Source organism: Mustelus asterias, chromosome X (genome assembly GCF_964213995.1).
Source record: "Mustelus asterias chromosome X, sMusAst1.hap1.1, whole genome shotgun sequence".
NCBI lineage: Eukaryota > Metazoa > Chordata > Chondrichthyes > Carcharhiniformes > Triakidae > Mustelus > Mustelus asterias.
The window spans coordinates 709748-777986 of record NC_135834.1 but is presented as its reverse complement, the minus strand read 5'-3'; the positions used below and the strand labels follow the sequence as shown (position 1 = coordinate 777986).

At 44.4% G+C, this 68239-nt stretch overlaps 2 protein-coding genes across 4 annotated transcripts; one reads left to right on the top strand and one right to left on the bottom strand.

The window, feature by feature from the left end:
• The first annotated feature begins 14462 nt into the window (after positions 1-14462).
• On the top strand, positions 14463-22244 carry ormdl2 (ORMDL sphingolipid biosynthesis regulator 2). 3 transcript variants are annotated; one of them, XM_078201242.1, is made up of 4 exons: positions 14463-14506; positions 17537-17718; positions 19599-19750; positions 21817-22244. In XM_078201242.1, the coding sequence occupies exons 2-4, from the start codon at positions 17545-17547 to the stop codon at positions 21950-21952; spliced, it is 462 nt and encodes a 153-aa protein (XP_078057368.1). In that variant the 5' UTR covers positions 14463-14506; positions 17537-17544; the 3' UTR covers positions 21953-22244. The 3 variants fall into 3 exon arrangements, with proteins under 3 accessions (XP_078057368.1, XP_078057370.1, XP_078057369.1); XM_078201244.1 differs by having other exon boundaries at positions 14474-14510; positions 17534-17718; XM_078201243.1 differs by lacking the exon at positions 14463-14506 and adding an exon at positions 14984-15016.
• A 9161-nt stretch (positions 22245-31405) lies between these two features.
• dnajc14 (DnaJ (Hsp40) homolog, subfamily C, member 14) lies at positions 31406-66271 on the bottom strand. The gene is made up of 7 exons (XM_078201236.1): positions 66151-66271; positions 56014-57882; positions 49762-49868; positions 48138-48257; positions 42471-42631; positions 40708-40810; positions 31406-31762 (listed from the first exon to the last, which is right to left on the bottom strand). Exons 2-7 carry the CDS (start codon positions 57832-57834, stop codon positions 31552-31554), a joined length of 2523 nt encoding a protein of 840 aa, XP_078057362.1. The 5' UTR covers positions 57835-57882; positions 66151-66271; the 3' UTR covers positions 31406-31551.
• Positions 66272-68239: the final 1968 nt, after the last annotated feature.

The following is a 68239-nucleotide window of genomic DNA, read 5'->3' as shown; positions in this document are numbered from 1 at the left end:
TGGGGGAGCGCTGCACTGTTGGAGGGTCAGTACTGGGGGAGCGCTGCACTGTTGGAGGGTCAGTATTCAGGGAGCGCTGTACTGCTGGAGGGTGAGCGCTGAGGGAGCGTCGCCTTTTGTGGGAGGGTCAGTGCTGAGGGAGCGCTGCACTGTCGGAGGTGTGAACTGAAGGAAGTATGGTACTGAGAGAATGTCACGCTTTTGGAGGTGCCACCTTTCAGATCCAAGCTCTCTTTGTGGGATTTGAAATAGAAAACACTCTATGCTCGAATTTCTCTGTTTCCGTCAAATGATATTCAACATAAAGGAATCCTGATTCATTAGTTAAGGGGCAATAGATAGTGGTTAGCATTGATTTTAAAATTATCATCCTTGTTTTCAAACCCTTCCATGGCCTTATCCCTCCCTATCTTCATCATCTCCTCCAGCCCCTACAACCCACTGAGACCTCTATTCTCCCCTAATTTTGGCCTCTTGCGCAATTCCCCGATTCCCATTCTAACCTTTGGTGGCTGTGCCTTCAGCTGCCTGGTTCCCAAGCTCTGGAATTCTCCAACTAAACCTTTATGCCTTTCTCTCTACATTTCTTTCCTTCTTTAAGGTGTTCCTTAAAACCTGCCACTTTTACAAAGCTTTTATCTCCTCTGAGTCAGTGTCAAATTTGTTTGAAAACAGTTCTGTAAAATGCCTGAAGATCTTTTACTTGTTTTGCCTGAACCCATCAGACCTCATGACGATTCGCTCCTATTGACCAGACATCTACTTTTGGTGGATTTATCCTGCCACAGTGGGAGAGAAAATCCATTTGTCTCAACTGTCAAGCTGTTGCTTAACTAGAACAGTTCTCCCAGCTAATAAGTACCCCTATTGCTGAGGTCTTCCCTGGATTGACTGGGCTTGTTACAAATCTCTTTAATTCCCCTCCTTTTGAAGTCTGTAGCAATTGTTTACAACTGGAAAGCTTGCTAGATCACTTCAGAAGGCATTGAGAGTCAACGTGGTAGAATATTGCCCCATGGCAGCACAGTGCTCCCTCAGTATTGCCAATCCAACAGTGCAGCGCTCCCTCTGTACTAACGCTCCGACAGTGCAGCGCTCCCTCAGTATTGCCAATCCACCAGTGCAGCGCTCCCTCTGTACTAACGCTCCGACAGTGCAGCGCTCCCTCTGTACTAACGCTCCGACAGTGCAGTGCTCACTCTGTACTAACGCTCCGACAGTGCAGCGCTCCCTCTGTACTAACGCTCCGAAAGTGCAGTGCTCCCTCTGTACTAACCCTCCGACAGTGCAGTGCTCACTCTGTACTAACGCTCCGACAGTGCAGTGCTCACTCTGTACTAACGCTCCGACAGTGCAGTGCTCACTCTGTACTAACGCTCCGACAGTGCAGTGCTCACTCTGTACTAACGCTCCGACAGTGCAGTGCTCCCTCTGTACTAACCCTCCGACAGTGCAGTGCTCACTCTGTACTAACGCTCCGAAAGTGCAGTGCTCCCTCTGTACTAACCCTCCGACAGTGCAGTGCTCACTCTGTACTAACGCTCCGACAGTGCAGTGCTCACTCTGTACTAACGCTCCGACAGTGCAGTGCTCACTCTGTACTAACGCTCCGACAGTGCAGTGCTCCCTCTGTACTAACGCTCCGACAGTGCAGCGCTCACTCTGTACTAACGCTCCGACAGTGCAGTGCTCACTCTGTACTAACGCTCCGACAGTGCAGTGCTCCCTCTGTACTAACGCTCCGACAGTGCAGTGCTCACTCTGTACTAACGCTCCGACAGTGCAGTGCTCACTCTGTATTAACGCTCCGACAGTGCAGTGCTCACTCTGTACTAACCCTCCGACAGTGCAGCACTCCCTCTGTACTAACGCTCCGACAGTGCAGTGCTCACTCTGTACTAACCCTCCGACAGTGCAGCACTCCCTCTGTACTAACGCTCCGACAGTGCAGTGCTCACTCTGTACTAACGCTCCGACAGTGCAGTGCTCACTCTGTATTAACGCTCCGACAGTGCAGTGCTCACTCTGTACTAACCCTCCGACAGTGCAGCACTCCCTCTGTACTAACGCTCCGACAGTGCAGCACTCCCTCTGTACTAACCCTCCGACAGTGCAGTGCTCACTCTGTACTAACCCTCCGACAGTGCAGTGCTCCCTCTGTACTAACGCTCTAACAGTGCAGCGCTCCCTCTGTACTAACGCTCCGACAGTGCAGTGCTCACTCTGTACTAACGCTCCGACAGTGCAGTGCTCACTCTGTACTAACCCTCCGACAGTGCAGTGCTCCCTCTGTACTAACGCTCCGAAAGTGCAGTGCTCACTCTGTACTAACACTCCGACAGTGCAGTGCTCACTCTGTACTAACCCTCCGACAGTGCAGTGCTCCCTCTGTACTAACCCTCCGACAGTGCAGTGCTCCCTCTGTACTAACGCTCCGACAGTGCAGTGCTCACTCTGTACTAACGCTCCGACAGTGCAGTGCTCACTCTGTACTAACGCTCCGACAGTGCAGCGCTCCCTCTGTACTAACCCTCCGACAGTGCAGTGCTCCCTCTGTACTAACCCTCCGACAGTGCAGTGCTCCCTCTGTACTAACGCTCCGACAGTGCAGTGCTCACTCTGTACTAACCCTCCGACAGTGCAGTGCTCCCTCTGTACTAACGCTCCGACAGTGCAGCGCTCCCTCTATACTAACCCTCCGACAGTGCAGCGCTCCCTCTGTACTAACCCTCCGACAGTGCAGTGCTCCCTCTGTACTAACCATAGAACCATAGAAAATTACAGCTCAGAAACAGGCCTTTTGGCCCTTCTTGTCTGTGCTGAACCATTTTTTGCCTAGTCCCACTGACCTGCACTTGGACCATATCCCTCCACACCCCTCTCATCCATGAACCTGTCCAAGTTTTCTTAAATGTTAAAAGTGACCCCGCATTTACCACTTTATCCGGCAGCTCATTCCACACTCCCACCACTCTCTGCGTGAAGAAGCCCCCCCCTAATATTCCCTTTAAACTTTTCTCCTTTCACCCTTAACCCCTGCCCTCTGTTCTTTTTTCTCCCTGAGCCTCAGTGGAGAAAGCCTGCTTGCATTCACTCTATCTATACCCATCAAAATCTTACACACCTCTATCAAATCTCCCCTCAATCTTCTACGCTCCAGGGAATAAAGTCCCAACCTATTCAATCTCTCTCTGTAACTCAGCTTCTCAAGTCCCAGCAGCTGTGAACCTTCTCTGCACTCTTTCAACCTTATTTACATCCTTCCTGTAACTAGGTGACCAAAACTGTACACAATACTCTAAATTCAGCCTCACCAATGCCTTATATAACCTTACCATAACACTCCAACTTTTATACTCGATACTCCGATTTATAAAGGCCAATGTACCAGAGGCACTCTTTACGACCCTATCCACCGGTGACGTCACTTTTAGGGAATTCTGTACCTGTATTCCCAGATCCCTCTGTTCAACTGCACTCTTCAGAGTCCTACCATTTACCCTGTACGTTCTACTTTGGTTTGTCCTTCCAAAGTGCAATATCTCACACTTGTCTGCGTTAAATTCCATTTGCCATTTTTCAGCCCATTTTTCTAGTTGGTCCAAATCCCTCTGCAAGCTTTGAAAACCTTGCTCACTGTCCACTACACCTCCAATCTGTGTATCATCAGCAAATTTGCTGATCCAATTTACCACATTATCATCCAGATCATTGATATAGATGACAAACAACAATGGACCCAACACCGATCCCTGCGGCACACCACTAGTCACAGGCCTCCACTCAGAGAAGCAATCCTCCACAACCACTCTCTGGCTTCTTCCACTGAGCCAGTGTCTAATCCACCCTCCGACAGTGCAGCACTCCCTCTGTACTAACCCTCCGACAGTGCAGCGCTCCCTCTGTACTGACCCTCCGACAGTGCAGCGCTCCCTCTGTACTGACCCTCCGACAGTGCAGCGCTCCCTCTGTACTGACCCTCTGACAGTGCGGTGCTCCCTCAGCACTGACCCTGCGACAGTGCGGCACTCCCTCAGCACTGACCCTCCCACAGTGCGGCGCTCCCTCGGCACTGACCCTCCCACAGTGCGCGCCCCTCAGCACTGACCCTCTCAGAGTGCGGCGCTCGCTCAGCACTGACCCTCCCACAGTGCAGCGCTCCCTCAGCACTGACCCCCCCTCAGCGCTGACCCTCCCACAGTGCGGCGCTCCCTCAGCACTGGTACTAGTGTCAGCCTGGATTATGCACTTTGGAGTGTGGGCTTGAATCCATAAGCTTCTGTCTCAAAAGCAAGAAAAGTGAGCCACAAATAGGATGATAGTCCATTGTGTGGTATTAACATCTTTCAACTTGATGAGCAGAGAGAGAATGCATAATAAAATACTTATTTATGTATGAATTGGGCTGGAGTGAACGCTCCTGCATTCCTATCAGATGTAGCTAGTGGATTTGGCAACTTGTTGCCAATGCCTTGAATACCTGGCAAAAGGATGCAGTTTCCATTTAACAGCTGAATGCGTATCTTCTTCCGATCTTCACACCTGCAGCTGTTGAATTATTACATTATTTTCAATATAGTTTGCAATTTCAGACAGTGTTTTCCACCAACGGCAGAATGTCTGTCTGGAGTGGAGTATCCCTCACACCGTTACACAGGAAGAAGAGACCATTTGGCCCCACAAGCCTCTTCCAACATTTAGTTAGATCATGGCTGATCTGTATCTCCGCCTCATTTACCCATCATTGCTCCATATCTGTTGACACCCTTACCCAACAAAAACCTATTCGTGTCAGTTGTGACTCAGTCATGAGCACACCTGCCTCTGAGTCATAAAGTTCTGGGTTCAAGTCCTGCTTCAGGATTTGAGCAAATAAAAAAAAATCAAGGCTGACATTCCAGTGCAGTACTGAAGGAGTGCTGTACTGTTTGAGATGCTGCCTTCCAGATGAGTGTCTTTACGACAGAGATAGATAGGCTCTTGATTGAAAAGGGGATCAGGGGTTATGGGGAAAAGGCAGGAGAATGGGGATGAGAAAAATATCAGCCATGATTGAATGGCGGAGCAGACTCGATGGGCCGAGTGGCCTAATTCTGCTCCTATGTCTTATGGTCTTAAATTGTGACCCCCATCTGTCAGCTCCGGTGGATGTGAAAGATCCCATGGCACTATGTTTAAGAAGAGCCAGGGAGTTCTTCCTGGTGTCTTGGCCAATATTTATCCCACAAGCAATATCACTGAAACAGATAATCTGGTCATTATCACACTGCTGTTTGTGGGAGTGTGCTGTATGTATATTGCTGTTGTGTTTCCCACATTACAACAGGGACTACAGTTCAAAAATAAAACTTAATTGGTTGTAAAGCACTTTGAGATGTCTGGTGGTCATGAAAAACGCTATATAAATGCAATCTGTGCTAGGACCCCAACTGTTCACATTATATATTAATGATTCGGAAGAGGGAACTGAATGTATTATCTCCAAATTTGCAGATGATACAAAGTTGGGTGAGAAGGATGCAGCGGTGCTTCAGCGTGATTTGGACAGGCTGAGTGTGGGGGCATTTGCATGGCAGATGCAGTATAATCTGGATAAATGTGCAGTTATCCACTTTGGTAGCAATAATAGGAAGACAGATTATTACTTGAATGGATGTAAATTGAGGGAGGTGGATACTCAACGAGACCTTGGAGTCCTCGTGCATCAGTCGCTGAAAGTAAGCACGCAGGTACAGCAGGCAGTAAAATAGTAAATGGTATGTTGGCCTTCATAGTGAGAGAATTTGAGTATAGGGCGAGGGATGTTTTGCTGCAATTGTATAGGGCGTTGGTGAGGCCACACCTGGAGTATTGTGTGCAGTTTTGGTGTACTTATCTGAGGAAGGATGTCCATGCTATAGAGGGAGTACAGAGAAGGTTTACCAAGCTGATTCCTGGGATGGCAGGTCTGTCATATAAGGAGAGACTAAGTCGGTTAGGATTATATTCACTGGAGTTTAGAAGAGTGAGAGGGGATCTCATAGAAACTTATAAAATTCTAACAGGGTTAGACAGGGTAGATTCAGAAAGAATGTTCCCGATGGTGGGGGAGTCCAGAACTAGGGGTCATAGTTTGAGGATAAGGGGTAAACCTTTTAGGACTGAAGTGAAGAGAAATTTCTTCACCCAGAGAGTGGTGAATGTGTGGAATTCACTACCACCGAATGTAGTTGAGGCCAAAACGTTGTCTGATTTCAAGAAGAAATTAGATATAGCTCTTGGGGCTAAAGGGATCAAGGGATATGGGGGGGATCAGGATATTGAATTCGATGATCAGCCATGATCAAGATGAATGGCAGAGCAGGTTCAAAGGGCCGAATAGCCAACTCCTGCTTCTAGTTTCTATGTCAGTCTTTCTTTCTTGCGGTCCTCAAAGTTCCAATTGACCCTTAGATTACAGGAATCATAGAATCCCTGCAGAGCTGACGGAGGCCATTCAGCCATCGAATCTGTACTGGCTCTCTGACAGAGCATCCCACCCAGGCCCTCCACCCGCCCCATCCACGTAACCCCATGCATTTACCCCACTAATCCCCCGAACCTATAGATCTTGGGACACCATGGGGTAATTTCCCATGGCCAATCCTCTATGATTATGACTGTATGATCCCCAACATCCACAGTCTTTTAGGGGATAGAGTTCCATCTTTGGATCTTGGGAAGAAACTGGAGCATCCGGAGAAAACCCACGCAGACACGGAGAGAAAGTGCAAACTCCACACACACAGTGACCCGAGGCCGGAATTGAACCTGGGTCCCTGGCGCTGTGTGGCAGCAGCGCTAACCCACTGTGACACCCTGCCGGACGATATAGAAGGGCTGGTTAGATGGGCGAACAGAGGCAAATGGAATTTAACCCTGAAAAGTGTGAGGTAATGCATTTTGGGAGGACTAACAAGGCAAGGGGATAGACAATGAATGGTCGGACCCTAGGAAGTACAAAGGACCAGAGGAACCTTGAAGTGTATGTCTTCAGATCCCTGAAGGCAGCAGGACAGGTAGATAAGATGGTTAACAAGGCATAAGGGATACTTGCCTTTATTAAGTGAGACATTGAATATGAGAGCAGGGAGGTTATGACGGAATTGTATAAAACACTGGTTAGGCCACAGCTAGAGCACTGTGTGCTGTTCTGGTCACCACATTATAGGAAGGATGTGATTGCACTAAAGAAGGTGCAGAGGGGATTCACCAGGATGTTGCCTGGGCTGGAATATTTCAGCTATTAAGGGTGACTGGTTCAGCTGGGGTTGTTTTCCTTGGAGCAGAGAAGGCTGAGGGGGGACCTGATGGAGGGGTATAAAATTGAGGGACGTTGAGAGGGTGGATAGGAAGGAACTTTTCCCCTTTATCAGAGGGGTCAATAACCAGGGGGCATTGATTTAAGTTAAGGGCCAGGAGGTTTATAGACGATGTGAGGGAAAACTTTTTCACCCAGAGGGTGTGGGAATCTGGAACTTGCTGCCTGAAAGGGTGATAGAGGTGGGAACCATCACAACATTTAAGAAGCATTTAGATGAGCTCTTGAAATGCCATCACATGCAGGGCTACAGACCAAGCTACTGGCAAATGGGATTAGAATAGATAGGTGCTTGATGGCCAGTGCAGACACGGTGGGCTGAAGGACCTCTTTCTGTGCTGTAAAACTCTATGATTATGACTGTATGATCCCCAACATCCACAGTCTTTTAGGGGATAGAGTTCCAGATTTCCGTTTGTGTCTGAAAAAGTACTTCACTCCAAAATGGCCTAGCTCAAATTTAAAATTGATATCCCCTTTTTCTGGGTTCCCCCATCAATGGACATTGTTTCTCTAACCAATTCTCTCTTTGATCATTTTAAATGCCTCAATTAGATCATGCTTTAATCTTGCCATCTCAAGGCCAAGCTTATGCGACCGAAGAAGTCATATTGGACTTGAAACATTAACTCTGTTTCTCTCTCCACAGATGCTGCCAGACCTACAACCCTGTCTTAGAATCATAGAATCCCTACAGTGCAGAAGGAGGCCCATCAAGTCTGCACCAACCACAATCCCACCCAGGCTCTATCCTCATAACCTCACGTATTTATCCTGCTAGTCCCCCTGACACTATGGGCCAATTTACCTTGGGCAATTTACCATGGCCAATCAACCTGACCCACAAATCTTTGGACTTGCCTGTAGTGGAGGAGTCCTAATCTCCCCATACTGAAATATCCATTTCTGGAACTCTTTAAAAATGAAAACCAATGGTTTGAACCATCCAGAAATCTAGATGTTGGGCGTACCACTACTTTTTGTGAATTTTCCATAGGTTAGAACTATTTCAGTTTGGAATTCTGGGGCCAAAACTAGGCCAATGTTAGTGGGATAATCCCAGAATGACTTTGAGTGAAAGAACTCAATGGAGTTCCCAGTAGGTGTATGGAAACTACGCACAATGCGATTAGGGAGATCATTTGGATGGTTTGCATGGCCGCAGTGCAGCAGGGTTGCTTTTCTGAGACTAGGTACCTTCTCAGGCTAGGCTAAGCTTCATGATGCTGCCAACATCAGTGCACCATCGGAGCTGTTTAATCTTAGTTCCTACCAGAAATTTCCCACTTCCCCATCTCACTCATATCGTTAAGGAAAGCTTTGTTCGCATTTTGACTTGTGCACGATTTCTTCTCCATTTTTCCCTTACTCTCCATAGCTGATCTCACGCCCACGCTGGAAGCTAGCTTGAGAGCAGCATTGGTAGAGACCAGGGGGCAGGACACTTTCTGCCCATCTTGGTTGTGCAGTGATACATGTCATGAGGAGGAGAGGAGAAAAGACAAGTTAAGTCAGAGGGATATCAGGGTGCCAATGGCAGAGTGTGCATAAAGGATGCATGTTTTGAATTCTATAGAATAACTTTTAGTTGCTGAGAGTGAGTGGAGTTGGCAACCTGCTCCCAATGTCGCTTCAGAGCTGATTGCTAAAAGGTTGGAGGAGGAGCTGGATCTGTTTGCTCTCTGAATCTCCTGTGTGGGGGAAGAAGGAGCTCAGTATGTCCTCCTGAGATGGAATCGCAAAAAATAAACTGCCTCACACAGCCCATGAGGTTCATGAGCATTGGAACACTGTGATATCAGGGTGCCCATGTCTAGTAAGCCCATTACTTAATTCCAGTCCAGCATCTGATCAGCCGAGGAGATCCCCTATGCAGCCTGCTTCTGATGGAACTCCTGCAGGAAAAGACTTATGGAAGATCAAGTGGTGGTGACAGGTCTGAGAGGAGATATCCCTGTAAAATAAATAACTGCATTCTCTGAACGAGAAGCCAAGCATAACAGAACACCCAGAGAGTTGTCCAACTGTTGCGTCTGCACTGTCTGCAACGTGATTTAAGTACATTGGAAAAATGTAGACCATTCCATCAAAGCAGATGCTAAAATATTTTAGCCGTATTTCCTTAAACAGAGCCAAGAGGTGCGAATCTTTTGAGACACTTTGTGTGGAATCAACTCACATTCCGAGTATCTGAGGAATTGTTCACCATAAGTAATCCTCTGCTGCCCCAAATCCTGACTTACACCAAGGATGATACCAGAACTTGAGAGGGTTATAACTACCAGGAAAGATTGAATAGGCTGGGGCCTATTCCTCTCCAGGAATGAGAAGGCTGAGGGGTGACCTGATAGGGGTCTCTAAGGTAATAAAGGGTTTGCTAGGGTAAACGCGGAGATCTTTTCATATCTGGGAAAGACCAGAACTAGGGGGGCATCAATATCAGACAGTCACTAATAAATCCAATCAGGGAATTCAGGAGAAACTTCTTTACCCAGAGACTGGGGAAAATGTTGAAATGAATAGCATAGATGCATTTGAGAGGAAACTGGATTAACATGCGGGAAAAAAGAATGAATGGATATGGTGATAGGGGTGAGGTGAAAAGGGTACGAGGAAATTTGTGTGGAGCAAGAACCCTGGTATGGATCTAGTGGACTTAATAGCCTGTTTCAGTGCTCTTAATACTTTGTAAAAGTCCTGCTCACCCATCTGTTCTCTGGCCACTGACTCACATTGGCTCCCAGTCCACCAATGCCTTGAATTTAAAATTCTCATCTCTGGGTATAGATTCCTCCATGGCCTCCTTGCCTCCTCCTTATCTCCATAACTTCCTCCAGACTCTACAATCCTCCAAGATCCCAATGACTGCAGATGAATTGATTTCATTTTTGATTTGATTTATTATTGTCACATGTATTGGGATACAGTGAAAAGTATTGTTTCTTGCGCACTATACAGACAAAACATACCATTCATAGAGAAGGAAAGGAGAGGGTGCAGAATGGAGTAGAGTTTTAAAAGCATAAAACGAGAGTAAAAGATAGAATTAGAGAGTATGCTGGGCACAGCTCGCAAGAATTGCAAATGGGAGCTGATATTGAAAAAAACGGAAATACACAGGGATTGTGTATTTCGCTTAAACTTGATTTGCCCAATCAATATCTTGACATAAAACTTTCTTGACATAGGGGGGCGGCATGGTGGCACAATTGTTAGCACTGCTGCCTCACAGAACCAGGGACCTGGGTTCGATTTCTGGCTTGGATCAGTGTCAGTGTGGAGTTTGCACGTTCTCCCCGTGTCTGCATGGGTTTCCTCTGGGTGCTCCAGTTTACTTCCACAGAAAGACGTGCTGGTTAGGTGTATTGACCCGAACAGGCGCTGGAACGTGACGACTAGGGGAATTTCACAGTGACTTCATTGCAGTGTTAACGTAAGCCTTACTTGTGACTGATAAATAAAAACTTTAAATTTTAAAAGGTGTCTGTCAAAGGCCAGAGCACAATGAACTGAGCATTCCTGATATAAGTCTACAAGATTATGAGGGGCATGGACAGGGTGGATGGTCAGAAGCTTTTTCCCAGATGGAAGAATCAATTACTCGGGGGCGTAAATTTAAGGTGCGAGGGGTAAGGTTTAAAGGAGATGTACGAGGCAAGTTTTTTTACACAGAGGGTGGTGGGTGCCTGGAACTCGCTGCCAGGGGAGGTAGTGGAAGCAGATACGATAGTGAGTTTTAAGGGACGTCTTGACAAATACATGAATAGGATGGGAATAGAGGGATATGGTCTCCGGAAGGGGGTTTTAGTTCAGACGGGCAGCATGGTGGGTGCAGGCTTGGAGAGCCAAAGGGCCTGTTCCTGTGCTGTAATTTTCTTTGTTCTTTGTACTCTCACTGGCAGTGCCAGACTGCATGGTGGTCATGACTCTGCATCAGTTTTTTAATGACTTGGAGCCGATCAAGAAAGTTTCTCATCGTCATTGTCAGAGAATTGTACCAGGACCTGCAGATCTAGTTGTTGGCAGCCAATTAGCCGGTTGTTCCTTGCCTTGGCATGCCTCCCTTAATGCGTTGCCACTGAAATCATGATAAAATACAACTGGGAAGGAACATCAATATTGCACTTAGTCAAGTGTTTACATGCCATGGGTGCCATTGCTTTACTTGTTCCACTCTCCTTTGGAAATAGGAGCCTCCATATGCTCTAATTGACTTGATGGGCTGAAGGGTTCCTTCTATACTGTATGATTCTATGACTGTCAAAGCAAGGCACCTCTGTCTGCAGACCTTGATAAGTTGGTGCTGTGGGGATGCACATAGTCCCTCTTCTGGTCTGACATCCCTCGAATGTCTTCCTCTTTTTCCAAATGCCTCAAATCTGTGGATTCCCATTGGGAAATGGTGACAAGCATTTCTGTCTGATTTATTGAATTCTTTCTTGCTGCTTAAAGTGCACATAGAGTTAAAATTGGTTACACTAGCTGTTTCTGCCGACTGCAGAGAACACGTATCCCAGACTGGTTGATGTATTGGTTATAGCCATGGCCCTTGAATGAAGGCCCCTCCGAAAGATAAATTAAAATGATCGGAATGGAACAATGGGCTAGGTTATTCAATCCAGATACAAGCATCCTGTGGGGCTATTTTATAATGCATGTTTGTTCGACGACTATATTTGTGTGGGCAAACAACATTTTGACTCTTGCAAATGACTGGCCACCTAATCTAGAACAAGAATTTACATTTATCTAGCGCTTTTAATACAGAGGAGCATCCCAAGACATTTCACAGGGACATCAATAAAAATAACGGACGTCAGACCAAAGGAAGATATTGGGAGAGGGCAGTAAAAGATTGGATGGGTAGGTTTTAGGGAGCATCTTACAGTGAATGATACAGAGTCAGAAAGGTTTACAACATGGAAGCAGGTCCTTCGGCCCAACTTGTCCATGGCGCCCCTTTTTTTAACCACTAAGCTAGTCCCAATTGCCCATGTTTGGCCCATATCCCTCTATAACCATCTTACCCATGTAACTGTCTAAACGCTTTTTAAAAGACAAAATTGTACCCGCCTCTACTACTACCTCTGGCAGCTTGTTCCAGACACTCACCATCCTCTGTGTGAAACAAATTGCCCCTCTGGACCCTTTTGTATCTGCCCCCTCTCACCTTAAACATATGCCCTCTAGTTTTAGACTCCCCTACCTTTGAGAAAAGATATTGACTATCTCGCTGATCTGTGCCCCTCATTTTATAGACCTCTATAAGATCACCCCTCAGTCTCCTACGCTTCAGAGAAAAAAGTCCCAGTCCATCCAGCCTCTCCTTATAACTCAAACCATCAAGTCCTGGTAGCATCCTGGTAAATCTTTTCCTGCACTCTTTCTAGTTTAATAATATCCTTTCTATAATAGGGTGACCAGAACTGTACACAGTATTCCAAGTGTGGCCTTACCAATGTCTTGTACAACTTCAATAAGACGACCCAACTCCTGTATTCAATGTTCTGACCAATGAAACCAAGCATGCCGAAAGCCTTCTTCACCATTCTGTCCACCTGTGACTCCACTTTCAAGGAGCTATGAACCTGTACCCCAAATCTCTTTGTTCTGTAAGTCTCCCCAATGCCCTACCATTAACTGAGTAAGTCCTGCCCTGGTTCAATCTACCAAAATGCATCACCTCTCATTTATCTAAATTAAACTCCATCTGCCCACTGGCCCAATTGATCAAGATCCCGTTGCAATCCGAGATCACCTTCTTCGCTGTCCACTATGCCACCAATCTTGGTGTCATCTGCAAACTTACTAACCATGTCTCCTATATTCTCATCCAAATCATTAATATAAATGACAAATCAGGACTGATCCCTGAGGCACACCGCTGGTCACAGGCCTCCAGTTTGAAAAACAACCCTCTACAACCACCCTCTGGCTTCTGTCATCAAGATGTGGAGATGCCGGCGTTGGACTGGGGTAAACACAGTCAGAAGTTTAACACCAGGTTAAAGTCCAACAGGTTTATTTGGTAGCAAAAGCCACAAGCTTTCGGAGCCTGTATGTGTATTGAGACAATACACATCTCTTTAACCTGTCTTAATGCTCTCTCCACTCACATTGTTTGTACCTTAAAGACTTGATTAGCTGTAAGTATTCGCATTCCAACCATTATTCATGTAAATTGAGTTTGTGTCTTTATATGCCCTGTTTGTGAACAGAATCCCCACTCACCTGAAGAAAGAGCTTAAGGCTCCGAAAGCTTGTGGCTTTTGCTACCAAATAAACCTGTTGGACTTTAACTTGGTGTTGTTAAACTTCTTATTCTGTCATCAAGCCAATTTTGTATCCATTTAGTTACCTCACCCTGGATCCCGTGAGATTTAACCTCATGCAACAACCTACCATGTGGTACCTTGTCAAAGGCCTTGCTAAAGTGGACAACATCAATTGCACTGCTCTCATCTACCTTCTTGGTTACCCTTCAAAAAACTCAATCAAATTTGTGAGATGTGAGAGGTTTAAGGAGGGAATTTCCGTGCTTGGGCCTAGGCAACTGAAGGCACTGCCAATGGTGCAGTGATGGAAATTGGGGGGTGGAGGTGCTCATAAGGCCAGAATTACAGGAGTGCAGAGATTGGGTGTTGTAGGGGGCATCCGGTGGGTTAGAAATAGGGCAGCTGTAAAGGGACTGAAACATGGGGATGAGAATTAGAAATTTGAGGTGTGGGATTATAACAATCTGAATGTTGTGTGTGCGTTGTAGTTAAAATAATGTGTTTTAATGTCCCCTTTGTGGACTGGGGGAAAAGGTGCCAATTTTCGGGTGGCCCAATTAAGTGGGAACTGGGATTCTCACTCCCATAACTTAAAAAAAAAATCAAAACTTGATTTTCGCTTTAGTCACTTACATTGACAAATTGAAGCGACTGATCGCCGCCTTGAAGCGGATGTTGTGCATTTTCTGTCAGGCGACTTTGTCGATTTTCAGAGCCGCCGTGCAACCTAGACTGCTAGTGGGGCGGGGTCAGCAGCTGAGTGACGTTGAGATCGGCCAATCGCAGGGCGGAGCCAGCTCCATCAGCCAACCAGCAGCCGAGGTGGGCGGACCTGGCGGCGACAGATTAGGTTGAGCAGCGGCGGCCTTCTTGCTCGGAGTTGAAGGAGTTGGTGAGTGAGTGTCTATTGATTTCAGTATGGCTTTTAAATGCTTTTGAAGATATATTCCCTGTTTTCCTTTTACAAATAAGCAGATAAGTTAAATGTTAACAGGCCCCTTTTATCACCATTAATGGCCGTTGCTTTTAAAGGGACCTGTTTTCCGGCAAGTGCTGAGAAAACAAGCCAATTCCACCTCGTCCTTTTCTATTCACCTTTTCTTTAAAACCAAGTCCCCGAGCATTTTAGAAAGCATTTAATCCCCACTAGCAACTTATTTCAGTGGTGGTAGGGATTTTTCTGGCGGATGGTGTATCTTGCCTGTTGCTTTAAAGGGATTTTCTAACAAAATGCCAAACGCTTTTTACAAGATGCAGGAGAATATTTTTGTTGCTATTATAATGTCAAGCGGAAGTGACACTGTTGATAGTTGTAACACTGTTCACCTTTTGCTTTGGTTAGTTGACCAGGGTGTCTGATCCTCTCCCTGCAGGGACCAAGTCTGAAAAACTTGGGGTGAAGGTTGGTAAGTGTCAAGGGTTTGGAAATCCAACTGCACCTAGGGAGAGATTAAACAGATGAGCACTCCTGCTACTTGTTCAACTATAAATCCACCTCATGGAGCTGGGTGGATTTCTCCAAGCTGGTTCTTGAGTCTTTTAACAGTGCAGCTACTTGGCTCAGGTATCAGACCAGTCAGTCTGCCATGGAGGTCATGAATTCCATTGCTGATGGTGTTATCTTGATCCCAAAGAGATCCCACCTGTCCAAGAAGAATACAGTTACAAACAAATGGGAAGAACTTGTCAGCCACCTTTTCACCCCTTAAAGAATGTTTGATTGACCTTAGTTTGTGCATACCACAGAGTTTAACTGCGTCACTGTGCAGTTGGTTTTACTGCTTTTCCACATGCCAGTGGTCAGATGCTTGAATCCCACCCAAAGAACTTCCAAAACCAGCTAATTCGATGATCTTACCTTGACCTTTTTGTGGCGTCTGTGATGTGGTGGGTTGCCTTTTGATTTCTTTTTAGACAACTTATATCTATATAGCGCCTTTAACCCAGAAAACGTTCCAAGACACTTCACAGATGTCGTTATCAGAGACCAGTTTGACACCAGCAGTAGGGTAGATGACCAATAACTTGTTTAACGAGATAGGCCCCAGTTGGCTTACAGTTGGAGAGAGCGGTTCAGGGAGGGAATTCCACAGTTTAGGCCTAAGGCCATGGTCGGGGGGGGGGGGGGAGTTAGGATACAGGAAGCGGAGTTTTGGATCAACTCAAGTTTATAGAGACTTATCCTCCCCTGTCCCTTATCATTAACCATCCCCTGCATCGTAGCGGACCAGAACACAAGTTCTAGAAGGTTCAAACTTTATCACCAATGGGAAGGACAGTGTCACTGTAAAAAGTAAAGCTGCACCAACTAATTTCTGTTCTACTGCTTGACGTGAATTACAGCAGGAGTGCATAAGCTCTGATTTAAATGAGGGGATGGTGGAAAACCTGGACAGCTTTGCTCTGTGCGCCAATAGTGTAAATGGACCTGGCAAAATGCGCAAATGGCACAAATGCACCAGGCGATCAACTTCATCCTGAATGTGGCAGTTTTGTATTGTCTTGAATGAGGCTGCCAAACCCGTTTCACACCAGATGTACAATTGTTTTGACATCTCACCTCAGCTTTGCTGTGATCAGGCATTCACCATGCGGCGGTGTTCAGGAAGCTTGAGGGCCTCCAGAGACTTGGTTTCTCCCTCCCCATCTCACTGCGCCATGATGCGGGGTGGGGGATCGGTGCAGGGAGGGGAGCTAACTCTGCTTTCAAAATAGTAAGCTTTAATGTGAATGATGCCCTTCCCATTTCAGCCATGGCACAGTGGGTAGCACTCGCCTCTGAATCAAAAGTTGTGGCTTCAAAGGCCCACTCCAAAGACTTGAGCAGAAAAATAAGGCTGATACCCCCAGTGCAGTACAGAGGGAGTACTGCATTGTTTAAAGGTCAACACTGAGGGGGTGCTGCCTTTTGGATGAGGTGTTAAACAGAGGCCCCTGTCTGTCCTCTCGGGTGGATATAGAAGATCCTATGGCCACTGTTTCGAAGAAGACCATTGGGAAAAGATGTTGACTATCCAGCAACTTTTTCACACGGAGGGTGGCGCTTGTATGGAATGAGCTGCCAGAGGGAATGGTAGAGGCGGGTACAATTACAACATTTAAAGGACATTTGGACAGGGACATGGATGGGGAAAGGTTTAGAGGGATAAGGGCCAAATGCAGTGCAAATGGGACCAGTTCAGATTTGGATACCGGGTCGGCATGGGGGAGTTGGGCCGAAGGACCTGTTACGGTGCTGTATATCTCTGGCTCTATAAGAGCAGGGTGGGAGTTCTCCCTGGGGCCAACATTTGTCATTTAAAATAAACCTTCAATAGTTGTTTGTCTCATTGCTGTTGGTGGAATCACGGGCGGCGCGGTGGCACAGTGGTTAGCACTGCTGCCTCACAGCGCCAGGGACCCGGGTTCGATTCCCAGCTTGGGTCACTGTCTGTGTGGAGTCTGCACGTTCTCCCCGTGTCTGCGTGGGTTTCCTCCGGGTGCTGTGGTTTCCTTCCACAGTCTGAAAGACGTGCTGGGTTAGGGTGCATTGACCCGAACAAGTGCCGGGTTGTGATGACTCGGGGATTTTCACAGTAACTTCATTGCAGTGTTAATGTAAGCCTTACTTGTGACGAAAAAATAAACTTTACTTTAAGATCTTGATGTGCGCAAATTGACTGGTGCGATAAATGCAAGGTTCTATTTGCTGTTCAAGTGTGTCAGCTTTGCATTAAAAGTAGCGCAAATACTGGCTTTGAATGAAGTAAGGAGTAATAACCTAACTCTCCTGGTGCGCAATAACTGAAAAAAAGCATGCTAGTTCTGTTTTTGGGTAAACTGTATCATTTTGCTTTACCCGGTTATGCAGACAGCAGCGATAAGTGAAGGGCAGAGAATAAGGAGCACTTTGCTTTTTGAACTTTCCCCTTCTTTAAAGTAGGAGACAGGATGAATGTTGGTGTCGCTCACAGTGAGGTTAATCCAAACACCCGGATAATGAACAGCCGGGGAATCTGGCTGGCCTACCTCATTTTAGTCGGAATTCTCCACGTCGTCCTGCTGAGCATTCCATTCTTCAGCATTCCTGTGGTGTGGACCCTCACCCATGTCATCCACAATTCGGTGAGTCACGGAGAATGGGCGGAGGGATGGTGGGGCGGCAAAAATTCATACTTTTAAAGGGCTGTCACCATCCTGTGCGAAGAAAGGCATGGTGCAAAAATTGACCTCGGTTATGGATGGGGGGGGAAGAAAAGCGCCATGGGCACCAGCTGATCACAATTTAGTGATCCCTGGTGGAATGGATAAGCGTGTGTGAATATTATGTGGACACAGGATTAAGCTTGTCTGTGATTTCCCTGCCACATCATGACCTATGTTTGCACAATAGGAATCCAACAATGCAGAGGAAAAGATCAGCCAGAGTTTCCACACCTTCATTCCTATTGTTGGTGTCAAATTTCATTGTGGTTTGCTGTTCATTTTCCCCTCGGCATACTTTACTGCACTGACTGGAACACCATTTCTCCAGCTCCTATCCATCTTCTGTCACTGGCTATTCTTTGCGAGTGAGCTCAGGCAGTGAGCACCAGTGACTGTTCCACTGTGGCAACACAGCTGAGCCCAAACCCATCCACATCCAGTCAGATCCTGTGACTATCTTCTCTGTAACAGTGGAGCATGCTGGTTGGAGCAGTCACCCAATGACCATTGCTGAGCGCCAGTTCCTGCCTTTTCATTTCATTGTACAGTCTTTTCCCAAAATGACCAGAACAGGAAACAGTTAGTCCCCATTTACTGAGGGTGGGGTGGTGATGGCATTTATTACCCATCACCATGAAGCAGAGAGACTCCAGTATTTAACTATACTTGACATGATGTGAACGACTCAGTTTACTATGTATTCAGGAAATCAGAAAGGCAGTGTTGGAAAAGCACACAATGAGAAAAATCAGTTATTACTGGAGATTTCACGGATAGCGACAGTACAAACTGAAAATCCCTAACTATAACAGATCCCTGTTGTCCAAGAATCTCGCTTTCAGTATAATTTTATTTTCAAAGTAAGTTCTCCCTGTTGCTGGCAAGGGCAGCATTTACAGCTCCCCCTAGTTGCCCTGGAGAAGTGATGGTGAGCTGCCACCTTGAACCTCTGTAGTCCATGTAGTTTGCCCCACTCCCTGAAGTCTGATCATGCCCCTGGAAGGGGCAAATGTCCTGTCTTAATTTTCCCTCTGTCCCGTGTCCCCCCAACTCATTCGGAGACGCTGCAAGTGGCACTGAAATGTTCCCTGATTCAGTGCAGCGCAGAGTAGAGCAGTGGATCTAATCCACATCTCCCTGCTGCAGACCAGTGTCAGAGCAATGATCGTCATGGCACTGATGCTTTCAGAAGGCTTGCTTTTATTTTGGCCAGGTGGGGTTTTCTTTTAGCCATACCAACTGAAAGAAAAGTTCCTGTTGGATTGTTCTGGACTGCACACTCATGGACTGGTCCATTGCACCTTAGCACAGGGTGGCAAGAGATAATGTGCCTTTGATCATTACACATTTGCCACTGAGGTAAATTATAGGGATAAATATATTCTCAGCAGTTAGCATTAAATAAAAACCAAAAAAACTAGACATTGTTACTGATGTCAATAGACTAACCCCATGTGCAGTTGTGATGTTGTACTTGGGTATTAAGATTTTTAAACTGATTAAAATCTTTGCTGCAATTAGCATAGAGCTGTCAGAGTATTTTCCTGAAATGACTTTCCAGCCAAAAGTTTTTAAACCACACGTTCTTCATATGGAAGACATTGCATATGGGATCCTTAATTCCTTCAGCAAGAATAACGTGAAAAAGATGGAGACAGATCTGCAGGCTCCAGCTGTGCTGAATATTCCCCAGGTTACTCTGAGGTATTTCCATAGTTGCTGATGGCCTCTCCACTTAACAGACAAAATGGCAAAGGCCTTGGTTGGCACCAAGTGATGTACCAAGTCTCTGTTTGTAGGCAATATATTGGTTTCTACACACGGTTAAAGGAACACCGTTTGAAACTCCAGACCAGGGCAAGGCACGATTACTTACACACTGGGAGCAAATGGATTATGGGATCCAGTTTACATCTTCACGCAAGTTTCTCACCATCACTCCAATAATTCTGTAAGTCCTTGTTCTGTTTTCAGCGCAACTGTTTTATTTGTTAAAACAGAAACAAATTCTATTGCGACAGAAGAGGAAGGAAGGAAACTAACCAGTGGGCTCCATGTTATTAATAGGGAGTTAGCTGTGACTCTGGCCTCTGAGTTAGAAGATCGAGAGTTCAAGCCAGACTTGACGGGCGCAATAATCAAGGCTGACACTCCTGCTGCAAGACTGAGGGAATGTTGCACATTTGGAGGATCAGTACTGAGTGAGCACTGCACTGTTGAGGGAGTGCCGCACTGTCGGAGGGTCAGTGCAGAGGGAGTGCCGCACTGTCGGAGGGTCAGTGCAGAGGGAGTGCCGCACTGTCGGGGGGTCAGTGCAGAGGGAGTGCCGCACTGTCGGAGGGTCAGTGCAGAGGGAGTGCCGCACTGTCGGAGGGTCAGTGCAGAGGGAGTGCCGCACTGCCGGGGGGGTCAGTGCAGAGGGAGTGCCGCACTGTGGGAGGGTCAGTGCAGAGGGAGTGCCGCACTGTCGGGGGGTCAGTGCAGAGGGAGTGCCGCACTGTGGGAGGGTCAGTGCTGAGGGAGCGCCACACTGTGGGAGGGTCAGTGCAGAGGGAGTGCCGCACTGTCGGGGGGTCAGTGCAGAGGGAGTGCCGCACTGTCGGGGGGTCAGTGCAGAGGGAGTGCCGCACTGTCGGGGGGTCAGTGCAGAGGGAGTGCCGCACTGTCGGAGGGTCAGTGATGGCAGGGGGTTGCAGTTCTTCCCAATCTCCTGAGGCCAATATTTATCTGCCAACCCACATCACTAAAACAAAGTATCTGGTCATTAGCAACTTGGTGTTTGTGGCAGCTTGCTGTGCGCACATTAGCTGCCCGTGTTTTCAACATAACAGCGACTTCACTTAAGTACTTTATTGGTTGCAAAGAGCTTTAGAACATCCTGAAATCATGAAAGGTACTATAAATGTTTTAGATGCCATCATTTCTGTACATGATAATCTGATGAAATGTGGTTCTATAATTGATGTAGTATCTCTGGGATGGAAATTTCTGCCAGGCCCCTCTTGCTGATCAGTGAGGCTTTGCATGTGCTTATCCTCGACAGTCGACAAGCATGTCACACCTGGTGTGAAGCCCAGTGCCTGTGCTATCATTCCCATCCATGTGGTGGAGGGGGAAAACTTAAAAATGATCATCCAATAATACAAGGTCTTGGAACGGGCACAGAGGTTATTTACTAAAATGACACAAGAGACTTCAGTTATGAGGGGAGAGAGGAAAATCTAGGATTGCTCTCCTTACAGCAGCGGTTAGGGCAGTGGTTCCCAAACTTTTTTCACTGGGCCGCACTTTCGGAATAAAAATTTGCTGGCGCCACACCAAATTTTTAATTGATAAGAAATACATTCAAAAACAAAAGTAAACAACTCCTAGCAGTGCTTGATTCATAACATAGAACACAACTACTTTATAATATGATCATGGGACGTCCAGAAAGTATAAAACAATGCTTGTTTAAACCATGTTTAAATGTTTCTTTGATTGTCCTTGAATCTTCCCGCCACACTTGCCATCCTCTCTCACCGCACCAGTGTGGCGTGCCGCACCCTTAGGATTCCCCCTAACCTAGTGGTTCCCAAAGGGTGTTAAAATATCTGAGCGGTTTGGACAGTATGAAAAGGAGATGCTGTTTCTATTGGCAAGAGATCAGTCACTGGAGGACCCAGGTTTAAGGTGATTGGCAAAAGTGCCAGAGGGGGAGATTGTGAGTTTTCTTTTACGCAGCAAGTTGTTGTGACCTAGAAGGTGCCACCTGAAAGGATGGTGGAAACAGATTCAATCGGAACTTTCAAAAAGAATTTGGATAAATATTTGAAAAGGAAACATTTTTAGCACTCCCTCAGACCTACCTCTAACAGTGCAGTACTCCCTCAATACTGCACTGGGAAAATGACAGAGGGAAAGTGGGGCTAAGCAAAAGAGCTGGCACAGTAGGCTGAATGGCCGCCACCTGCGCTGTGTGATTCTACCAGTCAGCATAAGCGACAAATAGTCATTAAAATTGTGTTTTCCTTCCAGGTATATGCTAGCAAGTTTCTACACTAAATATAACGTTGTTCATTTCCTGGTGAACACCACATCTTTGCTGACTGCACTCATTCCCAAACTCCCGCAGCTGCACGGTGTCCGAATCTTTGGCATCAACAAGTATTGAGTGGGTGCACGACTGCTGGGCAAATGCTGAAAGAAAGGTAATGCTGCCAGCAGCTCCAAACAGCCTCAAAAAGGGGCCAACATGAGCGATGGGCTCAATGTACTGCGAAAATGGACAATGAAGGAACTGCTGGCACTACCTCTCGAAACATCAACTGTTTTCTTACCTGCGCAAGTGAAAGACTTTGTATGTATGAGTTCTGCTCCTGTGTATAAGCTGCTTGTGTATAATTTTATACTTTTTTCCTTTGCATTAATTGTATACATATAAAAGATGTTTCAGTCAATGCGGCTGTGGAGTAGTGTTTGTGCATATGTGTTCAGAAAAGAGGCATGTTGCCGAGCAAGTCTACATAGCCTTGCAGCCTCCACCCAACTGGTTTAGTCTCTAATAACTGGGAGAGAACTGCTTAATGCAATAATTTATTGTAAAATGTCTTGCTCACTCCTACTACGTGACAAGAGTCTTTTGCTGCCTTTCTGTCTGTAACCTTGGCAGAGCTGCTGCTTGAAATGACCTCTTGTAATCGACTCAATTCCAGTAATGCAGACTGAGCTGGGAGTCGGTCTCGATCCTTTTTCTTGTACTCTACAATGGTGGTTATTGAATCCTTTGGCATGCTTTTAAACAACATACAAAAGGGCTGCATGCTGTGGTGTGACAATGAGGGGCCCTCAAGTCTGGCATTGCTTGAAATTGTAGTCCTTTAACACTATAGACCAGTAACATGGTGAAATTTCAGCATCTTCACTAACACCACCTACACTACAGTACTTAACTCGATTAGTCACATTCCATAGGTGATAATGCTAAAGCCCAGTGCTAATCCTATTGTACACCTATGACTATATTTAATCTTATAAACTACTAGAACCATAGAAAATTACAGCTCAGAAACAGGCCTTTTGGCCCTTCTTGTCTGTGCCGAACCATTTTATGCCTAGTCCCACTGATCTAAGAATTATTCAAATTCATGTTTCGCATCGTTTAATGGGGAGTTAATGGTTTGTCAGCCTTGATCAGAATCAATTTATACCACATGAGAAAAGGGTGCCTGGAGAAAGCAACTACCCTCTTTTAATTCAACAAAAGGCACAGAGAAATGCTAGCTCACACAAACGCAGGAGTAGGTCATTTGGCTCCGTGAGCATGCTCCTCCGATCAAGAAGTTCATAAGAATGTGGAATTTGAAACACAAACAGCTTATGTTAGATTCTTGTTAGGCAGAGAATCAATCTCCACCTTAAAAATATTCAGTGACTCACAGAATTTCTCTGAGTGTATTAGACCCAATGTTGTACCAGTGCTCATTTCCAAGCATATTGACAATACTAATGAGACTCACAGTCCAATGATAGAATGCATATTCATGCAGGATGGCAATTGGTTGGAGGACTTGTAATCTACCCCATGCCTGCAAAACTCAGAACATGTCTGTTAGATGTGATTCCAAGTGGACAACACTTACTGAGCAATCGCAAGTGTGCTAAGAATTACACTGATGTGAAGATGCCAGCGTTGGACTGGGGTATGCACAGTAAGTTGTCTCACAACACCAGGTTAAAGTCCAACAGGTTTATTTGGTAGCACAAGCTTTCGGAGCGCTGCTCCTTCATCAGGTGCATATAAAGACTCAAACTCAATTTACAAAATAATGATTGGAATGCGAGTCTTTACAGGTAATCAAGTCTTAAAGGTACAGACAATGTGAGTGGAGAGAGCGTTAAGCACAGATTAAAGAGATGTCTATTGTCTCCAGCCAGGACAGCTAGTGAGATTTTGCAAGCCCAGGCAAGTCGTGGGGGTTACAGATAGTGTGACATGAACCCAAGATCCCGGTTGAGGCCGTTCTCGTGTGCAGAACTTGGCTATCAGTCTCTGCTCAGCAATTCTGCGTTGTCGTGTGCCGTGAAGGCTGCCTTGGAGAACACTTACCCAAAGATCAGAGGCTGAATGCCCGTGACCGCTGAAGTGTTTCCCAACAGGAAGAGAACACTCTTGCCTGGTGATTATCGAGCAGCGTTCATTCATCCGTTTGCGTCTGCATGGTCTCCCCCATGTACCTCGGGACATCCTTTCCTGCAGCGTATCAGGTAGACAACGTTGGCCGAGTTGCAAGAGTATGTACCATGTTGGTGTTCTCACGTGAGATGATGGCATCCGTGTCGATGATCCGGCATGTCTTGCAGAGGTTGCTGTGGCAGGGTTGTGTGGTGTCGTGGTCACTGTTCTCCTGAAGGCTGGGTAGTTTGCTGCGGACAATGGTCTGTTTGAGGTTGTGCGGTTGTTTGAAGGCAAGAAGTGGGGATGGCCTTGGCGAGATAGATGACATGTTGAAGGCTCCGGAGATATCGTAGCTTCTCCGCTCCGGGGAAGTACTGGATGACGAAGGGTACTCTGCCATGTCCTGCGTTTGTCTTCTGAGGAGGTTTGTGCGGTTTTTCACTGTGGAGTGTTGGAACTGTCAATGAGTCAAGCGCCATATCCTGTTCCTGAGGGCATCTTTCAGTGTCTGGAGGTGTCTGTTGCAATCTTCCTCATTTGAGCAGATCCTGTCCTGTGTTCCAAGACCCACTTCTGGACTTAAGCATGTGATCTTAGGCTGATATTCTAGTGCAATACAGGGAGTGCACTAACAACATGAACTTATCAGTTGTGCTTGCGGTGTAGCTCATTTATGATTGCTAGAAACTATATATATTCATATGCAGGGAGAAGGAAGATGTCCAGGCATTGTACCTTTTTTGACTTAAAATTAGACAAGGCATATTTACCTTGGCTGCACAAAGGTGATCATTCATCATCTTTCAGCACTGTAGCCCCATTCCCTTATGGAGCAAGTGGACACTATCACGGCCACTGCCCCTCAGGCAGGATTGGTAATCTTGTTTGATGGATGTCTGCATAATCATGGGTAGAGGCTGTCACACCTCTGCCCACACCATCCAAAGGTTTGGTCCGGGCTCCCTCTGTGAAATGTGGTGCTGTCTTCTTGGCACTTGGAACAAGTGCTGGGGAAGTGTTTCAAAGGAGCACCCCGTGCCCCAATGATTACAGAGATTGTTTTCCCAGGGCAATATGAATAACATTGGAAAAAATTGTTAAAGAAACACAAGATTTGTGCGTTTTCCAGCATCAGTTTGGTTCTCACTGGAACATTCCACCCATAATTTTTAAAACAACAGATTGAACAATGAGTGATGCTTCAAAATGGAAACTTCCATTCACTTTACCTTACAGTGGCACATACACTGATTTTTGTTTTCACAAATCTAAGCCACAATCTGAAGCGAGAGAGTACTTTTAATGTGCCTTTCTCAGCTAATAGCAGCATGACTTATTCTTCACTGTTGCAAGGTCCTGTGTTCCAAGACCCACTTCTGGACTTAAGCATGTGATTTTAAGCTAATATTCTAGTGCAATACAGGGAGTGCTGCGTTGCTGGTCATGCTGTACTTCAAGCGCATTATTGAATTGTAGCCCTAGTCTGATGGATATCATCCCAGAGCACTAGTGGAAGAGGACCAGGTGGTTTTCCTAGAAATCGTTCCTCACTCAGCAACACCAGACAAATTAATTGGTATGTTGCTTATGGAATCTTGCTGTGCAAAACATGTGTGTAATAAAAATAAAAAAGTGGAGGGACTGTGTGGTGTTAGAGCACTGTCCTTACACTTGCAGGTTTTGGGCTTAAACTCAGCCTGCACTGATTAGGCAAAAGTCTATCAAGCAAAATAGCTAAGGCTGGTCTGAAAATGGTCCTGGTGTGTATGCATTCATAGCACAAACACTTTGCAGACTTTTAAATTTTACTCAGCAAAATAACTGGAGGTAAACCTTTCTGAAATAAAACAATGTGCTGCAAAAATAGTTAGCAGGTCCAACAGCAATTGAAGGTGCGTTTCAGCTGTAATTTGTATTTCACTTTGCATTTATCCAACGGGGTTATTGAACAGCGACAGGTATAAACAATGGAAAAGGAATTTCATTCTTAACCAAGCCCACCATCTTCGATGCATGCAGTTGAACAGCAATTCTGACATGGTAGGCATTTGCCTGCATTAGAGCTTCCATGTACTATGATCAGCACCCTCACCACAGCAGACATGAATCTCCAATATTTCTAGTGCCTCTTCTACATTGCTGAAAAGTAATACCCAACTGCCTAGTTATTTATCTAATGTCCCACCTGATGAACTAAGGCCCCATCTGCCCTCTCAGGTAGATATAATAGATCTCATGGCGCTATTTCAAAGAGCACTGGAATTCTTTCTGCAGTCCTGGCCAATATTTATCCTTCAACCAACATCTATGTAACTGCCATTTGTGGGTACTTACCACATGCAAATTGACTGTTATGTTTTCTCCATTACAAGTGACTATACTTTAGTCTTTAAATGCCTGCAAATTCCTTTGTGACATTCTGTATTCATGTAAAGTGCTATAGAAATGCAAGTTAATGTAAAACAATAGGTCCCAATCATGCCTAAAAGTCTAAAGGTAAAACTCAGCACCAGTACAATTTTTAAAAATACTCTCCCTTACAAAAGAAAATACACTTCAGTAATGCAATCTGCATTTTATTTTCACTCCTGAAAAGGTTCCGGCCAACAAGAGATTGTGTTGGGATCTACAAGCCTTTCCAAATTAAATGAATGAAGGTCCAATAGGTGAACCCATCAAAAGGTACAGCTTTAAAATTGCCAATTTTCACCTCAAAATTAACTCGAACTTCAACAATGCTCACAGTAACAGTCAGCAGAACTTTGTGAATAACAGCTTACAAACTTTTACATCAAACAATTTGGTCATAAAAGCCAACAATTTTTAAATGACTTGTTCAACCTTAAATATCTTAGTTCATCTAAAAAGGGGCAACTTACTGTCAAGACTTTCAGGGTTAGAAACAAAAGGTGTGATTTAAGACTTCAGAAAATGAAAAGCGTAATAAAATCAAAAATGTTGGAAAACAACACATCAGGCAGCATTTGTGGAGAGCAAGAGTTAACATTTTAGATTGTTGACCTTTCATCAGAGGTCCATAAATGGACCTAGACATGAAACTCTTCCATCATAACTGTTTCCTTTTGACTCTGTCAAAACTGACATCAGTGCAGTGAAGAGTGCATATACACTATTTTAATTATTGGAATGTGATGGGTGGGTTTATTTGTAGACACCAAAAAGGTGTTTTGGGGGGGGGGGGGGGGGGGTGGTTCTGCTGACTTCACTCATCATGAAGCACAAGCTGCGTGCGCAATTTTCACAGTGTGACTTCAACTTGCACAGTCTGGGCTTTTAAGACATCTTTGTAACCAGTTTATAGCCAAAAGGTTGCTTTCACCTCCAAAATGGGCTGAGGGGGTAAAAGGAAAGAGCAAAAGATTTCAAGTGTAAAAATGTAACGATTGGGCAGGTTTAAAAAAAAACATAGAAAAACGATTCAATTTAAATTAAAGCATAGTGTCAATATTACAATTGTAAGGCTATTCCTGATTGAATGGATTATTGCATTAATTTTTTAGTTGTGACTTTAATTCAGAATCACAGCACCATGCAAATATCTGATACTAGAGTTTAATTATTTTGTCAATGCACATTTCCCAAACTCAACCCCCACCAACCTCCACTGCACCAAATCACCACCTGTTTTTTTTGTATTCCACCCCTCACCCAGCCAGTTTACTCACCTTGGCTACAAAATCTATTGTTCTGATCTCTCAATGTCCTTTCACCCTAGCTCCTTACCAACCACTCCACGTCTCCATCCCATGCTTACCAGCATAATCACATCTCTCCCATTCAATAACGGCCTAAACCCCTCCAAGAAGCACCCTCTCAAACCTAGTCTCTCCAAAGTCCTCAAATTGCTGTTTTGCAACCACTCTCCCACCTCCTTATTCTACTTTCCCCAACCTGGATTCTGCTTTGCTCACAGTATAGACTGCACTGGTCAAAGTTATAACTTGCATCACCTACAAGCACAACTGCCCAAATTTAACACGTGTTAACTGGGTTTCCAGCAGGTTGAACAGAATGGTTGAAACACTGATTTGAGACCATCTTTTGAAACCCAAGATGTTCCGATATACAATCAACTGACTACAATGCAGATGTCCTAGTTCTCCAGATTGTTCAATAATTACAAGGTAATCCAGTATCTCAGGCATACTGTACAGAACTAGGATATTTAGATCACTGTTAAGTGTTAGGACATCTCATATGCAAGTTATTGTGGAAAACAGGGCTGTAGCTCAGTGTGTGGAACACACACCTGCTCTATCTTGGATTGTCCAGTGCTCTTTTGCTACATCCCTTCCTGTCCCTTTCTGTGCATAGAGTTAGGAGGGCAAAGTACAGTAAACATGCATCTTAATCAAATTCCTTGTCTGGAACTGATGGGCCATCTTTTATGTGAGTCATAGATATTTTTTGGCTAAACTGTAGGGAATAACAATATAGGTTGACACCAATAAACCTTTATTTTTACCATTAATTGGACAATTTCTGGCTCGATTACCAGAGAAAGGTGGTTAAATCTTCAAGTATTGAAAAAAGGTATAGTGCTGAATCAAATTTATATCAATAAATATCTTTCTATTCCCACCCCATGGAGCTATGAACATAGATGGTGCAAAAATTATTTTATATTCCTGGACTGAATTAAATCCAGTGTTAACCTTGAGTACCTCGTTTGGATTGCAAGGCACTTCATACTCACGGTGTTCAATCATATTAAGATCTCTGCAGATAGCCATATAGCATACTATTCTTGTTACTGATAACTGTGGTGTTCTATTATCGTGCAACACAATATCATCTTCATAGAAGAGTTATGTTAAAGCCAATTGGGGTAGAGAGAAAGAGTGGGAGGGAGAGGGGGGGGGGGGAAGAGGAGGACATACCAGACATTCAGATAGCCGACAGAGAAAGTAGAGGACTAAAAAGTAACTTTTTTTTCTTTTTACCGGTAAAATTATTGATCAAAAGGTTCCTATCGTCTGTTTAGATTGTGTATGATTTCTGCAGCACAGTCAATTTTCCAGTAAATTTTTAAATTTTTTTAATCTTACAAAAAGAAATTGTATCCGATCTCCCAAACCACAACATGTGCTCAATTTTACACAGTTAACTCAAATTATTTTCTGGTTTCTTCCTTTGTTGTAAAAAAAGTGCTTTATTTTAAAAAATCAAATACCTGTCTTATGGTGTAAATTAGGTCCCACAACACCAGGTTAAAGTCCAACAGGTTTATTTGGTAGCACAAGCCACAAGCTTTCAGAGCGCTGCTCCTTCATCAGGTTAGAATCATAGAAAGAATCATAGAAACCCTATAGTGCAGAAGGAGGCCATTCGGCCCATCGAGTCTGCACCGACCACAATCCCACCCAGGCCCTACCCCGACATATTTACCCACTAATCCCTCTAACCTACGCATCTTAGGATTCTATGGGGCAATTTTTTTTTTAACCTGGCCAATCAACCGAACCCGCACATCTTTGGACGGGAGGAAACCGGAGCACCCGGAGGAAACCCACGCAGACACGAGGAGACCTACTGTCATCAGGTGAGTGGGAGTTCTGTTCACAAACAGGTCATATAAAGACACCAACTCAATTTACAAAATAATGGTTGGAATGCAAGTCTTTACAGGTAATCAAATCTTAAAGGTACAGGTAATGTGAGCGGAGAGAGGGTTAAGCACAGGTTAAAAAGAGATGTGTATTGTCTCCAGCCAGGACAGTTAGAGAGATTTTGCAAGCCCAGGCAAGTTGTGGGGGTTACAGATAGTGTGACATGAACCCAAGATCCCGGTTGAGGCCATCCTCACGTGTGCGGAACTTGGCTATCAGTTTCTGCTCAGCGACTCTGCGTTGTCATAACAGGATATGGCGCTCGACTCATCGATCGACAGTTCCGACACGCCACAGCGAAAAACCGCACCAATCTCTTCAGAAGACAGACATGGGACACAGCGGACAAAGTACCCTTTGTCGTCCAGTACTTCCCCGGAGCAGAGAAGCTACGACATCTTCTTCAGAGCCTTCAACATGTCATTGAAGACGACATACATCTCGCCAAGGCCATCCCCACACCCCCACTTCTTGCCTTCAAACAACCGCACAACCTCAAACAGACCATTGCCCGCAGCAAACTACCCAGCCTTCAGGAGAACAGTGACCATGACACCACAACCCTGCCACAGCAACCTCTGCAAGACGTGCCGGATCATCAACACGGATGCCATCATCTCATGTGAGAACACCATCCACCAGGTACACAGTACATGCTCTTGCAACTCGGCCAACGTTGTCTACCTGATACACATGTGGAGATGCCGGCGTTGGACTGGGGTAAACACAGTAAGAAGTTTAACAACACCAGGTTAAAGTCCAACAGGTTTATTTGGTAGCAAAAGCCACACAAGCTTTCGGAGCTCCAAGCCCCTTCAAGGGGCTTGGAGCTCCGAAAGCTTGTGTGGCTTTTGCTACCAAATAAACCTGTTGGACTTTAACCTGGTGTTGTTAAACTTCTTACTGTGTTTACCTGATACACTGCAGGAAAGGGTGTCCCGAGGCATGGTACATTGGGGAGACCATGCAGACGCTACGACAACGGATGAATGAACACCGCTCGACAATCACCAGGCAGGAGTGTTCTCTTCCTGTTGGAGAACACTTCAGCAGTCATGGGCATTCAGCCTCTGATCTTCGGGCAAGTGTTCTCCAAGATGGCCTTCACGCCACACGACAGCGCAGAATCGCTGAGCAGAAACTGATAGCCAAGTTCCGCACACATGAGAACGGCCTCAACCGGGATCTTGGGTTCACGTCACACTATCTGTAACCTCCAAAACTTGCCTGGGCTTGCAAAATCTCTCTAACTGTCCTGGCTGGAGACAATAGACATCTCTTTAACCTGTGCTTAACGCTCTCTCCACTCACATTGTCTGTACCTTTAAGACTTGATTACCTGTAAAGACTCGCATTCCAACCATTACTTTGTAAATTGAGTGTGTCTTTATATGCCCTGTTTGTGAACAGAACTCCCACTCACCTGATGAAGGAGCAGCGCTCCGAAAGCTTGTGGCTTGTGCTACCAAATAAACCTGTTGGACTTTAACCTGGTGTTGTGAGACTTCTCACTGTGCATACCCCAGTCCAACGCTGGCATCTCCACATCATGAATTAGGTCACCAGACACACTATTTTTGCAATGCATTTTTTCCCCCATTAAAAATGATTAGGAGGACTTGTGACCTCAGGGAAAGGTATAGTTAAAAAAAAACATTTGAGAAGAATAATAAAGCTTTTGGAAAAAAGCCACCTGCTGTTCCATTCTACCTGCTGAAACCAGAAATTAATTTGTCTCTGTTTAACTCAACTTAAGTAAAGTCCTCTTAAGATCATCTTAGTTGCTATTTTACATTCAAATTAAAACATTAAAAACAAGATACAGTCCAAATCTTTCATACAATTCAATAAAAGAGGACTCTTATTTGTCTTTGTTCTACTCTAGAATCATGGTTGTCCTTCTCAGTCAGCTTGCCATCAAGCTAACTGAGGTGATCGCTGAGGTTTGTTTTTGCACTTTAAGGCTCAGCGCGGGAATGTTCGTCGCACCTTCTTCCTCCGTTTTTGTTTCGTTTCGGTTCTTGGTGCAGCCTCTGCTTTGGGCTGACTGCTGGGTCCTGACTGCGGAGGGGCAAAGAAGCTCCCATTTGCCGTTTGAGGCACAGCACCCTGGAAAATCTTACTGAAGAAGTCCTGGAGGTCAGTGGGAGGATTTGGGCTGTTCTCGGAGCTAGCTCTAAATACGAGGGAAAGAAACATTACAATTCAGGTTCAACTAGATTTTTAGATTCACTTTGAGAGATTGTCATGTGGAGGCCAGCTATGTCATACACCATTCTCTGTCCCGATCAGACAAACAACTTCTGCCAATGCTGCTTTTGAGCTGACTATTAAAGGTTAAACGAGGGGAGCTTGAGTTTGATTTTTATGTCCTTCGCATTGGGAGCATTTGGCCTTTCACCAACCTTTACAAAATATGGGAAGGCGATGGCCTACTGCTATTATCGCTAGACGATTAATCCAGAAACTCAACTAATGTTCTGGGGACCCGGGTTCGAATCCCGCCCGCAGCACGTGGCAGAATTTGAATTCAATAAAAAATATCTGGAATTAAGAATCTACCGATGACCGTGAAACCATTGTTGGAAAAACCCATCTGGTTCACTAATGTCCTTTAGGGAAGTAAATCTGCCGTCCTTACCTGGTCTGGCCGACATGTGACTCCAAAGCCACAGCAATGTGGTTGACTCTTAACTGCCCTCGGGCAACTAGGGATGGGCAATAATTGCTGGCCCAGCCAGCGACGCCCCATGTCCCACGAATGAATTTTAAAAAAGTCAAGAGGAGACAGTGCCCAGATTGGGGTACATTTCCCTCATTCATGTTTAGTGAAAAAGTCAACATGGCCTTTTATCAACATTAAGGGAAATATACTCCATTGTTATCGAGTTGTAAACACCACCTCTGGAGACTGCTATAGAACTATTTTGCAGACCATAGACGTTCACACAAGTCTCAACTATTATTAGAATAAACCCTACACCATTTACATCTCCATGCTGCAAGTTAGTTTAAAAATATTAGAAATGCAAATTTACAGCTGTAAGGTATACAATTAAATCAACCAATGTGACATACCCCACTGAACCATTCAAAACATGGCTATTGTGTCAAGTTGTATACTGTTTGGGAGGGGGGGGCGGGGGTAGGAGGAGATAGCCTCTCAGGAGAAAATACCAGCAGCAGCCAGGCCTATGGCACCACAATTGGTTCTGCTGTAGAGCAGGGTCGGGCCAAGTCCATGCGAGTTCAAGCGAGTGATAGTAGTAGGAGACTCAATAGTCAGGGGCACGGTAAGGCGTTTCTGTGGCCGCAAACAAGACTCTAGGATGGTGTGTTGCCTCCCTGGTGCCAGGGTGCTGGATGCCTGCGACCAGATACAGGGCATCCTGATACATGAGGGTAAACAGACAGATGTACCACATTGGTACGAATGACATAGGTGGGAAGAGGTCCTGCAAAGATAATTCAGGGAGTTAGGTCAGGTGCTAAAAAGCAGGACCTCTAGGGTAGTAATCTCAGGATTACTCCCAGTGCTAGTGAGGCTTGGAACAGAGAGATAGTACATGTGGCTAAAGAACTGGTGTAGGAGGGAGGGATCACTGGGACGTCTTCTAGGGAAGGTGGGACCTGTACAAGAAGGACGGGTTGCACCGGAACTGGAGGGGCACGAATATCCTGGGTAGGTTTGCTAGTGCTGTTAAGAGGGTTTAAACTAGTGTGGCGAGAACCGGAACAGCAGGGCAGTAAGTGTGGGGAAGAAAGTGAGACTGAGATAAACAGTGCAGAGTAAGAGCAGGCAGAGGGAAGTCACTGGGCTCGGGAGGTCTGGAGTGCATTTGCTTCAATGCTAGTAGTAGAACAGGCAAGACAGATGAAATTGAGAGCCTGCATTACTGAATGGAATGATGATGTAATTGCAGTTACAGAGACATGGTTCGAGGGGGGGACAGGACTGGCAGCTTAACATTCCAGAATATCGTCGTTTTAGACGGGACAGAAGGGGAAATGAAAGGGGTGGCGGAGTGGTATCGCTGATTAGGGAGCACAGCACAGGAGGAGCCATTGGAGGGATCTTGCAGCGAGGCATTATGGGTGGAGCTCAGGAATCGGAAGGGTGAAATCACAATGTTGGGAGTTTACTATAGACCCCCCAACAGCCCACAGGAGACAGAGGAGCAATCGTGTAGTCAGATACTGGAAAGGTGCGAAAAAAGCAGGGTAGTTCTGGTGGGCAACTTTAACTTCCCTCATATTGACTGGGACTCCCTTACAGCCAGTGGTTTGGATGGAGAGCAATTTGTTAGATGTGTCCAGGAGGGCTTTTTGGTACAGTATGTTGACAATCCAACTGGGGAGGGGGCCGTACTAGACTTGGTATTGGAGAATGAGCTGGGCCAGGGGATCAATGTTTCAGTGAGGGAGCATTTTGGGCTTAGAGACCATAATTCTATAAGATTTCGGGTAGCCATGGATAAGGACAAGAGTGGCCCTCGGGTGAGTGTGCTTAACTGGGTGATGGCAAATCCACATCTGGCACGTGGGAGGCTTTTAAAGGCCAGCTGATTGAAGTGCAGGACATACATGCCCCCACAAAAATGAAGGATAGAAAGAGCAGGATTCGGGAACCATGGATGAGAAGGGAAATTATAAGCTTAATCAAAAGGAAAAATGAAGCAAACAATAGGTCTAGGCAACTAAAAACCGACGAAGCCCTTAAGGAGTACAAAGAACAAGAACAAAGAACAATACAGCACAGGAACAGGCCCTTCGGCCCTCCAAGCCCGCGCCGCTCCCCGGTCCAGGATTGAATCCTGAATCCAGGATCCCCGCCCAATTTTCCAGCCTATCTACATACCAATTTTTTCCAGCCTATCTACATACCAATTTTACCAGGATGCTGCCTGGTTTGGAGGGTAGGTCATATGAGGAAAGGTTGAGGGAGCTAGGGCTGTTCTCTCTGGAGCGGAGGAGGCTGAGGGGAGACTTAATAGAGGTGTATAAAATGATGAAGGGGATAGATAGAGTGAACGTTCAAAGACTATTTCCTCGGGTGGATGGAGCTATTACAAGGGGGCATAACTATAGGGTTCGTGGTGGGAGATACAGGACGGATATCAGAGGTAGGTTCTTTACGCAGAGAGTGGTTGGGGTGTGGAATGGACTGCCTGCAGTGATAGTGGAGTCAGACACTTTAGAAACATTTAAGCGGTTATTGGATAGGCACATGGAGCACACCAGGATGATAGGGAGTGGGATAGCTTGATCTTGGTTTCAGATAAAGCTCGGCACAACATCGTGGGCCGAAGGGCCTGTTCTGTGCTGTACTGTTCTATGTCTATGTTCTATGTTCAATATCCTATCCACCGAGCTGTCCCTCACAGCTACGATGCTTTGTTCATTACAACCTATTAACTCACCCCCACCCCCCCATTCCAGACCATGTGATCTCCAGGGAGAGGCGAAAACCCAGAGTGAAAAACCCCAGGGCCAATATGGGGAAAAAAAATCTGGGAAATTCCTCTCCGACCCCCTGAGGCGATCGAAACGAGTCCAGATCATCACAATGGCCCTGATCGGAAAATGCTTCCCAACCCTAGTCATTTCCACTTCCACGAACACCATATGAATTCCCTGCCCCCGAGACAGGTTCCCAACTATCCGCAGTCTCGCTCTGTACTGGCACCAGCAAGATGATCATAGAATGAAGCCTTGAAACGAGAAACAAGGAACAATTAGCCCGCGCCGCTCCCTGGTCCAGACTAGACCACTCTTTTGTATCCCTCCATTCCCACTCCGTTCATATGGCTGTCTAGATAAGTCTTAAACGTTCCCAGTGTGTCCGCCTCCACCACCTTGCCCGGCAACACATTCCAGGCCCCCACGACCCTCTGTGTGAAATATGTCCTTCTGATATCTGTGTTAAACCTCCCCCCCTTCACCTTGAACCTATGACCCCTCGTGAACGTCACCACCGACCCGGGGAAAAGCTTCCCACCGTTCACCCTATCTATGCCTTTCATAATTTTATACACCTCTATTAAGTCTCCCCCTCATCCTCCGTCTTTCCAAGGAGAACAACCCCAGTTTCCCCAATCTCTCCTCATAACCAAGCCCCTCCATACCAGGCAACATCCTGGTAAACCTCCTCTGTACTCTCTCCAAAGCCTCCACGTCCTTCTGGTAGTGTGGCGACCAGAACTGGACGCAGTATTCCAAATGCGGCCGAACCAACGTTCTATACATCTGCAACATCAGACCCCAACTCTTATACTCTATGCCCCGTCCTATAAAGGCAAGAGAAAGTGGGAAGGAACTTAAATGTGGAATTATGAGGGCTAAAAAGGGCCATGAAATCTCTTTAGTAAACAGGGTCAAAAAGAATCCCAAGGCTTTTTATGCATATATTAGGAGCAAGAGGGTAGCAAGAGAAAGAGTCGGCCTACTCAAGGACAATGAAGGGAAGTTATGCGTGGAGCCACAGGAAGTGGGCGAGATCCTTAATGAGTACTTTGGGTCAGTATTCACCAAGGAGAAGGACATGACGGATGTTGAGGTCAGGGATAGGTGTATGTGAATGCTCTAGAGAATGTCAATATATCTAAGGAGGAAGTGTTGGGTATCCTAAATTTCATGAAGGTAGACAAGTCCCCAGGGCCAGATGGGGTCCATCCCAGGTTACTGCAGGAGACAAGGGAAAAAATAGCTGGGGCCTTAACAGATATCTTCACATTCCTTTTTGGCCACAGGCAAAGTTCCAGAGGGCTAGAGAAGAGCCAATGTTGTTCCCTTAAGAAAGGAAGCAGAGATAATCCAGGAAATTATAGGCCAGTGAGTCTGACATCTGTGGTGGGAGAGCTTTTGGAGAAGATGCTGAGGGACAGGATATATGCACATTTGGAAGAAAATGGACTAGTTAGTGACAGGTAGCATGTTTCCGTATGGGGAAGATCATGTTTCACCCCAACTTGATTGAGTTTTTTTTTTGAAGAGATGACAAAGATAATTGCTGAGGGAAGGGCTGTGGATGTAGTTTATACGGACTTTAATAAGCTGTTTGACAAGGTCCTACGTGGCAGACTGGTACAAAAACTAAAATCACATGGGATTTGGGATGGGTTGGCTAGATGGACACAGAACTGACTTGGCCATAGAAGACAGAGTAGCGGTGGAAGGGTGTTTTTCAGAATGGAAATCTGTAGCTAGTGGTGTTCTGCAGGGATCAGTGTTGGGACCTTGGTTGTTTTTAGTATATATAAATGATCTGGAGGAAAATGTGGGTGGTCTGATTAGTAAGTTTGCAGATGACATGAAGATTGGCGGAGTTGCTGATAGTGCCGAGGATTGTCAGAGGATACAACAGGACATAGATAGATTGGAGACTTGGGCACAGAAATGGCAGATGGAGTTCAATCTGGACAAATGCGAGGTGATGCATTTTGGAGGATCAAATTTAGGTGTGAATTATACTATAAATGGCAGAATCCTTAGGAACATTAACATGCAGAGGGATCTGGGCATGCAGGTCCACAATCCCCTAAAAGTGGCAACACAGGTGGCCAAGGTGATTAAGAAGGTATATGGCATGCCTGCCTTCATTGGCCGGGGCACCGAGTACAAGAATTGGGAAATCACGTTGCAGCTATATAAAACCCTGATTAGGCCGCATTTAGAGTATTGTGTGCAGTTCTGGTCACCACACTACCAGAAGGATGTGGAAGCTTTGGAGAGAGTGCAATGAAGGTTCACCAGGATGTTGCCTAGTCTCGAGGATGTTGGCTATGAGGAGAGGTTGAATAAAACTAGGATTGTTTTCATTGGAAACTTGGAGGCTGAAGGGAGGCTTGACAGAGGCCTACAATATTATGAGGGGCATAGACAGGGTGGATAGTCAGAGGCTTTTTCCAAGGGTGGAAGTTTCAGTAATAAGAGGGCACAGGTTCAAGGTGAGAGGAGGAAAGTTTAAGGGACATGTGCGGGGGAAGTTTTTCCACGCAGAGAGTGGTGGGTGCCTGGAACACGCTGCTAGAGGCAGCGGTGGAAACAGGCACATTAGCAACATTTAAGAGGCATCTGGATGGCTACATGAAGAGGGAGGGAATAGAGGGATACGGACCGAGTAAGGGCAGAAGGGCTTGGAGGGCCTGTTCCTGTGGTGTACTTTTCTTTGTTCTATGATGCTGGCACTATTCAAACTTGATATAACAACCTCCCCCAGATGGTTCAGGAAGTAACTGCAGACCATCATAGAAACCCTACAGTGCAGAAAGAGGCCATTGGGCCCATCGAGTCTGCACCAACCACAATTCCACCCCGGCCCTACCCCAATATCCCTACATATTTACCCGCTAACCCACGCATCTCAGGACACTAAGGGGCAATTTAGCATGGCCAATCAACCTAACCCGCACATCTTTGGACTGTGGAAGGAAACCGGAGCACCCGGAGGAAACCCACGCAGACACGGGGAGTATGTGCAAACTCCAGACAGTGACCCAAGCCGGGAATCGAACCCAGGTCCCTGGAGCTGTGAAGCAGCAGTGCTAACCACTGTGCTACCGTGCCGCCAGTGAGCCATAAACCCAGGAAGATTCCAGCTTTGATCTGTAGTCTGTGCCAAGTTAGCAGATCTCAAAAAAGGCCAGGAATTCAGCCTTAGCTCCCCTGGGCTAAGAGAATGTATATTGAATGTAAAGATAACATTCAATCCTGATCATATTCCAATGAAGCCTGCCAGCAAGTGCCCACGTGAACATTATCAGGACTCTAATGCACTTGTGATCAAGTAGTTGGACAATACATACTGAGGGGTGAGGGTACACATGGAATTATGTCTAAGCCAGATCGGTGCCTTCAAGAGCAGAGAGAAAATAGGATAAAATGAGCAGAAATATTAAACTGTATGGGATATTACCCAGACAAGATAACTTTGTTGCTACATGACCCAATTCCATATTGAAATCATCGGACCACTTTATACTCTAGGGTGCATCCTCAATAGAAAATGAACCAAGTCTCTAAGGTAATTCCAGCAGGAAAGAATGTGTATTCTTCTTGAAGAAACTAACTCTCATAACTCAATGGAAGAAAAAAATAGTTCCCGGGGAAAAGCAATTTGCTTTGGACTGTTCTAAGAATACCTCAACTGAAAAATTACTCAAATATTTGTATATACACTGAACTCCTTCTTTGTAACATTCTGCAGAAAGCAGAGTGTTTATATGCACATTTTTGTACATATTAGAACCCACCCAGGGAGCTTATTCAAAAATTATTCATTCTCGAGACATAGACACCAGCAAGGCACATCTTTAGTTGTCCCAAGAAGGCGACAGCCTTTGATTTGATACAAAATGTGTGGGTTGCTAGGCCACTGCAGAAGGGAATTAACCATGTGGGTATGGGTCGAGGATCACATACAGGACAGACTAGGTAAGATTGCAGGCTTTCTTCCTTAAAGAACATTAATGAAGTGAGAAGATATTTCTTCACCTAAAGAGAGTGGTGAGCTTGTGGAATTTATTACCAAAGGAAGTAGTTGACGCCAAAACATTGAATGTATTCAAGAGGCAGCTGGATATAGCACTTGGGGCGAACGGGATCAAAGGTTATGGGGAGAAAGCAGGATTGGGCTATTGAGTTGGACGATCAGCCATGATCGCAATGAATGGCGGAGCAGCCTCGAAGGGCTAAATGGCCTCCTCCTATCTTCTATGTTTCTATATTTCTGTGAAACTAGTTAGGTTTTTAGGACAATTAGAGCGTTGCACAGTCACTTTTACTAATGCCAGGTTCTTTGTTTCTAGACTTTAAAAGAGAGTTCAAATTCTCAGACTGTTAAAATGGGATTTGGACTTTGAATTAATAGTCCCAGTAACTCAACCACTACACCATCGTAGGTGCCACTTCTAGCTTGTAACCTCTACTTTTCTACCAACAAGGATGGTTTCAAGGATGAGGGACTACTTCTTAGAAACTGGGGCTATTCTCCTTAGAGAGTAGGCTAACAGAAGATTTTTTAAATATATGTTTCATGGGACATGGGCGTCGTTGGCTGGCCAGCATTTATTGCCCATTCCTAGTTGCCCGTGGGCAGTTGAGTCAACCACATTGCTGTAGCTCTGGAGTCATATGTAGGCCAGACCGGGTAAGGACAGCAGATTTCCTTCCCCAAAGGACATTAGTGAATCAGATGGGTTTTCGCAACAACAGACAATGGTTTCATGGTCACGGACTTTTAATTCCAGATTTGTTTGTTATTGAATTCAAATTTCACTACCTGCCATGGTGGAATTCGAACCTGGGTCCTCAGAGCATTACCCTAGGTCCCTGGATTACTAACTAGTCCAGTGACAATACTGCGCCACTGGAGGTGTAGATAGGGACAAACTGTTCCCATTGAAAAGATCCAGAACCACAGGAAACCGATTTAAGGTAAGTGGCAAAATAACCAAAGTTGACATGAGAAAAAATATTTTTATGCTACAAGTGGTTAGAATCTGGAATGCACAGCCTGAGTGTGTGGCTATCCAAAAGGCATCGGATGCTGAATGGTTACACCACAGAAGGAAGCCATTTTATGATTCTTATAACCTCAACACAGTATTGATGCACAAGCTGACTTGGCAGGCTTGTAAGTTCATTGAAAATCTCCACCAGGCTAACTATTCAGCTAGATTTTACTCTCCTCACCTCCATTTAGTTATTGCAATTTACATTAGGCCAACTGGAAATTCCTGCTAAAAAAGGTACACAGGTATGTGATTTCATCCAGAGACTCCTATCTGCTGTGTATAGCTGTGAACCTGCCATAATATCAAAGCAAAATACTGCGGGTGCTGGAAATCGGAAACAACAGAAAATGCTGGTAAACTCAACATCTGTGGAGAGAGAAACAGAATTAATGCTTCAAGTCCAAGTGGCTCTTCTTCACAACCCAAAACACTAACTCTGTTTCTCTCTCCACTGATGCTGCCAGACCTGCTGCGTTTATCCAACATTTTCTGTGAATCTGCACTTGGATCACTACACTAAAATTTACCTTAAAATGCCAAAGGAAATACAGGGAGGAGAAAACAATTGCAAGATTAATAAATAGTGAACAGCCCTACTTTTACTTACCTATGTCGACCACTGTTTCCAGAGGTTCGTGTAGCAAAGGATATATGGTAAGGAACATGATGTATATCAGGAGATATTCCAACCCGCTGACAACCAGCCCATTCTGAAAAAAGAGAAAGTAAATATGGAGTTACTGAATTCCTGAGATTCTGCATGACTTAAGCTCTCCCAATAGATCACACAATCCGTCAGAGGCTAGAACAAACAAATACAACAGATAACTTGTATAATTGCTCTTGGGTCTCCATTTAGTATATTCAAGGTGGGCATGGGTCCCACTCTGCAGTTTTCACCAATCAGCTCCCCCAACAACCAACTAGAAAGGGCAAAACGGAGATTGATTGCAGCCATGATCTAATTGAATGGCGGAATGGTTTCCTGTGCAACTCCTGTTCTACTGACGGTCTCTCCCTCCATATAGAAAAACACCAAGTCACCATTTCACATTGAGTGGCCCAGAACCAACTGAGAAATCAGCACTCCATCACTATGCACCTCTCCAATCCCTCCAAAAAGTGATGATTTGAAAGGCTTTTCATCCTTAAGATTTTCAGACCTGGTTTCTCATTTGTTTGTCCTTTCAAGATTATTTCCATTGTTGCAGACAGGCTTTTAAAGTATTTCAGGAATAGTTACGGACCTACCTTGCACTAAGTTGATCTTTCTCTACACCCTATGGGCAGCACGGTAGCACAGTGGTTAGCGCTGCTGCTTCACAGCTCCAGGGACCTGGGTTCGATTCCCGGCTTGGGTCACTGTCAGTGTGGAGTTTGCACATTCTCCTCGTGTCTGCGTGGGTTTCCTCCGGGTGCTCCGGTTTCCTCCCACAGTCCAAAGATGTGCGGGTTAGGTTGATTGGCCATGCTAAAAAATTGCCCCTTAGTGTCCTGAGATGCGTAGGTTAGAGGGATTAGCGGGTAAAATATGTAGGGATATGGGGGTAGGGCCTGGGTGGGATTACGGTCAGCGCAGACTCGATGGGCCAAATGGCCTCTTTCTGCACTGTAGGGTTCTATGATTCTATGGCCTTAGCTGCGACTGTAACACTACATTCTGCAATCTCTCCTTTCCTTCTCTATGAACGGTATGCTTTGTCTGTATAGCGCGCAAGAAACAATACTTTCCACTGGATACTAATACATGTGACAATAATAAATCAAATCAGCTTGAAACATTCTGGAATACAATTTTATTTGTATATTCCAGAATGGCATTCCAGGGAGATTTTAGAAGAATCCCACAGACCAGTACTGGTTTACATTTTTCCTGAAAGTTATTGTCCCTGGTTTACATTAGTTAAGTATTGGTTCCATCTGAATGGATCTGAATCAAAAGGTGAAGCAAATAACAGGAAAGCAAAATGCGGTGGTACTTTTTGTTGAAATTGAACAATGAGACAAGTTGATGAATTGTCCTAAATGCAAGGATCAGTTATAAACAGTTGCCGTAAAGTTCTCCCCATCCTCAGTCGAGAGAAGTTTGTAGTATTGATTTTTTTGTTGTTGCTAAATCCCAAGAAAATAGAAATCTATCTTATACATTGAGCACTCAACAATTAAGCTAAATTAAACAGATTTACACATGGGAATGGGAACAGGCTAGAACACAATGCTATTCTGCTGCAGCAATCACAACTGCTAACTTTAGAGCAAATTATTTCCAAACTTATATCATACACAAGTCTCACTAAAATCTTCCGGTTTTGTCTTTAATTGCTTTAATTGTCTTTAATGAAGATGGCTTCAAATTTCCAGTCTCCTTACCAGTGATATCATAGACTTTGCCATCCATCATGGCGAAGTAAGTGATTTTCAATCCCAGCATGCTTGATTCTGCCCAGAAATCGCCATCCTCCACAGGGTGCCTCTTGTTACACTCTGCACAGTATCGAGCTGCCAGTGGGTCACGATCCATTTCAAACCTCCTGCAAAGGAAAGTCAAACATTATTTTCACCACAGGGTGATTAGGAATTTTACTTTCAGAAAGATGATTCAGAAACTATATTACACGCTCTGATCCTGGAACATTCTTTGAATATACATAGCTCTCCTGTAGTATTCACTGTTCATGGGCTTTAGAGGCTGCGAGGTGGTAGAAAAAACAAAGACATGCATAGAGTTGGTCTGGGATTTAAACAAGTCAGGAGTTTTTGGGATTGTAAAGTAAAACAAAAAGAGGAACAGGAACCTGACCAGAAGGTGCAAGTAGGTGGGCTGCAACAGTTAACTGCATCTGGCAAAGAGGAACTTTTTTTTAAAAAAAGGATTCAATTATTTTAGTGTGCACTCAATGGCAATGAAATGTAGGTGTTTAAATAAAGTTATAACCTACCTGTTTTAGTTTCATTGCTCAAAGGGGACATTCATGCCATACATTATCTCTCAGAATTCTCATTTTTGTACAATATGATTGGTGTGGCATTTTAAACAGCAATTAGAAACTCTACTAATGTTAGGTAGACAGGGTGATACAAACATATATGAATAAGGTGTAGGAGTAGGTCATTCAGCCCCTTGGGCTATTTAATAAGATCATGGCTGATCTGATAACCTCAAATCTGCCTCACCAATAATCAATCAAGCTCTGCCTTAAAAATATTTAAAGACTCTCCTTCCACGCCTTTTCAGGAAGAGAGTTCTAGTGACTCATGACCCTCTGAAAAAATGTTGCCTCACATCCATTTTAAATGAGCGATCCCTTATTTTTAAAACAGGGATCCCTAGTTTTACATTCTCCCCGAAGAGGAAATATCCTCTCCACACTCACCCTGTAAAGACCCCTCAGGATCTCATGTTTCAATCAATTCATCTCTTATACTTCTGAACTTTAATAGATACAAGCCAAGCCCACCCAACCTTTTCTCACAAGACAACCCACCCATTCCCAGGTATTAGTCTGTTAAACCTTCTCTGAACTGCTTCCAACACATTTATATATTTCCTTAAATAAGGTGACCAATACTGTACATAGTTAGTTATCCAAATGTGGTCTCAATAGTGGTCTGTACAACTGAAGCATAACCTCCCTACTTTTGTATTCAGGTTACTGTGGGAGGCGAGGGAAGAGATTGCAGAGCCTCTGGCAATGATCTTTGCGTCGTCGATGGAGACGGGAGAGGTGCCGGAGGATTGCGGATGTGGTTCCTATTTTCAAGAAGGGGAATAGGGATAGCCCAGGAAATTACCGACCGGTGAGTCTAACCTCAGTGGTTGGTAAGCTGATGGAGAAGATCCTGAGGGACAAGATTTATGAGCATTGAGAGAGGTTTAGTATGCTCAAGAACACTCAGCATTGGTTTGTCAAAGGCAGATCGTGCCTTACTAGCCTGGTGGAGTTCTTCGAAAATGTGACTAAACACATTGACGAAGGGAAAGCGGTAGATGTGGTTTATATGGATTTTAGCAAGGCGTTCGATAAGATCCCCCATGCAAGGGTTCTCAAAAAAGTGAGAGGGCATGGGATCCAAGGGGCTGCTGCCCTGTGGATCCAGAACTGGCTTGCCCAAAGGAGGCAGAGAGTGTGTAAAGATGGGTCTTTTTCTAATTGGAGGTCGGTCACCAGTGGTGTGCCCCAGGGATCTGTTCTGGGACCCTTGCCGTTTGTCATTTTCATAAATGACCTGGATGAGGAAGTGGAGGGATGGGTTGGTAAGTTTGCCGACGACACGAAGGTTGGTGGGGTTGTGGATAGTCTGGAGGGATGTCAGAAGTTACAGAGGGACATAGATAGGATGCAAGACTGGGCGGAGAAGTGGCAGATGGACTTCAACCCAGATAAATGTGTAGTGGTCCATTTTGGCAGGTCAAATGGGATGAAGGAGTACAATATAAAGGGAAAGACTCTTAGTACGGTAGAGGATCAGAAGGACCTTGGGGTCCGGGTCCATAGGACTCTAAAATCGGCCCCGCAGGTAGAGGAGGTGGTTAAGAGGGCGTATGGTGTGCTGGCCTTTATCAATCGAGGGATTGAGTTTAGGAGTCCGGGGATAATGATGCAGCTATATAAGACCCTCGTCAGACCCCACTTGGAGGACTGTGCTCAGTTCTGGTCGCCTCATTACAGGAAGGATGTGGAAAAGATTGAAAGGGTGCAGAGGAGATTTACAAGGATGTTGCCTGGATTGAGTGGCATGCCTTATGAGGATAGGCTGAGGGAGCTCGGTCTTTTCTCCTTGGAGAGACGTAGGATGAGAGGAGACCTAATAGAGGTATATAAGATGTTGAGAGGCATAGATCGGGTGGACTCTGAGGCTTTTTCCCAGGGTGGAAATGTCTGCTACGAGAGGACACAGGTTTAAGGTGCTGGGGGGTAGGTACAGGGGAAGTTTTTCACACAGAGGGTGGTGGACGAGTGGAATCGGCTGCCGTCAGTGGTGGTGGAGGCAAACTCAATAGGGTCTTTTAAGAGACTCCTGGATGAGTACATGGGACTTAATAGGATGGAGGGTTATAGGTAGGCCTAAAAGGTAGGGATATGTTCGGCACAACTTGTGGGGCCGAAGGGCCTGTTTTGTGCTGTAGTTTTCTATGTTGCTAATTTCCCTCAATAAATGATAACTAACCTATTAGCTTTTCTAATTAATCACTTTACCTGCAAACTAGCCTTTTGTGATTCATGCACTAGGACTCCCAGATCCCTCTGCACCCCAGTTCTGCAATTTCTCACCATTTAGATATTCTTCATTGTTCCTGCCAAAATGGACCATTTCACATCTTCCTACATTGTACTCCATTTGCCAAATCTTTGCCCACTCATCTTTTGTAGCCTCCTTATTCCCACTTCACAACTTAACTTTCCCACCTATCTTTGTATCAACAAATTTGGCAACCATCACTTCATCCAAGTCATTTATATAAATTGTAAACAGTCGAGGTCCCAGCATTGATCCCTGTAGCACACCACTTATTACATTTTGCCAACCTAGTTTTACCGTGGTTACTTCACCTAACCTGCATATTTTTGGACTGTGGGAGGAAACCAGAGCACCTGGAGGAAACCCACGCAGACACGGAGAGAATGTGCAAACTCCAGTCACCCAAGGCTGGAATTGAACCCAGGTCCCTGGCGCTGTGAGGCAGCAGTGCCACTGTGCTGCCCTATCCATGCCAATGTTATCTGCTATAACATGAGCTTTAATTTTTCACAAGTAATCTTTGATGTGGCACTTTATTAAATGTCTTCTGGAAATCTAAGTGCAGTGCATCCACTGGATCCCCTTTATCCACAGCACAGGTTACTTGCTCAAAGACCTCCAATAAGTTGGTTGAACCCACGATTTTCCTTTCACAAAACCATTCTCTCTGCTGGATTACCCTTTGAATTTAGCCAAGAGCCCTGCTATAACTTCTTTAATAATAGCTTCTAATATTTTCCCTGTGACAGGTGTTAAGCTAACTGGCCTGTAGTTTCTCACTTTTTGTCTCCCTCCTTTCTTGAATAATGGAGTTACATTTGCTATTTCCCAATCTAATGAGACCTTCCCCGAATCTAGGGAGTTTTAGAAAATTAAAACCAATGCAACTCCTCCTCACTGGACACTTTTTTTAAGAACCCTAGGATGAAGTCCATCACGGAACTAGGCTCTTGACAGCCCACAGCTCCAACAATTTACTCAGTACCTCTTCTCTGGTGACTGTAATTGCCCTCCCTGGGTTCCTTCCATTTCCTGGTTTATAGCTGCTTGTGGGATGCTACTTGTATCCTCTACAGTGAAGACGGATACAAAATCCCTGCTCAATTCATCTGCCATCTCCTCGTTTTCAATTGTCAATTCTCCAGGCTCACTTTCTATAGAACCAACGTTCACTTTGTTGACTCTTTTTTAAATACAAAACTCTTACTGTTTTAATATTTCTAACTAGCTTTCTTTCATACTCCAATTGTTCCCTCCTTATTAATATTTTAGTCATCCTTTGCTGTTCCTCATGTTTTGTCCGATCTTCTGACCTACCACAATGATATGCCTTTTCCTTGATACTATCTTTAACCTTTCTAGTTAGCCACAGGTGGAAGGTCTGTCCCTTGGATTTTTTCTTACTTGTTGGAATGATCTATTCTGTGAATTCTGAAATATCCCCTTAAATATTTGCCACTGCATCGCTATTGACCTATCCTTTAACCTAACTTTCCAGTTTATTTTAGCCAGCTCCACTTTCATACCCTCATAATTGTCCATTTAAGTTTCAAAACATAATCTCAGACCCACTCCCTCAAACTGAATGTAAAATTCAATCATATTATGGTCGCTGCTACCTAGGGACACCTTCACTATGAGATCACTAATTACTCCCCATCCTGTTGCACAAGACCAGGTCTAATATAGCCAGCTCTCTGGTTGGCTTCAGAACGTGCTGTTCTCAGAAACTATCCTGAAAACATTCAATGAACTCATCTATTCTACCTTTGCTCACCTGACTTTTCCAGTCTGTATGTAGATTAAAATCCTCCACGATTATCACCATGCCTTTCTGACAAACTCCAATGATTTCCTCCTTTATGCTCCACTCTACCTCTATATGGTAGAGATCCCACTGTACCAGCGCCTCCACGAACTGGAATCCACTTCTACCACCCAAGCCTTTTGAGTCACGCGTTCATCATCGGATCTTATTTATCCTATGCCAATTTGCACGTGGCTTAGGCAATAATCCCGAGATTATGACTCTGGGAGGTTCTGCTTCTTAATTTGGTGCCCAGTCCTCAGTGACTATGCTGTCCTGCCTGTGTCATTGGTACCTGCATGGACCACAACAACTAGGTCTCCCCTCACCTCACACACAGCCACAACCCCCCCCCCCCCCCCCCCCCCCGCTGCAAATTCTTCTCCAACACTAAACAGATGCCCTGAATCCTGGAACCCATGTCGTGAACTCTTGAACCGGAAAGGCAACACAGCCGTCTGGACTCTCGCTCTTTGCTGCAGAGAATGGTATCAATCCCTTTGACTATACTATCGCCTACTACCACTACATTCCTTTTTGCTCTCTCCACTTGAATGGCTTCCATACCTCAGTGCCTTGGTCAGTTAGCCTATGACCGACTACTAAATCACACAAAAATGAAAATAAGTCCGGCAGGAAAATGACAAGTTTGCTGATCTGAGTAAGAGCAATGAAAGCACACTGCAACTGGCCACAGAACTCCATAGGTGAGAAATAAAATCAGTCAGGGTTGCCATGCGTGACTATTATTGCTGAAGACAGATGTTGGCCTCAGCTGTGATCCCACATTGGTTGAATAGACTAATATTCACTAACTAGGCTCACAAGATGAATGGTCAGTTGAATGAGATACCAAAGGGTACATGATATCCATGGAACTCTATTCCAGCCAGAGTTTGCACGTTGAGGGAAGGGAAAACTGGAGAGGGGAGATCAACAAAACATCACCTAGCTTTACATTTATTTAACAGATAAATGAGAGCACAAACTTGTGTTTTCCTTCACATTTACTGCACATCATAGTGTTCATGGCTTCCTTTAAGTCATCCTGGAGCTTGGTGAGAAACTCATTCATGGACCGATGTAACTCACTCTCTGCAGCCCGTTTGCTAAAAACAAATAACACAAAAACATCCAGTTATATCTGGAAATAAATCTAGAGCAGGAAATAGTCGAAAATTAAACTTGGGTTCCGCAATTCCTCAGAATATAAACAAAGACTCAATACAAACCTCGCTTTACAACAAGCTTTCAATATCCATCCCTGAGGAAATGCAGCTTTGATAAATTGAAAAGTTACACGAGAGATGTTGCACCTCATTGCATCTGCAAGTTGGCCCAAAGTGCTTTACAACCAACTAATTACTTTCTTTGAAGTGCAGTCAAAAAGCAAATGCAGCAGCCAATTTGCGCGCAGCAAGATCCAACAAAGAGCAAGTGAATGAACAACCAGACAATCTGGTTCTGATGAGGTTGGTTGAGGGACCAATGCTGGCCAGGACAAGGGGCAGAACTCTCCTGCTCTTCAAATTATGCTGTGGGATCTGAACAGGAAAACACTGCTTCCGTTTGGAGATCAAGAAAACAAAAGGGACCGATCGTCCCAGGCTGCTCTTGCACAGCAGAAGTAGCACAAAGTAATAGCAGGTATGGCACCTCATGCAGTCTCCCTTTGCATTGCCTTGTGTGTGGAGTACTAAAATTACTTACAACCTCCTTCAAACAGAAACACTGAAGCAAATTAGATACGTGCAAAATGGAAAGGGGTTGCAAACACAACTCTAAAAACATACATAAAAGTAATGAAACAGGAGAAAAGTAGGCCTAGAGCTAATTAGGTACATATTTGAGTAGCCAAGTAATACTCTGGGTGGGATGTTCCTGTGTGTATGTCCACCCACTCATCATTGGCTGCCGGCAGGATGTCTATGGCATTTTGCACGGCTCACTGTGAGGGAGGGGGCACCTTTGGTAGGACCGCAAGATCCCACCAGCAGGAAGGGCCAGAAAATCATGCCCTTTGTCTTTTAAGGTGAATGTTCCGATGGATTTTTGTGCTGAGTAATGAGTGCTGGCAATGCAGGGGAACGGGGAAACTTGTACATCCAGCTTCAACAACAAGTGCTTCCAAAATCACCTGTATGACATCTCGGCAGAAGACTGACAAGTTACTACTAATTGAGTTGGAGTTTACAGATAGCTTTGTGATGCAGGAATAGAAACTCAGTCAAATCTGTCCAAACTCCATTCATTAAGGACCTCGTAACCAACAGTGAAGAGACTTTAATTCCATTGGTCTGAGCTGTGCTTAAACCAAGTCCCGTGATAAAATGGTGATATCCTTCATGGTATCAGCAGGGACCTTTAGACATTTTAAAAAACATTAAATTTGGCAACATGTTCAAGCAGATTTTCATTCCCTAAATTAATTAAAATGGTAAGCTTAATAAAAAAATTCCAACAAGTAATCAGATTTGAGTAGTTCAAAACACATTGAAATTATAAATCGGAATTCAAGGCAAATTAATATTTTAAAAATGACTTTGATCCTAAAAAGATAAGAATCAGAGGCCACATGGGTATGTCTGGAATGCAGCAGTGAATTTTGCTTACATTTCATATTCCTTCCTTCTCTCAGGATTGCTCACAATATCCCACGCTGCTCGCACCACCTTAAAGGCTTCTTCCGATCGTGGGTGTTGGTTTTTGTCAGGATGAACCTGCAATCACAATTGGGGTGGTTACTTTAGAAGAGAACAGTTTCTCAATTTAATGCACCTCGCTGAGCTACAACTGGTGATATTTCACACAAATCCAGGCTTGCCAATCTTCATTAATAAAAGAAAATTTAATAAAGCTCATCCTACTAATCTTGGGTGGAGATAAATGACCAAAATCAAAGTTTACCAACTTGGTGACTTGATGGGTAACTGTATTAGCACCACTTCAGGCCCTGCAAACAGACCAGGAAGGTTCCAGCTTTACTCATCGGTCAGTGCTATTACTTCATTTTAAGCCAGTAGAATGCTACAACTCACCTCAGCACACTGTCCCTTTGAGGGAGGTGCAGTGTACAAGGAAAGAAGGGGCGAAGAAACAAAGAGACGTGAGCTGGGGTTCACTGTCCCGACTAGTATTCAACGACCCTGGCTAGAAGATTGCACAATATTGGGCGAGGACGGGATCAGGCTCGGCTCTGACGCCCTCTAGAGCAGAACAATCTGCTGATGCTATCTCGGGTCAGAAATGAAGACTCTTACTTAGGACAGTTCACCAGTTACAGAAATTATTTTACAACAAAACAGAATATTTTAAACTCTAAATTCCATTATTTATTAAATTGAAATAGTGAGACTCACCAAAATACTGTTATAGGTTGTCAAGTCCACCGATCTACAGCAAAGCATTGTATCACATTACATATACAAAACTACTGCTAACCCAGAGAAAGGGCCCTAGTGCTGGGGTCTGAACCAGTGGGGTGGAAATAAAGAGACCCCCAACGATGGTGAAGAGTCCTCCAGTAGAACTGCACAAACTCATTGCAGAAATCAGCGTACCTTCAGGGATGTGTCTTCTTTCAAATCATAAAAGACCGTTTGATATTTCCTTGTGGAATTTTGCTAGCTGTGATTCAGAGCTTAATTACTGGACAAAAATTGTCTGGTTGTATACCTCAAATGCATACTATTGCCTCGTGATGAGAGGTCGTTGTCTAGTGCAATGTTCCTTGTAAGTTACACGCACGGCCAAGCAGCAAATGGAAAAGTGCCATGCAAGCTGCTCATAAGTTGTCCTGTTCATGACACAGCGACACTAAAAAACGTAAAGATACTTTGCACTCAAACAAACCACACATAACAGAAACAAATTTAGAAGGACATTTTTCTAGATGAATGGTTTATTGAGCATTAGCTGACAAGCCTATATCGGTGGCTCCCAGCCTATATAACAGCAACGCCTGACATTCTTTACCTAGGGTTAATAAGCTTGTTCTGTATAAGTGATCCTTTTTTTCTACAGGTGTAAATAGCTCTCAACACTTTCAGGGAGACTGTTGTCTTTAACTGTGTGATCGACAGAAGTAAAAGGCTGCCTTTTGACCTTCCCTTTATCCCATTTTATTCTTTGTGAAGTTAGTGGCACTTGTTGGGTAGAATAAGGTTGAGTAAAATAAGGGTGGATAGATCGGATCTTAGCTCTGTGGGAGAGCACCCTCAGAGGGTAGGGGACTCGAGCCTAGTTCCAGAGGGCTGGAACACAACCAAAGCTGACACCTTAACAGTGCAGCACTAAAGGTGCCATCTGTTGGATAAGATACTAAATTGAGGCCCCTTCTGTCTTCTCAGGTAGATGTAAACGATCCCATAATACTATTGGAACAGCAAGGAGTTCCCTCGTGCTCTGCCCAAAATTTATCCCTCAAACTCACTTCCCAGAAAAGATGATTGACTGCATCATTGTTTGTGGGATCTTGCTGTGCATTTCCCTACATTACAACAGTGGCTACAGATTAAAAGTATTTAACCCATGGTGAAGCACCCTGGGACGTTGGGGCAGTGAAAGGTGCAGTGTGAATACACGTTCCTGCTTCAATTTAATGTTATTTGCTAACAAATTCGTCCTTGTGTAATCAGAGTATTTGGTGTTTCAGTGGTATCCACCCATCAGTCAGAGAGAAGTTGCCGTTTCCAGTCAGACATTTGTGGTCACAAGTATTAAACTTTTGGGCATACCTTTCTACCTAACAGAAAAAAAAACAATTTAAAAACTTAATGTTTATATAAAATACAACATTAAACAATTTGCAAATGGAAACTGCAATAAATGAACCCTCACTAGGACTGCCAGGTATTTAGTCATCAGCTATTGGAACAGTTTGAGCAAAATGTTCAGTAATGGTATCAACAAATACATACTTAGCTACTGTAACAACTTTCATTGAGTTCTGGAATCTCAATGTGAATATAGCAGGTTGGGAATGAAATCCCAACCTCAACCTTTAACAATACGAGAGAAATAGGAATGTATTATTAATTCCATTCCAAGATGGAACAAATGTACAGTATAAAAAGACGGATTTTAAATTCGCTCTACCTAGGCCACTGGATATCATAATACTAGAGCAGAAAGCAGGAATACAATTTGGATGGCATTGCAGCTGGCAAAACTGTTCTATTAGGAAGTCATTCAGTGAGTTGTGAAAAAACATGACTCGTGTAGAACATCGACCAGCTTACTTTGAGCCCTCAAGTGCACCATAAATTTTAGGTAACTAGATAGCACAGTCACAGATCCTTCTACAAATGTGCACTCAGTAATTTGTACAATATAAAAGGGCACTGCTGAGACAGTTGAGCAAGTTGCTAGAGGCTATGTAACCTATTACATGGTTAGCCACCATGTAGGATCAGTTGCCTTGATACCAACTCAAGACTAAAAACGTGTTTGTGGAGCTTTGAAAGCTACAGTTTTTTTGTGAAACAGGACCTGCTCGTTGTCAGGGCAACATCAGCAGCTTTCTAACAATCAGGACCAGTCCAACTGCATACAACACCCTACCACACCACGCTGTGTACAATAAAAAGAACATGATAATTAGCCACATAATACTTAGCACAACCCCATTTCCCCATAATCATCTGTAAACCTTTCACTCTCTGATAACATGAGCATTGTTAGAAGTCAGTTTTAGAAAAGGTACTTCTTACTACTTTTGTGCCATGCACGATACCTTACAATTGGCCAACCACATGTCCTTCCCTAGGCTTCTCCCTTTGACCATCGCTGACCAGAATCCCACATTACACCAATTATCATGAATAACAGCACTGGAGAAGAGAGGGGAAAGGAAATAAAACATCCCCAAACCAAACCCTGCTCAGGTCAACCTGGCTGCTACCGTCAGATGAGTTCTTTTTAAATCAGCTACACAGAATTGTAAAACAAATTCGGAAAGGAAAGCTGGCTACCAGCAGCGAGGAGAAGTGGTGCATTTGCCAAGTTATCCCAGATATCAGCCACATTCTTGCAGTGTGGGAAAGACCTTTAGAGGTTGCAATCTTACAGCTACAATCTAATCTCTATATTTGGGTAGCCTGTTCTGAACCCATCAATCAGACTGCGGATCTCTGATATAAACAGGAATCTCACATTAGATTTAGTTTTTGGAGAATTTTGCGATTAAGAATTTTCTCATTTTGACCATCTTTCAAATTTGAGTGTACAAGTCCAGGAGAGAATGTGTTGTATAAAGTCCTAATAGCCCCAAGGAGAATGTCAACAGGAAGCGGAATTTTTTTAAACTGAGAAATGCCTTCAGTTGCAGTTAGGTAACTCACCACAGCAGCAGTAATACAAAATGAACCCCAATAACAGAAGAAGCAAAAGTACGTCATCAAAACTTGAAAACAGGAAAGGTCAGATATTGGGGGAGGTGAGGGGGGGGGGGGGGGGGGGGGGGGAAAGAGAAAGCTTCTCATTTTGTATTTAAGATAATAAATGCCTGCTGTTTCAGCTGAAACACAGCCAGAATTTGCTGGGAAAATAATAACCAGTTTAATGTGCTCACTGCTATCAGTGTGTAAATAACCCAGCAACTTGCAGAGACGACAGGACACCCCATGAATTGCGAATCGCCACAAGCTGCCAGACAATTTGCGCCACTCCGCTGTTAGCCTTGCGAAAACTACAGCTTGCCGTCAAAATCTCCAAGAGCATCAAGTAATTGCTGCATTTGCGCTTTAAAGCGAATTGAACTTGCCGCAGAAAGTTAGGGCTGACAGCTCAAAGATCCTTTTGATGATGAGATTCATATTCCTGCAATGTTATTCAACCTTCCCTCCCAGAAAGCAACCGAAACTGTGGATTCTCATTCCTGCAGATTTAAAACAATGTAAATTCAATTTATTTGCTCACTTTTCCTTTCTCTGAATCCAATCCATTTTTCTCTCTCTGCGCATCTTACTTGACTCTAATTCACCCTATTTCCTTCTCCAACCTTCCTCTGCATTATTCTCAATGGTTAAGAAGATGGGTTTGTTGGTCTCATTGTTCACCCATTGCTCCAGTTATCAGCTTACATTTCCAGCAATTTGTAGTGGAAAAGGGTGAGCTGAGGGGGGGGGGGGGGGGGGGGAAAGAGAGAGAAATCTAAAATTGGCATCTGGTGAGATGCCCTGCTGCAGTCTGGGTCATTATGTTGCAATTCAATGCAGAATGCATCATGCACTATTAGACATGGAACACATTACTTTTGTCCATTAATCTATCTTGTCCACACGTAATTGAGGCATTTCAGTATACAAAACTATTTCATAACTCAGTTGGTGGCACAAGTTTATGGCTTCAAGTTCCACTCCAGAGACCCGAGCACAATATCCAGGCTGACACTCCAGTGCAGTACTGAGGGAGTGTGGCACTGTCACCTTTAAGAAGAGGCATTCAGAGAGCCTGCCTGCCCCTTCAGATGGATGGGAAAGATCCCACAGCCATTATTTTGCAGAGCAGCAGCAGAATTACTGCAGAACATTTAATCAACATCATGGGAAAAAAACTGATGATCTGGTCATTATCACATTGCTGTTTGTGGGATCTTGCTGTACACAAATTGGCTGCCGCACTTCCTAATTTATCAGAGTGACTGCATTTCAAATGTACTTCATTGGCTGTAAAGCATTTTGGAATGTCCCGAAGTTGTGAACAGCGCCACAGAAATGCAAATCTTTCTTTCCGCATTCATGGAACGTTGGTTTAGAGTGTCTGATTGCATATTTACTTCCCTCCAATGCTACAGAAAGTGGTGGCTGGCTGTGATTGAGAGGAAATGCCTCACCACTGCCAATGAAGTGGGCACTGCCAATCACTTTCTCTGCTGTCTTAAAGACCTCAGCCACTGGTGCAGAGATTCAGTGACTGATGTCCAGAGTAACTTCTTGAGCACCACTGCTCTTTTTGTAACAGAACCAAGACTGAGAACTCAGTGACACAGGAAAAATAAGTTCAGCTCTGCTGTTACACCATTGCGTGGACAGAGAGAGAGAGAGAGCAGACATTCTGGTTTGGTGCCCACTTTGCTGAATGCTTTGGGCGATTTGTGTGTGAGAAAGGCACTACACAATTACGTGTTGTTTTCTATGGGGTTCTAGTATGTTCTTAACCAAGCATTGAACAAATTGAGCAATCCCCCAGATGATGCTGCAACAGAAGAAAAATATTACCGGGTAAGCTTATGTAACACTAGGAAACCAAGAATTTGAACTATCTGACCAAGATAGCTGAATCGATTATCTGACCGAACAGCACATTTATTTTGATCAGGCACTACCCATCCCTATTCCAATGGTCATGTAGGTAAATATATAGCAAAGCCTGACAGCAGGCCACATGGACCTGATTCAGTCTGCTGTGTCTTGATTATCACAGCTGATTACTACAAATGAATTCAGTAATTGAGGGGTTAACAAAACAAAAACAAATCTACCAGGGTTCCGGCTCAAACATTACCCAACTCCCCTGCACTCGAATTGCATACGAGTTACCACTAGGTGAAGTGGTCGACAAGCCCTCTAACCTCAGTACCATTAAAGATCAGCAGCTCTTCGGATGTGGTACCAAAGGGCCACTGGCTCACAATACACATTACCTTTTAAATTGCTATAAACATTATCTTCTCGTGTAACTACAGGGCATTTTAAAAAGGTTACCCAGAGCAGTAGAACCAAGATAGGCACAGGTTAACCCCAAGAGATGGAATTAGACACTCACAAGACTTAGAACTTTGGCTCTGGTAATCAGTCAAATGGAAATAACAGAGTCAGACAGCTGAACTTGGCTTTTAGTTAAACGTTTTCATGCAGAACTCACCAGTACGGCCAACTGCCGATAAGCCTTTTTCAGCTCGGCATCAGTGGCCATTACCTCCACGCCCAGAACTTTAAAAGGATCCAGGTCCTCCTCCGGAATACCAGCCATCGTCAGCAGCCGGTCCACCTCATGATCTGGCTGGTATCTACCTGCACTAGGTGACTGGGGGGACGGAGATGAAACTGGAGACTGGCCTGCAGTCCGCCATTTACCAGTTCGCCAGGATCGCATTTTCAATTTTTCCCACAGTCTTTTCAAATAATTCCAAGTCCTAGATTCTGCTATAGACGAGCACAACCTGTGCAGAAATCGAACAGCTGGAAAATGGGGAAAGATTTCCTTGCCCCATATGGGTAACTTCTGAAATATCCTGGAAACCCCAGACATTCCATATTTGCAGCAGAGTTGTAAACATCCTATAAATAACATTAGTACAAGAAAAAGCAGAGCAAGCAGCATTTTTAAAAACGTTATAGTCATCTTCATCGAGGAAAAGCAAAACCGCCTAAGCTTCTGTGACCCTGATTTTGCCTGTTTAAGCAGCCACATGCACGAGGTCCTTGCACTGCCCTTTAGGGATTTTAAATCTTCCTTTTGTATCTGGCAACACGAATACACAAGCTTGCCCCCTGTTTCCACGTACTCTCCACACTTGTGGGTCACAAAAAGAATGACATCCATTAGAATTTTTACGTAGGTTACACATCTCCAAAGCAACTCCTCAGTTTGTTTTTGCACGCCATTCTTTAATCTGTCCCGGTTGTCAACGTGCTGACGCTTCCTCTCACCCTTTGTGTGCCTGTGTTTATTAGCAGCTGAAGACTTGCCATTCTTCTTCACATGCTCCCTTCCAACATCTTTATCATAGCTGTTTGAGGAGTTATCTTTTGTCAATTTGTTTCTCTGACGTTTACTGCTTTTCCTGCTGGTAAACTTCACAGGATAGCTGATATCTTCTGTCATTTTTATGGGGTTTTCATCCATTCCTTCATCTTCATTGAATTCTTCACATTCATCTATCCCATCTTCTTGAGAAGTGTTGGCAGAACGAATACAATCTAAGTTGTCAAGGAAAGACAGATTGTCATCTGCCCCGAAGGGGAAGTTGTGGTCTCCATAGCAGGTTGGTTGAAAGCATCCTTCCAAAAACCCATGAACACAGGCAGAGCTCTCCCCCTGACGGATGGAGGACAGACACCCATTCTCTTGTGAATCCTTGTCAGTCATGCCTTCATGATCAGTTACACCCCCACCAGAGAGAGTATATGGCTTCTCACTACTGGCCAACTCTGTGTCTCGGTTTTGAAGATTACAACTATCACCTGATATGCCAGAACAATAAAGAGATGGCATCTGCCCTGTAAAATCCAGATGGCCACAAGGGAAACTCAACCCTTCCATGTCCAGTGTTTTCAACTCTTCATCTAAAAGCTGATCTGAAGATGGTTCTTTGTGATCAAAACAGTTTACATCACCAAGAGTCCAATTTGACAAGGTCACTGGTGTGCAATTCCCTGTATCAGTATTTCTTACTGGTTGATGACTTGTCCTTTGCCAGGTCGTATTCCCACGAGAAGCATGGATGTGTTCCGAAATGTATTGACTCGAGTCAGCACCATCGCACCGGGTACCACAGGAGTACTTTGGAAAATCAGTCGTTTCATCATCACAGGGGGGTCTGCCAACTGGCCGTCCTATCTGATCAAACTGGGAATGGCTGTGACGGGACAACTGCTGCTCCTCCTTTACGTACCTGTGAACTTTGCTTCTTTCTGACCACTGTAGATCATTTCGCCTAGCATGGTGATCCTTTCTCTCCATTGCAGCAGGAACCCGAGTCGCTGGCAGTCATGTTTGTTCCATTTTCACCTAGAATCAATACACAAGATACAAGTGCTATAACTGAGAGAAACAAATACATGGAATAATTACATGATACATTTCAAATGTTTACAGGAACTAACGGTATAGTGTGAAAGCCATCTCAACTCAACACAAAGCATTTGTCTGGACAGTTATTTCCAGAATTTAGCATATGCTATAATATATAGCCTGTCCCTGGCTTCATATATATCTTGCTCTCGTCATTTTATTATAAAAACCATTGATTAGATTTCTGTACTAAAATCACTCCTAAAGACCCATGATTCATTGCCAATAACAAAAGGATAACAGCAGATGCTTTCTTATCCCACACTATAGCTTGCTCCTGAAAGCGGAGTCGTGCTGGAGAAGAGTTCCAGAGATACCACTATCCCTTCTTTACCTTTTCCACATTGATTGAAGCTGGAGGAACTGGGATTTTCTGGTCCAAACTGGAGTGGACTGAAGTACTTATTAACATGGTACACAAAGGCCTACGGTCTTAAAACTTTAAATAAATCCGCACAGTTTTTGTATTTCTACCAAAATATTGTCCTGTATTTCAGAGGTAGCTGGCCAAGAGTTAAAACTGGGATTGGAAGCTACAACTTTGGAAGGGTGATTTCAACCCACCAGCTATGGCGACTACAACTTCCCCTTCGGGGCAGATGACAATCTGTCTTAGTTGGTGTTATCTAACGGGAAGGTCTCACTGCAAGATGGTTTTTTATTCCTTCACGGGATGTGGCCGTTGCTGGCTAGACCAGCATTTATTGTCCATCCCAATTGCCCTCAAGGTGGCTAGTTGCCTTCTTGATCTTCTGCAGTACTTGTGGTGTTGATATGCCCACAGTGCTGTTAGGAAGGCAGTTCCAGGATTTTAATTCAGCAACAGTGAAGGAACAGCGATATATTTCCAAGTCAGGATAGTGCAAGACTTGGACGGGAACTTGCAGGTGGTGTTCCCATGTATCTGCTACATTTGACCTTCTAGGTGGTAGAGGCCGTGGGTTTGGAAGGTGTTGCCAAAGGCCTTTGATGCAGTGCATCTTGGATTGCATACACTGCTGCCATGGTGGAGGGAATGAACATTTAAATGCTGGATAGTGTGCCAAACAAGCAGGCCACTTTGTCTTGGATTGTGCCAAGCTTCTTCAGTGTTGTTGGAGCTGCACTCATCCAGGAGAGTGGCGAATATTTCATTACACTCCTGACTTGTGCCTTGCAGATGGTGGAAAGGCTTTGGGGAGTCAGGAGGTGAGTTACTCACCGCAGAATTCCCAGCCCTCTGCCTGCTCTTGTAGCCATGATGTGGAGATGCCGGCGTTGGACTGGGGTAAACACAGTAAGAAGTTTAACAACACCAGGTTAAAGTCCAACAGGTTTATTTGGTAGCAAAAGCCACACAAGCTTTCGAGGCTCTAAGCCCCTTCTTCAGGTGAGTGGGAATTCTGTTCACAAACAGAACTTATAAAGACACAGACTCAATTTACAGAATAATGGTTGGAATGCGAATACTTACAACTAATCCAGTCTTTAAGAAACAAAACAATGGGAGTGGAGAGAGCATCAAGACAGGCTAAAAAGATGTGTATTGTCTCCAGACAAGACAGCCAGTGAAACTCTGCAGGTCCACGCAACTGTGGGGGTTACTGATAGTGTGACATGAACCCAATATCCCGGTTAAGGCCGTCCTTGTGTGTGCGGAACTTGGCTATCAGTTTCTGCTCAGCGACTCTGCGCTGTGTGTCGCGAAGGCCGCCTTGGAGAACGCTTACCCGAATATCAGAGGCCGAATGCCCGTGACCGCTGAAGTGTTCCCCAACAGGAAGAGAACAGTCTTGCCTGGTGATTGTCGAGCGGTGTTCATTCATCCGTTGTCGCAGCGTCTGCATAGTTTCCCCAATGTACCATGCCTCGGGACATCCTTTCTTGCAGCGTATCAGGTAGACAACGTTGGCCGAGTTGCAAGAGTATGTACCGTGTACCTGGTGGATGGTGTTCTCATGTGAGATGATGGCATTCGGCCTCTGATATTCGGGTAAGCGTTCTCCAAGGCGGCCTTCGCGACACACGACAGCGCAGAGTCGCTGAGCAGAAACTGATAGCCAAGTTCCGCACACACAAGGACGGCCTCAACCGGGATATTGGGTTCATGTCACACTATCTGTAACCCCCACAGTTGCGTGGACCTGCAGAGTTTCACTGGCTGTCTTGTCTGGAGACAATACACATCTTTTTAGCCTGTCTTGATGCTCTCTCCACTCCCATTGTTTTGTTTCTTAAAGACTGGATTAGTTGTAAGTATTCGCATTCCAACCATTATTAATGTAAATTGAGTCTGTGTCTTTATAAGTTCTGTTTGTGAACAGAATTCCCACTCACCTGAAGAAGGGGCTTAGAGCCTCGAAAGCTTGTGTGGCTTTTGCTACCAAATAAACCTGTTGGACTTTAACCTGGTGTTGTTAAACTTCTTACTGTGCTCTTGTAGCCACAGCATTTATATGGCTAGTCTAGAATGCTGATAGAGCAGATTTAGCAGTGGTAATGCCATTGAACGTCATGGGGAGATGGTTAGATTCTCACTTGTTGGATATGGTCACTGCCTGGCACTTGTGGCACAAATATTACTTGCCACTCGCCAGATCAAGCCTGGATATTGCCCAGATCTTGCTGCATATGGACACAAACTGCTTCTGTATCTGAGAAGTGCCAAATCAGTGAATATCACCGATTCTGACCTTATGATGGAAGGCAGGTCATTGGATGAAGCAGCTGAGCCAAGAACAGCTTCAGGGAAGTCCTGGGGCTGAGGTGATTGACACCTCCAACAATCACAATCTATTTCTTGTCTATTTCATTGAATCATAGAATACCTACAGTGCAGAAGGCCGCCATTTGGCCCATCGAGTCTGCACCAACAACAATCCCACCAAGGTCCTATCCCCAAAACCCTACATATTTACCCTGTTAATCCCCCTGACTCTAAGGGGGAATTCAGCATGGCCAATCAACCTAAGCCGCACATCTTTGGACTGTGGGAGTAAACCAGAGCACCCAGAGGAAACCCACGCAGACACATGGAGAATGTGTAAACTCCACACAGACAGTAACCCAAGCCGAGAATCGAACCATCATCTTCCTTTGTGCTCGGGCTGCTTGATGACACACTCGGTCAAATGCTACCTTAATATCAACAACAGTCACTCTCACTTCACTTTGATTTCAGCTCTTTTGTCCATGTTTGGTCAAGTGCTGTATTAGGGTCAGGAGCTGTATCACCTTGGCACAACCCAAATTGAGCAGGTTATTGCTGCATAAGTGCTGCTTAATAGCATTGTCAGCAACACCTTCCATCACTGAGAAGAGGCTGATGGAGCAGTAATTGGCCTGGTTGGGTTTGTCCTGCTTTTTGTGGATAGACATACCTGCACATTTTTCCACACTGCTTTTGTAGCTGCACTGGAACAGGTTGGCAATAGACAACTAATTCTGGAGCACAAGTATTCATTACTGCCGGGATGTTGCTCGGGCTCAAAATCTCTGCTGTATCCAGTGCCTCATTTCTTGATATCATGCGTGAATTGAATTGGCTGAAGGCTAGCATCTGAGATTCTGAGGACCTCAGGAAGCAGAGAGATGGATCATCCACTTGGCACTTCTGGCCATAGGTGGTTACATATGCTTCATTTTATCTTTTGCACTGATGTGCTGGGCACCCCCATGATTGAGGATGTGGATATTTGTGGAGGATCCTCCTCCAGTCCACCACTGCCCTCACCATTCATGACTGGATGTGGCAGCACTGCAGAGCTTTGATTTGATCCTTCAATTAGCTAATGAAGCATGGGGGGGGGGGGTCAGTCAAAGAACAAAGAACAATACAGCACAGGAACAGGCCCTTCGGCCCTCCAAGCCCGCGCCGCTCCCCGGTCCAGGATTGAATCCTGAATCCAGGATCCCCGCCCAATTTTCCAGCCTATCTACATACCAATATCCTATCCACCGAGCTGTCCCTCACAGCTACGATGCTTAACTCTTTGTTTACCTATTAACTCACCCCCACCCCCCCATTCCAGACCATGTGATCTCCAGGGAGAGGCGAAAACCCAGAGTGAAAAACCCCAGGGCCAATATGGGGAAAAAAAATCTGGGAAATTCCTCTCCGACCCCCTGAGGCGATCGAAACGAGTCCAGATCATCACAATGGCCCTGATCGGAAAATGCTTCCCAACCCTAGTCATTTCCACTTCCATGAACACCATATGAATTCTCTGCCCCCGAGACAGGTTCCCAACTATCCGCAGTCTCGCTCTGTACTGGCACCAGCAAGATGATCATAGAATGAAGCCTTGAAACGAGAAACAAGGAACAATTAGCCCGCGCCGCTCCCTGGTCCAAACTAGACCACTCTTTTGTATCCCTCCATTCCCACTCCATTCATATAGCTGTCTAGATAAGTCAGCTAATCATAGCCCTCTTTGCTCCAACCAGTCACATGGGGCATTTACCACCCGAGTCATTGGGAGAGATTTAATGGTATATTATCAAGACTTTAGAATTATCATGGTCATTGTTAACTGCTCAGATTAGACAACACTTGAGCAGTTTTGGTTTAAAACCCATGTGGCTTTATTGTACTCATCACTGGAGAATTATTAGCTATCTTTACTTGCTCGCGCTCAGTTCTACAATTACCAGGACAACTAATGCGCATCTACTTTTCCCGCCACGTGTATGCTGTGCACATTTAAAATGTCACCCAGTTGGCTTCAAAGGATGAGTACAGAGCTTATTAGAGTGACAGAACTCAATTCAGTTTTAGAATGATGGGTTTGAGTTTTTTTTTAAATCTACAAGTTTTAATAGTCTATTACTTATATTTGGAATTTTTAGCCTGGTGATACATTCAAAATGGTGATTCAAACTTCAGAGAAATTTGGAGTGAAGCCATTTAGATATTCCATTCTAAATTTGTATGTTTACATGTATAGTGGACATTGCTGATGCAAACCTGGGAGTTGTATGCACACCCCTTTGCAGTGGATGGACTGCAGCCCCACCACTGGTGAGGGAGTGTAATTACTATGACAAGTTTGCACAGTTTCCATAGACATAGGAATTTGTAATGGAACATTCAAATAAGGATGGAATGCATGGCTTTAAAATGGAGACTGAAATGCACCTGTGCACTTTGGGCTATTATTGCCTCAAACTTTAACTCCACTTCACCTAACAAAATACATTTGCCTTGACATACTGCGCACATGGAATTTGAGTTTCAGCTTTGGGCACTAGCAGGAAATCGAGAACTATGGAATTATTTCATTGGTGCAGCCTAGTTAATTTCTTAATTTGATATTGAAAAACTTCAAATTTGCCCGATGCCTGTGCGCCAAAGAAAATGAGAGCGATTTAAAGAGTCTCCCCAAACAAGGAGAATTGGCAGATTCATTTTTTTTATAAAATGGGGGTTGGGGGGGGGGGTGGAGAATTCAGGTGAACTGAGTGTCAATGTGCATCAAAAATTACAGAAAACAGGAACACAAGTGGTTTTTGGTGTAACTCACTCAGGTTTAAAATTCCATGATCTCTTGCACTAATTCCACCCAGATTGCAATATGATTAGTGCAAATGAGCAAAAACTTAACTCCTAAATATATTATAATCTTGGCAGATATCTAAGAATCCAAATTGTGGTGCAAGCTTTGTCAGCTTTTCTCTGAGTCAGCAATGGCAGCACACTCAGCTCCGAGTCAAAGGCTGTGCACCCAAGTCTCATTCCAGAGACCATAATCCAGACTGTGACTTCAGTGTTGTCAGAAGTCCATCTCAGATGAGATGTTAAACCCGTCTATCCTCTCAGGTGGATGTAAAAAAAAAATCATCCCATGGCAGTATTTAAACAGCAGGGTAATTCTCCCTAGCGTCTTGGAAAATATTTATCCCTCAGCCAATAACACCAAAAACACTTATTCCATTGCTGTCTGTGGGTGTTCACTGTACGCAAATTAACTGCCGCATTTCAACACTAACTATACTTTAACAGTACTTTATTGGCTGTAAAGAGCTTAGGGACATCTTGAGGTTGTGTTTAGTTCTTGCTTGCTCCTTTACTCTAATACATTCCTATATCCATTGTACTCAGTAAATCTGTTCATTTCTTCCCCAACAGTCCCAAAATCTCACTTTACCTGGGGAAATTGTTACTCAATTTGCTGTCATATCACTTTAGGGAGCTTTACACTAAAACACGGGTGCATTAACAGCCGCTATATATTTTAGTAAACGCAACCCCGTTTTATTTTGCATAACCATCCATTGCAAACCAAGCTTTACTTGTAGATTTGAGGTGTTTTTTTCTTTTAAAACTATTTGCAGCGTAACTGAATCTTGCTGGTCTAACAAAAATTTCAGCATCAAGATTGGACAACATTTTAACAGGAGTGGATGTTTTACTCTCCTAGGCTGTTGAGAGGTGGCTGCCGTTAAAGGCGAGTCAAAAATAAGACAGCTTTGTCCAACTGTTTTTTTCAAAACTTTTAACCAATAAACTTACACATTTTATAATTAAAATGCAGTTTTATTTTCACTACATCAACTTACATTTCTAACATAGACCATTTACCAAATTTCAATTCTGGTTCTTTTGCCACTTGTTTGCAATTACCTCCCTAAACCTCTCCATCTCTGCCCTTTAAGATGCTCCTTAAAACCTACCTCATCGGCTAAGTCTTTGGTCACCTATCCAAATATCTCCTTACATGGCTAAGTGTCAAATTTTGGTAACACACCTGTGAAGCACCTCGGGACATTTTGCTACATTAAAAGCACAATACGAATGTATGTTGTTGTCCTAGAAAACGTTTACAGCAGATTTAGAATTATACCACTAAGCACAGGTGCATAGAGCATGAAATTCTGGTGAGAAAAATCAAAATGTGTACACAAAATTTCATGTGCCCATGATGCTTTACTGAAATCCTGATGACATGGTTCTCTCTATAGATAAGATTTATTATAGCACCCTCTATTTTAAGTGCAAAATAATAAAGCTATTAGAACAATCACAGATTATATGCTTTCACACTTACAATTTATTACATTGTCACCCATGTCATTTATATCCCCATCTGCTCTAAAGCAGTTTGACGATGTAATAACACATTCCAACAATTACTGCTCAATAGTCTTTGAAAGTTGGTCAGTATTTAAATAATTCTAAGTGGCAACCATGTGCACACAAGAATGAAAGGAGACAATAACCTTGCCAGTAATCACTTCTGCTCAAGACAGCTTGCAAATGTTGGAAGGGTGAAAATACTCAACGTTATGAACAGTAATTTTCACTTACCATTAGATCAATTTTCTTAAAAAACTCAATAATGCACATATATGTAACAGAGATATCTTCACTTTAGCTCCACACACAGATAGTAACAGCTTTGTGCAGCTTTAAGCTACAGAGACCAATGTAAATATGAACATGGAGCAGAAATAATGATTCTTTATGCAGTGTTACAAGGGTATTTTATCACCAGTTTTACAATATAATTTACTCGTTGGTCAAACTCCCAATAACCTAATAAATTTTAACAACTTCACTCAAAGCAGTAGGGGAATATGGCATTTATGCCTCTGCCATGTTTTAAATACTTTAGTAAATATTGCGTCACTGATGGATATGTTTTTTTAGATGATATAATCAATTCAGCCTATTTCTCAATTGTTTTCTTCATATTCAACATTTTGAAATGTGTTAATATAAAAGTCTCACCCAGTTAACAATTTAACCAACTTCACACAAACTAATAAGTTTTAAAATTCCAGTAGAAAAAACACTTTAAACGCCACAGTAATAAGAAACCAATCCATATTAAGATAATAGAAACCGACTTATTTAATATTTAGTTGTATTTTACAAGAGCTTACACTTACCTTCCGTCAAAAAAAACATCGATTTAAATTTTCTCTGGTCTAATGTCAAGAGATTTATACTCTTAGCTTTTAAAAACACGTTGAAAACAAATGCTAGTCCTTGGGTAATTGGGATATTTACAACCCAATGGAAACGGAACCGCCCCTCGAAGGCTAGCTCCCGCCCCCGCTGCTTACTGATTGGCTGCGGGTGTCGGGGGTGAGGAGAATCTGCCGTTGGGATTGGCTGTTGCGCCTGTCAGTTTGGATTGCTGCGCGAGCTGCCCTCCCCCCCCTCTTTCTGTTTGGATTCAGTTACTGGGTTTGATTTTCAAAATGTCACGAGACGGATCTCACCTCCGCTTCACGCGACGCTCCTCTCACCGCATCAAGGGGGGGGGGGGGGGGGGGAAGAAGCGGCAGCCGAGTCGAGTTGCCGCCGATTAGCGGTGAGGCGGGACTTTCAGCGTCTTTACTCCGAACAAAACCGCCCGTTTCAGCCAGTTTCCGAGAGCGGCGGCAGGGTAGGCGGGACACCAGTTCCACTTCCGGTGTGAGCCAGATCTGACGTCACACCACCTAACGCAGGCGCAACATTTGAGTGACGTAACCAGGCGTAAAGAAGAAATCAGAGTAGACCATTCAGCCCCTCCAGCCTGCCCCACTATTCACACATCATGACTGATGTGGCCTTAACTTCCTACCTGCCCCTATAAATCTCCACTCCCCCATACAATCTGTAACTCAGCCAGGGTGACCAACTCCTGACAAGAGATACTTTGGCATCAATCTGAGAGAGACAACCCAGGGCGAACAGCATGAAAACAAAATCAGCTTGTATTTTACAGAACAGTTGGTCATCCCATCTACACTTGACTCTGTCTACACTTCCCACTGCTTCAGAAAAGCAGCCAGCAAAATCAAGGACCCCACTCAACCTGGACATACTTTCTTCCACCTTCTCCCGTCGAGAAAAAGATACAAAAGTCTGAGATCATGTACCAACCGACTCAAGAACAGCTTCTTCGCTGCTGCCATCAGACTTTTGAATGGACCCATCATATATTAAGCTGATCTTTCTCTACACCCTAGCTATGACTGTAACACTATATCTTGCATCCTCTCCTTCTCCCCTATGTACTCTACGAATGGTATGCTTTGTCTGTATAGCGTGCAAGAAACAATACTTTTCACTGTATCCCAATACATATGACAATAATAAATCAAAAGCCCAAACTCAGCCTTGAGTACATTCAATTAAGCCTCCACTGCTTGCTGTGGAGAATTCCATAACTATCAGCCCTCAAAGAAATTCCTGCTCATCTCAGTCTTAAATGACACCGTTCTGGACACTTCCACCAGGGGAACCACCCTCTCAGCATCTTTTTTTGTTTAAAGATCACCTCCAAATCTTCTGAACTCCAACGAGCATCGGACCAACTTGCTCAATCATTCCTCATAAACCAACCCTTTCAGGAATCAGGAATGAACCTTCTCTGAACTACCTCCAATGTAAGAATGTCCCTCCTTCAGTAAGACCAAAGCTATATTAATGTCCCTACCTTTATATTCCATATCATCCTACATTCCATTTGCCTTCCTAATTATTTGGTGTACCCGCCTGCTAGCTTTCTGTGATCAATGTACTGCAGCATTCTGCACTCTCCATTTAAATATTGCTCTGCATTGCTATCTGCCAAAGAGGACAGCCTCACATTTTCCCACATTATACTCCATCTGCCAATTTTTTGCCCTCACTTCTCTATCTCTCTTTGCACTCTTTGTATCCTCCTCACAACTTTCTTCCTACTATTTTTGTATCAATAGGACCTGGGGGGTTAAACCAGTTCATTCCCATAAGCCATAGCAGTCTCATTCTATGGCACAACTTTTGACTTGACAAGTATTATAGAAAGAGTACAGCATCCAAACAGCAAAGTGCTGCAAGAAAGTTGAAAAAACAAGAGTGCAAAGAAAAGAGCAGGGTTTTGCCCAGGACAGTGGACAGGGTACAAAAAGAAAATACTTGCATTTACAGAACACCTTTCATGACTCAGCTCTTTTTTGAAGTATGGTCATTATTGTAACGTTGGAACTGTGGCAATTTGCAAGCTCCCACAAACAGCACTGTGATGATCAGATAATTGATGTTAATTGAGGGATAAATATTGGTTAGGACACACTTCTGCCACTGTGCATCCAGGTCTTGCTGCAATTAGAAATGGAACGCTTCACTATCTGAGTAGTTACATATGGTGTCGAGCATTGTGTAACCATCAGCATACATCCACATTTCTGACCTTCTGTTCTTTAAAATATTGCCATGGGATCTTCTACATCCACCTGCAAGAACAGCTGGGATCTTCGTTTAATACTTCATCCAAACAACAGCACTCCAGCCGTGCAGCAATCCCACTGTACTAGAATGTCAGCCTAGAATTTTATG

What these genes read in the sequence shown, in the direction of transcription:
- ormdl2 (XM_078201242.1), top strand. Translation starts at nt 17,545, where the DNA reads ATGAATGTTGGTGTCGCTCACAGTGAGGTTAATCCAAACACCCGGATA. An exon ending in CCCATGTCATCCACAATTCG is followed by an intron (nt 17,719 to 19,598) that starts GTGAGTCACGGA and finishes CTCTGTTTGTAG; the next exon opens with GCAATATATTGGTTTCTACA. An exon ending in ACCATCACTCCAATAATTCT is followed by an intron (nt 19,751 to 21,816) that starts GTAAGTCCTTGT and finishes TTTTCCTTCCAG; the next exon opens with GTATATGCTAGCAAGTTTCT.
- dnajc14 (XM_078201236.1), bottom strand. Translation starts at nt 57,834, where the DNA reads ATGGAGAGAAAGGATCACCATGCTAGGCGAAATGATCTACAGTGGTCA. An exon ending in AGAAGGAAGGAATATGAAAT is followed by an intron (nt 48,258 to 49,761) that starts GTAAGCAAAATT and finishes ATTTGTTTTTAG; the next exon opens with CAAACGGGCTGCAGAGAGTG. An exon ending in CAAAGTCTATGATATCACTG is followed by an intron (nt 40,811 to 42,470) that starts GTAAGGAGACTG and finishes CTCTTTTTTCAG; the next exon opens with AATGGGCTGGTTGTCAGCGG.